Raw genomic sequence first — 61774 nt, 5'->3', positions numbered from 1 at the left:
TTATTTTAGTAAAAAAACCCCAAAACACTAAAATGTGATTATAACTTGGTTGGCAATGACAGTGCCAAAGGGCATTAGAAAAAAAGGACTCTGGTGACTTTCAATATTTACAGCTGTGGAGGGCATTCACAAGTCTGTGTACTTTTCCCCCAGGAGGATATAGCTTCCTCACAGGGATTCCCTCACAGAGTGTCTTCCCCAGCCATGACCAAGCATGCATGACATACTGGGCAGTTCTACTGCACTACCCTTGAAGAAACCAGTTGTTAAAGAGAAGGCAAGCTATGTTTTCTTTACCAGTGTACAAATGTTCTAAGTATGACTGCTACAAAAGCGACTGTCATCTACCTCAGACGTTTGTCATGCAGAGTGGTTAAGAAGTTTAATCTTTATTTTCTGTCAGTGTCCTGGAAGACCTGTCTTTCTTCCATTACATATGGGATTCATAGGGGAGTATGTTAGGCATTTGCGTTGCCTACCCATGGTGCCTCAACTCCCCTAGAGAATAATTTAATCTCTGTTCTGCCCTATTCACATGCTGCCATTCAGGCTTTCCCTGAGTACCTCGTCAATGCAGACTAAGTGCAGAACAGGATTTGGTCCTTTCACTTCAATTTTTACGGTTTGTTCTTATATAAATACATTTCAAGGAGTTTTACAAAAGCTGCATAATTCAAGACAGCTTTTGGCAGGATGAAAAGAATTGAAAATGGGGCAGAAAAGATCCTTTCACTCTGATTTCAAAATGAAGGAGTAAAAAGTGTCCCAGACATCTGAGATGGGAAGGTCCAGAAAAGGCTTCTTAGCAGCCCCCCATCTACATATACAGTGAGAGAAATGAGCAAGTATGAAATGCTGTGAAAAGCCACAGCAGCTCCAGTCTGTACTTTTCAGGGTCTCAGAGGCTGAAAAAACTCATCAGGTTTTAAACCTAGAGCTTGTTGGGAATTTTTGCTTGGGCTGATTTGTCAGACAAGAAAAGATACTCTGCAAAGCCAACACTGGAAAACACTGATTTTGTTTAAAATAATAATAATAGAAAAAGACATCTTCTGTTTGGGAAATTCTAATTTAATATTTCATTTGAGGTTATTTACTTAGCTGGTTAAGAGTTATTTAAATTCACTTGGAAAATGTAATTACAAGTCACTGTAAGAAAATAGTAAGGAGTCCATGTTGTTGCTTAAATGTAACCAAGCCGTGTTGTCTGAGATGTGCTGCTGTATCTCACCTAGTTTCCAGATGCCCCAGGCCGGCACTGCCTGCACAGGTCTGCCATAGCCCTGTGCTTCATCTGTCAGCCCTACATGGATGTCTTTGGATACTTTACAACATGCCGTCCTCCTTGGAGGCTGCAGTTGACCCAGGCCATTTCTTCCTTGCCACCTTTTTGAGGCCCAAGCCTGAAACTCAGTTCAACAATGTACGTTCTGTGGAAGTCAAAGGTTGAAGAGAGAGAAATCTGGCATCTGTCTGGCTGTTCTGTCTGGTTTCCCGTTTACCTGCTGAGCTAACTGCCTGGCCTGATTTGGGAGCCCTGTGTACCTAGCACTAGCTCTGCCATGAGTATGACCTACAGAATCAGCTTTACATATATTTCACAAGCTCTGGATGGAAAATTCAGAGAAAAAGCAGACAGATACCTGGACAGAGTCCCAGATCTTTGGGAGGGGGCAGAGGGGAAAGATTTCTGCAAGTTTTTTCTGCTTGGGAAGAGATAGACTGGGTATTGTATCCAGCGTACATGTCTTTTTTACAAATGTTGTTGCATTAAGTAAGTATAGCCATCCATAATATAAACTCTAAATAATCCGCCACATGGTATGAATCTATAGGTAAGTAAAATTAGAAATGGTTCAAGTGAAGTCTGCCAGAACCAAAAGTTTCCTTCTTTTTATCGTGTAATAGAAAGTAGAAAATTACACCCCTGGACGTTTTACTTCTTCCAGCTAACTTTCAGTTTGACCATGGGGCATTCAGGTGAGTGGAGATACAGAGGATTCATTGTAGAAGGTCTAATAACCCATTAAAACTTCAAACATGTGTGAATGAAGATCTACACAAGAAAATTAACCACTTCCTTCAACTATTTAAGAAAACTATAATCTTGCCTATACGAACCAGACCAAAACATGCATATGTGTTTTACAACCCCATTAGCACATCTAATAGAATCTGATTCTTTTTAGGCACATTGCCTTAATAGAATCATAGAATAATAATGAGACATTGTGTTTTGCTTGAATTTCCACACTAAGGAACTCAATGCTCTTTGGTCAGGGACATACCTTAACTGTGGCAGCTTAGTTGAATTATGTTTTTTAAATGCTTACCTGACCAAAAAAAAAATCACATTAAATTGACAGAGCAGCAAAAACAAAATTAAATTTGGGTTAATTTTCATATTATAGTAATGGGATGTTAATTTATAATGACATTAAAAAGGAAATCACCTACAGCAAGTCCCAGGAAGTTGTCAGTAATTGAGATTACTTATCTTTTTTTCCATTTCAAGGACTATATTGTGAGGTGGTTTCAGGGTCAGATATAGCTCAGATCTGGGTGGGGGCCAGCAACCTAGCTACACAAATACTCCCATGTCATGCTGCTCCTCTGGCGAGTGTTAATGACAACAGGACAGCTGTATCATCTTCACTCTTCCTTGTAAGCACACGCCTGACTTCTGCCACCAAACAGTTCAACAGTTTGGGGCTTGTTTCTGTTGGTTGATTTGCTGCTTTTTTTTTTTTTTTCTTTTTTGTGGGGTTTTTTGTATTCACATTCTTCAACTTGTCTGCAGAAACTACGTATTTGATTGTCCTGCATTTGATTGAAAAATGCTGTGTGAAAACAGGTAAACCTAGATATGGGCAAGGGCTTGCATGCATTTCCGTGCATCTAGCTTGGCAAACTGCAGGCTCTTTCTTGAAGACTCAAAGCCACACTTAACAGCAGTCCATGACAATGCTTGCAAGATAAGACCAGGCACCACACAGGCCCCTCTTTCTAGAGAAATTAGCTTTGTATTATTTATGGCCTTTGCAAAAGAGCTGTAGTCTTCATTTTTACCTTTGGAAGAAAAAAGCAAAACCTGACCTTCAATATTTCCAGCAAATCTCCAAGGAAACCCCCATCCGAATTATGCAAACCATCAAGTTTATGGCTATGGCTGTTAAACTCAGTTGCTGTCTAATTGTATTCATGCTTCAGCTTGAGCTGTAGGAAAGGGACTGAGCCATATTATAATTGGATTAAAAATATAGTATGCCCCATGTAGAGACCCTGGTCCTCTCCCAGGACTACATGACAGAGGGAGTTGGACTGAAGCGAATAGGCTGTCATCACTTCTTCCTGTACTCAAAAACTAACTGCAAAAAAGACTTTTCTCCCAGGCTGACCCTATTTTTGCCTCACATCTTCATCCTGGATTCTTCCAGCCATTTGTAAAAGATAACATACAGATTTCCTTCCTTCTTCTCTGATTAGGCAGTGATGCAACCCTGGAATTTGGTGTCTGTCTTTTCTGGAGCTCCCTCAGCGTGGGCTGGTCGACCTCCATAGCCCTATCTGGTAGTAACAGCATTGCCCCAGATGTAGGCTCTGTGATGCACTCCCAGCAGTGACGCCAAGCGAACCCCAAGAAAATCTGGGGTTCACTTGGAAAGCATCCAAGGCTAAACGGAAGTCAGGGCATCATCTGAAAGTTGGAACAGATAATTTTTCCAATTACTGTCAATCTGGACCCAATCACAAAGTCTAACTGGATTAATAGTGCCCATTTAGCAGGCACTACCTGGCTTTCGTCTACACTGCATGGGACAAGCCTCCTCCTGAGCAAACTGCATCCATACCACCTTGGCTCAAGATCTCCTGCAAGCATCATTTCGTACACCTTGTGCTCAGGTGTCATCATTTTTCTGTGTAACCTTTGCAGCTCAAAATATCTGGAAGAGTGCAGGCCAAGGCTACAACCCACCAGAGTTATGTTTTTACAGCAAGACTGTGAGACTGAGGCATGTTTCATGCCTTGGACTGTGACATAAAAGCATATGGAGGAGTCTGAGAATGAAAACCTTGCTGGAATAGCATGAAGGAATTGTGTAAGATGGAGAGAAGCAAAGCTGGCACAGGCTTGGCTAAAACAATGTTTGGGTACTGTCTTGGACAGAGCTGACTGGAGAGGTCAAAATTAGGGAGAAAATAAAACAGTAAGTAATGTGGATAATAGAGGGTTCAGTATTGGAGCTCACTCCTGGTCCTCCTTCCCTTAGCACCGCAGAAATACACAGAGATGACATTGCACAGCTTGTGCCTGCTGCCTGCAGTTAACATCTGCAGGCAAGGACAGTCACACTGGGCCAAATGTTCCACATCACCGCTAAATTTAAGTTATGCTGCTTGTAGACATGAAGATATGAAGAGAGTTTGTGCTGCCGGCTGTGTGCCTTGTGCTGCCCTCCCAACTCAGAGCAGTTCTCCAGCAGCAGGAGCAGGGGTGGAGGGTGACACAGCAAATTTAGCATTTTCCTCTGCCTGAAACTGCAATTGCAAGTAGGGTCAGTGAGTTATCAACAGGATCCGACCAGTCCATGTTCCGCAGGGCCAGAAGTTCAGGCCTGTGCCCACCTTCATGCTGCTAAGGCTCCCACTTCCCCAGGGTGTGCCTGCTGTGAGTTCAGACCCCCTGTTTCTGGCACAAGGTCTCAGCAGCAAGTGTGATATAACCCACACGTATTTGGCTGAGCACCTGATTAGCTGTTTGTGGTTTTGGTTTTCACCTCTGATGAGGGCAGTGCTAGGGTCAGAGGGATGGGCATGATGGGATTCAGGAGCTTAATGTGTATGTATACAGAGGTGTAATCTTTCTTGAACCCATTTCTGTGGGTTCAAGCAAACACAGCATTTGTGCGTTTTCTGCCAACAGCATCATTTTTCTACTGTCTCCCGTTTCTTTCACACATGGCTTTCTGAAAGGGATGAATAAAATGAATTATATTACAGTTTTATTAAATAACTTTGGTTTATGTTAGTATATGCCTCAGGACTGCCAGCATATGTCCCATTTCTGGGTATTTTTAAGCTGAAGTGGTGAGGCCTTACAAAACACACATGGCAAACCATCATAGTTGGCAGAAGAGATGTCTTCCTGTGAAAAATGGTGACACTGAATGCTATCAAAACCAGCCTAAAATTACTTTCAAAAGGATTTTACCTCGATGGTTTGAAGAAACCTTTCCCATTTAAATGTTCTCTGATTCTGTAAATGAGCAATGTTATTCATATTAGTCTATCACACAAAGAAAAAAAATGTACATATGCGTTTAATCCCTTCCTTGGTTTATAACCTTAGAACTCAGGCAGGAGAGTCACAAATCCATGTAGACATCCCCGAGTGCTGACTTCTGCATTTGGATTTCTGATTTAGTTGAAAAATATATAAAAAACTTGTGTAGCCAGACAGCTCCCCATTGGCTACACATCTGTACGGGCTCAAGAGCATTGTATGCTCTGCAAAGATCTGGAATAAATTGTGCTCAATGAGTTGGCCTCTCGTGTGCTTTTTTCAAACAGCAAGCTTGGATGAACTCAGGTACCGTGGGAGCACCAATGGCAAAACAATACCTCTTTGGTCAAATCTAGCGGGAGCTGCCATCATAAATGTGGAAGATGGGTAGAGGCATAAATAAACAATTTTAGAGAGGTGGAAATGTACTTACAGATCACTATTAGTGACTGCAAGCTACAGGCATTAGTTTTGCATTTTGAAAACTCTACAATAACTCTGAAGAAAAGTAGTTTCTATGGTTGGGATTTACCTACCTGACATATGCCATCTAGAAGAGAGGTACTTGGCCTAAGCCATCCATCTAGAAACATCATTTATAGGGAGCTTCATGGCAGTTTGACAGCGGAATACCATTGTTGTCCTGTGAGGTTGCTGCTTTTTCGTTTACCAAAAGGGAAGATATACAGGACTCCAGGTAGAGTGGTAACCTTGAGTTTTTTCTAGCTAAAATTAGGAATCTCCTACTAAATGTGTACTCAGTAGACCCCTTAGCCAGCCCACATGCATAAACAGCAAGCAAGTGTACAATCTTGACAGCAGATTTATTAGTGGTTTTGTTGATGTAGCTTCATCCACACCCTACCCTGAAGGCCTGGCTCAGACTTTTTTGTTAGACGATCAATCCATCTTATTCACCTGACCCGACCTTGTTTCTTTAACAGCAAGATGTTTGTGAGCCATTTTTTTCCTGTGAATGTAAACAGCTTTCTGTTTGCAATCACTAACTGTTAACCAACAGCCAGTCTCTCATTCGGCTGCTCAGCTGAACATTCGCCCATATAAACTGCTCACATGCAGGATTCAAACGTGAAAGTTTGGTTTTCTTTCATGATTGGAATTCTGCGAGAGCGGGTAAAAACTGCACACAGATTTATGAATCCTGCTGTTCACCCATCCTAATTTTTGGCTCTGCTTCAACCTCTTTCTCTTCCTGTTTTCCCAAGAACGTTTCCCCTTTGGAAGCCAGCTTCATTAATGCAAAGTTCAAAATTACCCAGAGACTCCCTCCCACCTTCCTAGCCAGCTCACATCCTCGCTAGGCGCCTTGCAGGTCTGTCCCTACCAAGCCAGGCTCCTTCCAGGCCCCTCTGGTGAGAGCTGGTTCCTCCTCCTGCCACCTGATATCCAGCACAAGCTCAAGTCACTCAGCTCTTTTAAGCTCGATTTCCTCTATCTGAACTCCTTGCTGAATTTAGGTGACCCATAATGTTTCCCAGAAGGTCCAGTTATGAGTCACTTGCTCTTAACACATGAACCATCCTTCAGCACATCTGCAAAGTGAACTGTAGCTAGCACAGGTGAGACAGAGCCTGTAGCAACTGCCTTCCATTTAGACTTTCAATAGAAACATAAACCATTCTCCTATTCCTACTTCTAAAGACACAGGACTATATTTATGTGTGGTTTTTAATAAATAAATAACTAGTCCCATTTATTCCTGGCTAATATTAATATTGTTACTGTTAGGTTAGTTGTGGTAAAACGTAAAATGGCAAAAGTATCACTAAAGAAAAGCAATCCCCAATCTCCCATCACTTGTTCCTGCCTCACAGCATCCCTCCCTGTGTGAGCACAGGAGCTTGCATATCTGCAAAACAAGCTTCCCTGGGGAGGGAATCCATCTGAAGATTGTTTTCTTGCTGGGTAAGCTTAAACCCAGATCAGCTTCTCACTCCAGTTCTCTGCACAGTTATGAAAGAGGAGGCGAGGAGAAAGTGCGACTGCATCTTTCAGCACCAATGCCACTTTATAGTGACTTTCAGTGTCCATTGAACTGCAGTTTCAGTTAGTTTACCTGACATTGCCCCTAAGGAAAATGCAAATTGTATCTGTTTCAGAGACAGGCAAGAGAGAGAAAATATAAAAAAAAAAAACCAACATAAAAAACCCGCCCTTCTATGGTGGAAACTGTTCTGAGAACAAAACTGTCACTTCAGGTAATTACATTTTCTTCAGTTCCTGTCAGATTTTCCAGATTTTATGTGGAGCATTTAGTGGTTTCAGAATTTTTTAAAAAGAAGCTTTTGTGACTTACAAACCGTCAGAATACAGTTAGTAGGTTAAAAAGTGTATACAGCATCTGAAACAGTTAATGCAGAATGATAAAGCTGTACTTCACTCATCCAGGAAAAATACCAGCCCTTTCTTTACTCCAACATCAACATGTTTACCACTGGGCTGGAGGGAAGACAACACCCTAGGTATACTCTTAAGAATAAAGTTATTTTGACCTGCAGGAATTTTCATTGCTTTTACTCTCACAAATATGGTACAGATGTGGATATTAGGAGAAAGCATTCGAGAAGCCATAAAACTGCTACTCATTTTATCATTTACTCATAGTCTCTATATGATTATGCTGTCTTTAGCTACAGCAGAGCATTAGTCAGCTGTCCTCAGCACTGACACATCGCAGATGAACCTCTCTGTGCACTGGTCCTGTGGTGCTCTAAAGCTGATAAAACTCAGCAGCTGTTATTTTCACTGGCTTATGCAGCGCATAGTGGGTGTTCTGGTCACTTTATAAATATCACCTTTACACTTCCAAATGCTTATAAGCACATTTATTTCTAACAGAGTATCTCCACTTAGGTGCAATGTGTATTTAGTTGGTGTTATATAAAAGGTCGGTTCTCAGGGCAAAATATCTCCCCAGAATGACACGTATGAGAGAGAAAATATTTTTGTATTTGTATCCTAGGAACATACACCTAAGTCTGGTCAAGTGTTCACCACAGGAAGAGCCACACTGGTGGAAGAGGCTGCAGCTCCCAGCTGCTATGCCTGGCCCTTGGCTGCAGAGTCCTGACCCCAGAGCTGAGCCAGCAGAACCGGCCACATGGGCTGTCTCCATTGCCCTGGTGCTAAGCCACCCATGCTAGTTCAGTTGTTCATCATTATGTAAGTGAACTGGGCTGACTCTTTGCTTTCAGGACAAGGGACAATCACAGCTAGCCCTCTGTGGGGACACTAACCTGTAGCAGGACAATGGGAAGAGGCTGGAAAAGAGCAGTAGGGAAAATATGATAGAGGTCTGCAAAATGCTGGCTGCCATAGAGAAGGATTGACTACTCACTGGTCCCTTTCAGTACATGACCTATGGGGTATAAGGGAGCCAGGTTGAAAACAAATGTAAGGAAGTGGTTCTTCAAGCAGCAAGTAGGCATGGACTTTGTTGCCAGAAGACTCTCTGGCTTCATGGGTGTAAAGGGAGAGTGGACAAGCACTTGGAGAGGGATCCACTTTGGGATGCTAAACATAAAATATCACTAGCACAAAAAAAATGCCTCTAATTGAGAATGGTCAGAGGGTGTGGAAACGGTTTACAGCTTACTTGCATATTCTCATTCATCAACAGGCATCCCACTATAGCCAGTTTTCTTTTTCCCTGGGGAAGGTCATGAATGCAGCCCTCCGTTGCCACAGTTCAGGCAGAGGAGTTGCTTGTTTTGCAGACAGGTGCAAAGTGAGTACACCCAAAATTCTGTATGTGAGATTCATTCAGGGAAAACACTGGGGTAGAAGAGGAAGAGGAAAGGAGAGAAGATGTGATTAGGACAACCTAATGAAGTTCAAATAGATCAACACATTGTAGGAACATATGTAGCACTTTTTCTGGACTTGCAGTCTCTCCTGAGCTTGGGTATCCCCTAAGGTCCTGCTCCACCGGAGTCATCCCACCAGCACTGTAACGCGCAAACAGCACCAGCAGGAACCAACAGCAGTGCAGAACCCAGCTTCCTGGTAAATCCCACTATTGCCAGCTGGGGACAAAGGCTTATGCACTCACAGCCACTCAGGCTTTTTAAAAATTGCTATCAGGTTTGATTGGGCTTTGGAGCTAACTGCTATGAGATCTCAGGCTTCCTTCCCTCCTCACAGTCCAAACACTCAAAGGCGCAAGAGCATCCCAAATCTGTGCCACCAAACACTTCCAGCACTGTGTCAGCAAGGCCTCATTGTACCGATACCATTAGTGGGTGCTAACTCAAACAAGAAGTGAGTGCACATGGGGGAAATGGACTTCTCCTTGAGTGCCAATGGAGATGGCCTGGTGCATGGCACCGGCCTGGCAGCCCCTTCTTGCCCAAGAGGCATGGAGCCGGGACGGTAGGCTGCTGCAGGTGCAGAAAAGACACGGAGCTCCAGTCTCTCTGCAGATTTCCTCTGTTCCTTCCAAAGTCACAATATTTTAATTGATATTTCTTGTGAGAATTCAACAGGTGCAACATAAATCCCATGGATTGTGCTGAATCTCACAAAATCTTGACTTTCATTTTGGAAGGGGGGGGAGAAGAGAGGAGTTTTCTTGCTCTTTGGGTTTTTAGCCTTGAGCTACGTTAGACAGAAAAAATGCTGTATTTTCTCAAAGTGTTGCCAGATTAAAATAAGCAGCTATTCAGCTTTTTTCTTTTTTTTTTTTTTTTTTTTTTTTTTTACCCCGGAAGGATGGTTAACTCATTCAGAAAAACTCATTGACTGTACAAGTACATTCCATTATAGCAGAAGTAGTGTAGAGACAAACTCTGCTTTTTTGTATACATCCTGGAGTGAGGGGCAGAAGCTTCTACATCCATTCTGCCTCTTCAGACATACTTGGCAAAACAGATGGAACAGCAGCAGTGTCAGGAAGAAAACCTCTGGATTTATGGATACACACTAGAACCATGTTAAAAACAGTTAACAGACAGAATGGCCTGCCACGGTTTAAGTTATTAGGTGAGAGGTACTAGCTGTGTCAAAGGTAGATGTCACAACATATGATTTCTTTACCATTAAGTCACGATTTATCTCCTCTTGGTTTACTCTCTACTTGACCAATGACTCAGTATCTTCAGGGCTTCACATGGAACACATGTAAACAACAAGCAGACAGGGAGGCAGATCTTGGAAATAAAACCAGACTTCCACATCTTGTTTTTGCAATTGTCCATGGATAGCATTTCTCTAAGAAAATTCCTGATAAGGGTTTGTTAGAGGTTTTGAAGGTTTTTATGGTTTTGTATAGGAAAAGTTTTATAAAATGTTAATCTACCCCAAGACTTCAGACCACCTAAGAAGACCATATTTCTAGCACTTAAAAAGTGAGCAAGCTGACAAACTGCAAATCTGTGTGTTCTTCTCCACACTCCTGTACCCAATTCTCTGCAATTTTACCTCATTTGCCATTTGGTTTCAGTGTCTAGCATAGGTCCTGTACTGATGCCAGGCTAGTCTGATCATCTCCTATAGGAAGAACATTCTGCTGGCAGATGTCTATCAAGTGATGGATTAGGTTTATTCCTTTATGAAAAAGAGCTTTTTTCTTTTCCATTCAATACTAGTGCTCAGCACCACAAAACCAGCAACAATAAAACTGCTGGTAGCAGTAACATAATGCTAAAATTGCTAACAATAACAAAGAGCTTTACTGAGAACACTCTGAAGATCCTCAAACCTAATAATAATAATAATTTCACTTAGCACAGTGAGAGATGTAACTTTTAAAGAAGAAATAACAAACTAAGTAGAAGGGACAATCTCTCCATTCTTTTCATTATATGTATCAAAGGGGAAGAAATGGTGGTTTGTTTTGTTTTTCCACAGAAAATATGAGATATTTTACTGAGAATGAAAAGTTGAAATCTCACTAGATTTTTGTAAACTAAAATCTAAAACAAATCAAAACACAAAATGTGGATCAACACAGGCAAAACGCTTCTCTTACTCCTCCTTGGTGCCTTTTGTCTATACCTCAACTTAAAAGCAAACTGAAAAAAATCGCACTAAAAAAACCCCAAACTTTAAAATATGTGCCTGGGTGTTTGAATGCATTATTCTGACTTTCTAAGCATTTTTTCCTGATTTTTTCCTGATTTTTAAACAAAAAATTATGAAAATGGACGTTCTTCAGCAGTGCGTGTTCATGAATCCAGATTTTTTCACAAAGACAACTTAGGGAAAATTTGTGCTTGATTCCAGGCCCTCTTTGCCCTCCTCTAAAAACCTGAAGAACTCTAATACCCAGCTCTTTTACTGTACAGGTATGAAAACACATCACCGTGGGAGTCAGCACCATTATCCTCATTTCCCATGGTGGAAGAGTGAGGGACCTGCCTGAGGACAAATAGCAGACCAGCCATGCAGCTGAAAGGAGAGGTTTCCCCTTTGCTTCTAAGACTACCCAACCCAGCTGGTACTCTTTTGTCTTTGCTGTGTGAACAAGGAATGGGTCTCTGAGTTGATAATTTATCTCTAGCCCTGAGATGGGATTGATACACTTGATTTTGTAAGAGATGGTGAGAGTAAATCCCAGCTTTGAGGAGCAGGAGGAAGACCAGCACTTCTCCAGATGGACTTGCTGTGAGATGATCTGCCCAATGACTGAGGCAATGTAGGGGGGTCCAAAGAGAGTGGGTGCAGGCACATCCCTCCTCATTTCCCCCTAAGAAAGCAGATTTATCTGCATTTATAACGAACACAATGCTGAGAGAATGCTACCTAAAGTTTAATTAGGGAGCAAACAGAAAGTTTAGATAAAAGTCTTTCAAGGAAAAATAATGAGCAGAATAACAGTAGAAACAGTTGCTATATGGACAAGGCAAAATATTTGAGAAGGAAAACATCTCTGAGAAGAAAGCACAAGGGTAGAGCTATTATAGCTTCTGAGGCCTTTTCCCTCAGACTTCTTATTTTATAACATATTTCTAAAACACAACACCCACAACTGTTTTTCTTCATCTATCAAAGCATAAAATTGCCAGTCCTTTGACCTAACTTAAATGAAGGAAGTAGCAATGTTAGGTTTAATTAAAACCAGCAAATATTTGTACAGCTGTCCCTGGTTTCACAGCACAGAAATAGGTTTAGCATCAAATCTTACAGTTTTAAATCCTTTGGGAACCATATACAAAAACATATAGGATCCTTCTGGCTGACTTGCCAAAGCCAGAAATGCCTTTTTTTGGAGTTATTTCAGGTGGGGCTCATTCAGCCTTCCCGTTTCCAACCCACTGTTTTCCTACTTGAGATTTTTTTTACTTCTTTCCATGCTCCAAATGCAGTACTGTCAGCTTGACAGGTCTGGATGCATTTGATGCATTTTGGAGTTGTGAATAATAATAATAATAATAGTAATAAAACTGAGGGTAGGCCGAGAAGTTTTGACTTAGGAGCAACCATAGCTTTTTGGTGGAAACCCTGCTCACCAGACCCAGTTGGGTGTTTCCAGGGACCTTTGCCTCTTGGTGTGGTTGTCACTGGGAGGCACCTGGCATGGGATGCAGGAGCATCAACCAGACCTGCACCAAACACCCCTGGAAACAGGAGGGGTCTGGAATGAAAAGTTTCACTCCTGGCCCTTGCTTTCCTTTTAAATTACACATCGAAATATGCTGTAAAATCCTTCAGCACCGAGCTGTATAATGCAGCCTCGGGAGGGCTGACTCCATGTGCACCCCACCCCCTTGAATGGGCCAGTCTTGGCAAGCACACTCCCAGCAGGGACCACAGGAGGATTTACGCTGCCTTGTGCAAAAGGCTTGGCAGACCCAAGCTCTGCACCCACCCGTTCGTCCCTCCCAAGCAAAGCCAGCCCTGGTGGGGTGGAGAGGCAGGTGGGGCGGGTGGCCACCCAACATGGGTCAGAGATAAGAGGGAAGAGGGAGGGAAGGGGCCAATCCAGGTTTAAAAAGCTGCACCCAGATCTGGAGTGGGAAGGGAGGTAGGAAGGCTGATGGCGGGTCCGTCTGCTCTGCTTTTGTCCATCAGACACCAGGCAGAGGCTCTCTGCACTCTCCAGGCTGCTGTAGCCTCCCATCTTCCCTGCAGCCCCCCCCAGCCTTCCCACACCCAAACCTTTGGTGCTGGCAGGGCTGGCACAGCTTGGCACAGCCCAGGAGCAGTGATGGAGCTGTCTGAGCCTGGTGTGGCTCAGGAGCTGGAGGAAGAGAGAAAAGCCCCAAGGAAAAGCCCTAAGGAAGGAGAAGAGAGTGAAGACCTATCTTCTCTCAGCCCAGGTGATCCCAGGCCAGAGAGGCTGTCCTGGCCAAGGCTGGCAAGGTGTGAGACACTTCGAGAGAAGGCTTTGTGCAGCAAGATGTCCCGAATAGTAGAAGCGACTTCCCGGCTTGTACAAGTAGAACAGTCTCTCCTGCTCCCTCTCCTACAGCAGCATCCTCTTCCTCTCCACCCAAAAGTAAGTAAGAGGGAGACAGAATTTCACTTGTCTTTGGGCAGAAGGGCAGTGGCCTGCATCCCATAACTGCACGTGCTGGGTCTTGCCATGCAGACTGGAAGAGTTTCATCTACATTAATTTTCAGTTAGGTAATTTAAGCCTACAACCTACAAAACAGAAAGCTACTGACAGATCAATGTAGTTGCATCACAGGGGTTCAGGGGGTAAAAACACTTTCTGGCACAGTGAAGGCTTACTGACATGCTGAGTAGCCTGGAAAGATTATTTAGAGCTTTTTCAGAAGCCAGTTTTATATGTCTAAATTTCTGTGCACCCCGGACCCGCCATCAGCCTTCCTACCTCCCTTCCCACTCCAGATCTGGGTGCAGCTTTTTAAACCTGGATTGGCCCCTTCCCTCCCTCTTCCCTCTTATCTCTGACCCATGTTGGGTGGCCACCCGCCCCACCTGCCTCTCCACCCCACCAGGGCTGGCTTTGCTTGGGAGGGACGAACGGGTGGGTGCAGAGCTTGGGTCTGCCAAGCCTTTTGCACAAGGCAGCGTAAATCCTCCTGTGGTCCCTGCTGGGAGTGTGCTTGCCAAGACTGGCCCATTCAAGGGGGTGGGGTGCACAGAAAGTCTTAAACTATAAAGCTATTCTCCAGTTCTGAAAGAGCCAAAAGCCAACACAAGATGCAGAGATGACTGGTAACTTGGAAGTGAAACATGACCGACCTGCAGAGCTCATGGCTGTTCCAGGTTTGCGCACATATTTCCAGCATATGAGACACAATGAACATACAGCTGAAAAAATCCTCAATTTTCTGAAAAATACAATGGCTATGCATACTAACCCAGGAATAGGTCTAAGGAAAAGTCTAGATACTTTGTAATTCATGGATTTAGTTGTTGGAGTCCAAATATGTCTTGTTTCAAGTCAGTTTACTTTGGCATTGCCCAAAAGGTCTTTACCTTATGATGAGACGAGTCTTGGGTGTACCATGTAGAACAGGATGGCAGTTCTTACCCAAAGTGCGTGCCACAAAACCCCGTTATAGTAATAGACACCAATTGCTGGGCCAGCTGAGCTGAAAACTGCTCTTGCACCTTTGTGCCAACCTTCCCATCATAGACCAGCACAATGTGGGAAGCTGGGGTGTACTGAAGCAGCAAAGATGTAACCACTTAAAGTCTCATCTGGTGGATAAATATTTGTGAGTAAAATTTTGCTATGACTTCTGGTTTGTTAGTATCTTGGTGGTGAATTCGAGATATTGCAAGATACTGTTTTCACGTGTGCTAGATCAATGTACTGAGTCCAGCTGGCTTTGTGACGTTCACAATTTGTTAAAAATCAAATCCAAACTATCTCAAGTCAAGATAAAACTCAGTCACCAAGATTCAGAAACAACCTTTAAACATTTGGGTCCAAATATGTTCAGTCCCCAGGAATATCCATCTCAGAGTCCACTAGGAATAAATACACCTAGAGGTGGAAGGGGCAGTATTGGAAGCTATGTGTGACATTAAAAGAGAGTGTTAAAAATCAAATTAAATTGTTAGACATTATTCTTCAAAAATGAGAGTGACAGGTTGTGCTGCTGCAATACTAATTTTCCAGTAAGACTTCTTCACTGCACTTAATTTTAAATAAACAAGGCTAATGACTTTTTTCCTTTTTTTTGACAAACAAATACAGGCTTGATGAAATACAGCCACCTCAGCGAAGTTCTGTTTTCTTCCTCTTCTTTCCCAGAACTACTTTAATGTCTACTTGTAGGAAAGCACGTGTTTAGATACCACTGGGAATACAGTTTACTTTGGATTCTGATTTTCCTATTCTACTTGAAGCTAAATTAGGTCCCTTTTTCACCGAAAACCCATTATCACGACCCACTGAGCTCTGGGACTTTCCCCCCTTCTCTTCTACAATGAGGTTACATAAATTCTGAGCCGGGTTTCCTCATACCCTGTGTCATGGATAACCAACCCTCTTAATTGCAAGTAGTTTCACCGCTGAAGATTTTATTTTGAAGTAAATTGGATTCCAAGGGATACATTTATGTTATAACCTGTCCATAAATTCAGATGAACAAGCCCATAAAAATAAGCTCTAAGCCAATGAGTTGGCTAAAATCCCTTCAGAATGGCAGCCCGTGGTAGGATGTCCGTCTACTCACTGTTTCAGAGGGAAAGCTCTGGGTTTATGTCTCATCAGTGAGAGACACTCACCGATGCTAGTAGTCAGTGCTTGATATTTCTTATTTGTTGCTATGGTTATGTCTTTTTCAGTTCCTTCTTGACAATTCTGACCTTCCTGTTTTACATTTGTTTGTGGTTGTTCCATGTTTCCCTTTTATTGGTTTATGGTATCAGTACTGGTTAGCTGAACTGGTTGAAAAGATCACTCTATAAAATGGTCCCAAAAGTGATGGACATAGTTTTGAAGAAAAAATAGATTCAAGAAATGGGAAGGACAACACTGAAATAGCCCCATCCCCTGTAGGTACTGGGAACACCACTTTCTGCTGCGCCCCAGGGCCTGTTAGACAGTGCTAGTCCTCAGCTAATAAAAGGTGGGTGTTAATTTCTGATGAAAACTGACACCCTTTCAAGAATTTGGAGGAAATCCTTTACTAACGACAGAAAGTGTGTTGTTACTGATTTTGCCTGCAGTACGACTGCAAAGAGACTGCTTAGCCAGTGGGTCTGTGTGAAGATGGGGAAGGGCCTCTTTCCCCTCATCCTGAGACCCAGGCGACCACATCGCCCCACTGCCTAACCAGCAGTTTGCTGGCATCGAACCAACAAGCAAACTCCTCGTGCCTTCTGCCTCCACAAAGACTCCCTGTGATAATGTCCATGTTTTCCCTCTTCCATAATTACACACTGCCAAGGCGAACAGAATGATTTTTTTTTTTTTAAGAGATTCTGTATTTTAAGCAGCAATATGAGTGCATTTGAAAAGGAAAAATACAAGGTATAAGAGCTTCCCAAAATAGCAGCATGCAGCTTGCCCTGGCTGTGCTCAGGTGCAGCTATGCATTACTCCAGCTTTCTGATAACATCCTGTCTCCTGCGCTGGAGTTACCTAGGGGTCGTGAGGACAGTAATAAATCAGAAATGTGTAGCGGATTGGACTGGGCCAATCTCGACAGCAGCCAGCGGGGAATGGAATATAAATCATGCTAAGAAGTTAAAATAGCCATCCCATTTGCAAAACAGTCATGGTATTTTCCTTAAGGGGGAAAAGAAAATAGTGTCCTTAGAAAGTGCCAGATTGGCAGGGTGGGATAATAAAAAAACTTCTGACTGTGCAAGTTTCTCCTGCCCGTGTGCTACAGCGCCACTGATCTGAGTGATGTGGAGGAAGAAGGTCAGGGTGGCAGGCTCAGCGCTCCTAGCTGAAAAGAGCAGCATCAGCAGACCTGCATATGCACCTGTAGTCCTCTTGCCCTGGATCTCCTGCCGGAGTGAAACAGTGCAGTTGCTGTGAAATCAGCCCAGTGGCACTTCATTTGTACCAAGAGTGAGTCACATCACTAGGGCTCAAGTGATGGTATGAAGGCAGTTCTGCCCTGCTTCCCGCAGGCAGGCAGGGAGGATGGTGCATTGCGTCTGCTAAGTCTGCTCACAGTGGTGCGAGCCACAGTCTTTGTTTTCCTGATATATTGAGACCCATTCCTCGGGGAAAAACCCCAGAAACCACAAGTTCATTGCAGGCCAAACAACAGCACAGCAACAGGCATCGCTGACTTGGCCACAGGTGAGCTGAAGACCTGGAGGTGTCCTGCTCCTCAGCAGAAAAGCAGCGATGGCTGGTAGAGCCAGGCATCTCTGCCAGCTGCTCAGCAGAACATAAGCCCAGGGCTTTTCACCCAGGGGACTTGCACATTTTCGGGGAGGAATATGGAATTGGTGGCTGTTGCTAGATGACATTTCTAATGGTAGTTAGTAAGCTTGTTTTCTGGTTGCTGATTTCCTGACACAAATCAGAGATTGGTTCTCAGTACCTAAGTGACTTGTTCTTCCTTATGTGAGAGATTTGAAGGCTGATTCATAAATAATGGCTCAGGGGTGATGGGAACAAGATAAATTGCTTTCATTAGAATTCACATAAAACAGCAGCAGAGTCCCTTCTTGCCACTACGGATTGAACAAATGTGCCAGCATGCATGTTTTTCATTTTGCAGCCACTGATATTATGAAGTTGTTCCTGGACCTAATAGCTTTGAACGTTCATTTTTTTTTAAGTAATTAATATGAAGAGTGATCCTGGAAAAAATTGCCTCACCCACCACAAAGTTATTTGCAAGCTGTAGGCATCATACTCATTTCTGTGGATATTTTTTTAAATACTGACAAATGGACAATTTGAGGTTCTTCAAGAGAGGAATTGCTTTTGAGATCTTTCTGGAAGCTTGGAGGAAATATGCTTAGGCAGTTCCATTTTATTAATATGATAGTGCTGCACTCCACATTCATGGGCACCTGCTGTGTTAGAAAGAGGCTTTGCAGCAGCAAACCACAGAATAAACTACACTAGGGACTTGGGGGATTATTTTGGGTTTTTTCCACAGAAATAATAACTTTACAAGGAATTATTAGACACGCCTCCATTCTTGAGGGTATATATCTTAGGATATACCTTCCAAATGCAAGTGTTTTAGAAAACAGCAGGTGAGAAATGGATACTGACTTGAGGTGGGGCTTATCTGCCCCATGGAGGTTTCCCAAAGGCTGAGCTGCTCAAGACATGTGCCCTTTAGGGTCTCTAGAAAGAAAGAGGCACTCCAGATTCAGTTCATCCTGTAACAGCCATCTAAGATGGGTCAGAAAAACCTTTCTTACTGCTCTCTGCTGACCACAGGCGGAGCCTCTGGGAAAAAGCTCTGGCTTAGACTTTCATGTGCCCAAGGAATGCCGCAGGAATCACTTTCTAAAATGACCATTTTATTCCTCCAGAAGCTGAGCTATCCTGAACATTTATACTGGAAAAACATAAAATAGGTCAGTGGGGGTGGAGGAGCTGATTTACCAAGAATGGATATTAAGAGCTCTGGCACTCCAGCCCTGACTCCTAGATTTGGCCCGCTGATCACGGAGAGTATCCAGCACCTGGACCAGGGCACCACCACTGCCACTCTGCCTTCAGTGGAAATTCTGTCTACCAGGGCTCATGGAGATTAAAGAAAAATGTTGAGGGCTGGCAGCAGGCCGGGGTCTAAATTCAAGTGTGCTGGAGAAAAAGGCAGCTGTCTGTAAAAGGCAGCTGTAGGAATCTGTTTGATGGGTCAGGTTGGCATCTCGAAGTAAAATAAAAGATGGAAGCAAACATTTTGTATCTTCTCTAAGGAAGCCTTTATAAAAGTGGCCTCTTCATAAATGCAAAGCAACTTGGCGGATAGTATCAATTTTATGTTAAGGTTCAACAATAAAAGCTGGGCCATCAGAAACATCCTGAAACATCAGCCTACCACTGAGTGACAACTGCATGAAACAGACCTTGGGCAGTGGAAAATTTTAAGCCATAAATTAGAGTGCCTTGAAACTAGTAGGCCATGCTGTTTTATATTCTGGGGGAGGTTCTTTACTAACTCATCTGTTTAAACATATGGATCTTGACAAAGGAAAGCTGCAGGGAGGATCCTACTCCTGTCCTGCAATTGAAAACACTTAAAATCAAATCATTGCAAATATTCCTCTTACCTTCTCCTAAATGGGAAAGTACTGCAGGAACTGCTGCTTTCTATCAGTTTGGCTCACAAGGGCCCTATTTCCTGAAGTTAAAATGCAAAAAAATTCTAGTCTGAAACTTTTTCTTTTCCTTCAGTTAGTTACTGGACACTTTTACTGAAAGCAGAGAGATAAGTCAAGTTTTTGTTCTCTGTCATGTATCCTAAAGCTCCCATGTGCTGGACACCTGAAAAAGCTAGCAAAGCTAGCTTGTTTACTTAGTGCAATTTATTTGACCTTCTAATATATTTGAGTAAGGATTTTATACCTAAGGCAACTTTACAGAACAGATTTGAAAGGTGACCTTCAAAGGAAACATCAAAATCTTTCTGAAAAGGGAAACTTTGGAAATATATGTGGAAAAGGCTGCTTTTCAGCTAACCTCCTGACTCAGGACTCCCTGGTTTTTCAGCACAGGAGTGTACCAGAGCAGTGAGTTCACCTTGCCCACCGCAGACCCACAATTGTTATCGTATAATACCTAAGGGCCCAGGAATGGTGCTGGATGGCTAGTTTCAGTATTTCCATAATGAATGCGTTCTATTTGCTGGCTGGGGCAGTCATGCAGCACTGGTTTTGATGTTAACTCACATTTTAAACCTTCAACTGCCAATCCTTTTTCTGTTCCCATTATGAAGCTGTGATTGTCTTGGTGAAATGGAGGTTTTTAAATAGGTTTCTTTATTGTTTTTAATAACAAAGGTAAAACCGACAATAAGTCTGAACCTAAAAAAAGTGCTTTTAAGAATAACATTAAAACTCAATTTCCTCTCAGCTAAAAGCACAGGCTGCTACTAACTAAAAGAGTAAATACATCAAGTGAAGGAGTTAAGAGGTGCCGAAATCTGGTGTGTATCATAAGCTACAGGAGAAGGTTCTGCCATCACCCACAGCTTGTCCTGGAGTGTTCATTTCTTGAGAGACCTCATGAAGGCATAGGCTGTGATAGAGACCATATTTGCAAATAAATTTTAAGATGACAGTCGTAGATCCTGCTGACAGAAGGTGTCCTTTTCACCTCCAAATTCTCATTCCAAGCACCGAGATGTTCCTTCCTTTGTGCTGACACAGCCATTTCTTAGAGAAGCCAGGCTGGGGAACCATTGCAAGTTAAACCTCTGCTTCTGCTGTCTGCTTCCACCCCTCTCTTAAGTTGCCCTTGCAACATATGATGTTGGTTTGACTGTATTTGCCCATGTAGAGCATTCCACTAGCACAGGCAAGTGTTAAAGCAGCACTTCTCGTTCTGCAAGCCATGCTATATCTGGACTGGGAAGACTTCATAATTTATTACAGCATGTGACCAGCAGAGCTGTCGAGGTCACCTGCCTCACTGGTGATCCCAGTCACATCACAGATGAGGGACACTGCATGGAAGTGATGTTTCTGCAAGGGTTGCTGTCACAAAGTCCCCTTGGGAGCCATTGGGAGCTCTCCAGAGACATCTGGATATAGCATTTCCCTGATGTCCTACTCTTCCCTGTCAGGGAAGAGGGAGTTTAATTTCTTGAGAACAACTACAAAAGTTCTCTCTGTTAGAAACAGAATAATAATAAAAAAAAATTAATTGCTGATTGCTGTGGAAGAAAGTGCCCCTTTAAAGTTAGTAGGTGAAATTGCAACCCAAGGCTAACTGCCAAGACAGCTTGCAGTGGTATTGAATGGTTACACTACATGTATCTCAAAACTGAAGATGTTTCCCACTAAATCAGAGATGGACAGTCATGATTAAGAAGTTTCTGCTTAAAAAAATCAAATCATGCCTAGAAAACTTGGGGAGCATTATTTTTCACTCACTTCTTTTTGCTTTTGCTTTTAGGACAGCATTGAATTTAGAAACATCTGTAGTCGTATGGTTTTACAAAGAGAGGAACAACAATTTGACAGAGACTTACATGAAGCCCACCAGTGTTTGAAGACCATTCTTGAGAAACTCATTTGTTCACTGGCAGCTTCCCCTTCAGATTCTTGTATCCCAGTCCAGTCTGCTCTGAGACAAATCCGTCAAGATCTCCTGGCAATGTGAAACAGCAGGCTGCTTGGCTAAGGAACGGCAAGGCCTATGAGCTGTAATGGTCCTATAAAAATAACAGATAGCTTGAAAGGTGAATCCTGGAGATTTTACTGTAGCAAGAGTTCCTGCTGACTTTACATCAAGGAAGACTTCCCAATGGAAATGGTGTTCCTGCAAAGTCCTGAATAGCCTTCTCATATCAAACTCATACCAAAGTCATGATAATTAGAGCTGGGAACTTCTCCAGAAGTTGCCCTGGAGAAACAGGAATTAATTCTTTAATAATAAGGTCTCAAAATGAATACGGAAAAGTGGAGGCAACCATCAGAAATCTCTCTCTGTTTTCATCACAGCCCAATAAAATGTATTTTCAAGTAATTCCTTATGGAGTGGACACTTGAGAGAGACAGAGAAAATAGAGTGCTTAAGCATGGACTTTTTCATGAGAAGGTATACAGCCTGCTCACACTGCGAATAAAGACAGCCTGCTAAATCCTAACTGCATCTTACCATAATAAGCCAACAAGCCAGGGGAAAGGTGAAGGTGCAGTATCTTCTGTTGTGAAAAGAAAAAAAAAAAAAAAAAAAAAGGAAGAAAAATATGTGGGACCAGTGGGATCAATCACTTGAAACCAATAAAAGGTCTTGGTAGATGATCCAGTGAAGGTGAATGGAAAGCAAAGCAAAAGAGGCATTAACACGGTGAAGCAAAGGTATTTATAAACTGAGGTGAAACATTTGTGAAGACTGCTTTGCAGAGCTTTCTCAGCCCCTGTGACTGTGCAGCAGACAGCATAAAACTCTGCTCTCTTACTGCCAAATCAGGAGGGTTTATGAAGTCACTTACTTCTGTCAAACAGCTGCAGCTGTAATGCTGAGAAGAGGCATTCCCCCCTCTTTTTGCAATAAGATTTAATGTCTGTGTGATTGCTGAGCAGCAATAACGGCTTGTAAAACTCTTTTTTCTTTTTTTCTTCAAAGGGGTAAATTAAGCTGCTTTTAACTGTGATTTGGGTAGTAGGTGAGGGAATTTTGTAGGCTCTGAGATAGAAAAGTATCTCTTTCCATTGGCTGGTGGAGTGAATTTCCACATATGATTTTTTTTTCTTCTTTCTGTCTTTTTTTTTTTAATGTGTGATCGCGAACATCATCAGCTGAATACTTTCCGAGTGTAGTTCCATACTCTGATTGATTTGCCATATTTTATGTTCGCACTTTAAATGTTACAGTGGTGTCATTCTCACAGCTATAATTAAGGCTACCTCAAAATACTTATTCACTGGTTTCTTAGTGTGAATGCAGACCACTGCCCTGGGTTGAAATTTTGCATGGGATGTCTCAGCTTAGAATTCATTTAGAAATGGGAAATAAAAACATGACAGTCAGACCAGCACCAGATATCTCCCTTTTTCCTTTGAAGTGTGACTCACTCCCACAAGGGAAGAGCAAAAAGGGCTACCTTGGGAGCAGAACATGGTGCTGTTTGCCGAAATGTTGTGATCTCCAGAGCAACGCTGAGCATAACTTCAGGCAGCAAACAGACAGAAGGGGTGCACCCAAATGTTACACACACCCCTACAGAGGTGTTAGTGAGTGTGTATCTACTCTTGTTGGCATCGCCCTTCGTAGTGAAGGGACGGAGGCTTGAAGAAGTCTTGTGAAATGAGTTTTTTGGCTATTTTTCAAATGTTATCCACGTGGAGGAGAAATACATGGCCAGCAGAGAGGTCAGGGAGGAAACCTGGGTGACGGCAGCGGCAGCCCTGCGGCCTCTCCACTTTGCAGAGCACAAAGTGGTGCCATTGCTCCCTCCCCCCTGCTTTGGTGTGACAGCTGCCCACCGAAGCCCAGACCCCTCTCACCTGGGCTGCAAGGGGCTGTTTCTTTATTTCCCACCATGTAGGGACGTCACTTCCTAGCTTTCTACACTTGTTTCTATTAGTTCACTCAATCTGCTCTCACACACAAGCACCCTATTACAGGGTCTGCGCTCCAGTTGTTTCAGCAGGGCATTAACCCTGAGCACAAATTGGTTTATCTCCAGTTTCATTAAAAAGAAGACCTTCCACAAGGGCTCTCTATATCCCTCACTTGTATCCAGCTTAGTGTGCTGAAATCTTGGTCTGAAGATCAATAGCAAGATCCCATTGACTTCACCAGGGCTAGAATCTGAGCTATGCTCTCCAGGTCAAAGCTCACATCATCAGCGTTGCTAACAGGGTTGACACTGGAAAGGCTCTGAAAAAAAGCCAACCCAAGCTGATTTCAACTCTCTTCACCCAATCTCATGCATGTGCACACAAAATTAACAACCAAGTACAGAGGAACGAAAACATTTGGCACGTAATTTTCTCTTCAAGCTTCTAGGAAACTAGCAAGTACTACAGATTAAAAGTACATTACATCTACAAAAGTACTCTGGCCACAGTTCCACCAAATTGGACAGGTTCCCTTCTGGATGGCTCTTACCCTAGCAGGTAAGAAACACTAGACCCAGAGGCTTAGGGGAAATTTAGGCCTTCTGAATATAGCTCTTCATGTTTTTTTACAAGAATTAGTGTTTATGTTGAAAATTTCCAGAACTCACTCTTTTCCAAACATTCCCACTTAAAATGAATATTTTGATTCAAGGTCATTTAAAAAGAAAACATTGTTAAATTCTTCGAAATTCTGGGTAGAAATTTAAGAATCCCTTGGGAAACTTCATCTTGCATTGGACTATATAGCACAGGTTTTCAATCCCTTTCCTTGTCCTCGAGATGACGGTGCAATGGAATGGCAGGGCAGTGGGTTCTCAGGCCCCGAGTCTGCAAACACTTTGGGTATGGTTTCATGACTCGAAGTGCTCACATTACTGTGGTTTAATAAGTTACCACCCATCAGCTAAGCCGTGGCAACTGCCTGTACACATACAATTAGCTCACCCTAATTGCAAAATGTGCAACTCACCCTCTTTCAGGAGATCAGTGCAGCTGCAGATTTATATCAAGTTACCCCTTGGTACATTTGAGGCGTAAGGTCCAGTTTCATCATAACTTAGACGAAATGAAGCGTGGTAGAAGATATGAGCATCCAGCATGCCCTTGGGATGGGGATTCACAGCTCGCCCAGCCTCGTGGGCTCAGCAGGCTGGCAGACCCAGGCCATGGCGAGTAGACCTGGAGCCACGGTATGAGCTGCTCTCTGCAGTGTGTTGTGTTTGCTACGCAGCAGGTGAAAATCAGCACATCAAAGAGAATAGCCTTGAATGCGCCTTCCTGCCTCCGACATGGGAAGCAAGGATGGTGCAAGGGAACCTGCTGCCCAGAAGTAGCTGTCCTGGCTCAATGGTAACTGTGTCACCAGCTCGTGCGTCACACACACTGCTGCCACACCTCAGAAAGCTCACTTTTTTTAATGTGAAAATACATTAGGTTTAGGTTCTGCTTTAGGTTCAGGTGGAGAACAAACACTGTTTGCACCTCTATGAATTCATATACCCACCCCAATATCCTGCCCCAGAGCATTTGTGTTTCTGAGCTCTCCACGTACGTCCTCTCTTTTCTGTTGTGCTTTCCAAATAACACCACCCAATTTAGCACAACTGCTGTGCATATGATCCACAAAATCAGCCTGTTTGCCTGGGTTATTATGTATTTACATCTCCTGCTAGCAGGCATCTGATGAAACAACTTCCTCCTCCTTGACAGTCTTTCTGGACTTTAATGACTCAAAGCCTTACTCACTTAAGCAGTCCTTGCTTGAATACGTACTCTGTTGTTTCAACTGGGTTTTCCTGCAGTAGCATCTAAAGGATGTTTCCCACCAGAATGCTGGGTTTCAAGCATAAGATACACTTTGCTACATCATAAAATTAGTGAATAAGAAGCTGACCCGGCAAAGAAACCCTCAGCATGAATGTATTGATTCTATCTTATTAAAGTATTTTCCTACTACTCAGCATGAGGCTCAGGTTAGCAAATGGGGCAAAGTAGTCCAAGAAAATAGAAAACATGTATTATAACACAATAAAAACATACACACACCTCCCCCTGCTTTTTCTTGCATGGTTAGAACTACTTGAATTTTATTTCCAAAATCTAAATGTCAAGACTAAAAAAATAAATTAGAAAAAAAATTAATGATCTTTAAGTAAATATTTTTTCCCTAAATAAGTCTCATGCTAACTGCCTCACGTTCTATTTTAGCTGTTTGAAACAGTTTGAGGTTTAAATCGGAAAGGAAGTCTGGAATGTTTTTTTTTCCAGAAGGTGTTAGTTTTTGCTTTGACCAGTCCTATCATCACGGTAAAGTTTTTATATCCTGTAATAAATTTCCTCTGTCATTCACCTTTGAGCAGCACACCTGCGCTCTTGAACACCTATTCTGCGACTGCTTTTGCCTTCCAAGTTGCTGAGCAGCTTCAAACAAGCACAGCTGCTTGTTTGTCAAACATTAAAGAGTGTTTCCTTCACAGCCAGCTCTAAATACTTGGTCCTAGATAGATGCCAGGATACATGTGCAATACTGATGGACCACCATAGCTAGAAATTGAGTATTTTTAACAATTTTAAGCTGAATATCCATTGCTTAGAGGCGACTCACTTGGAGCCTGTGCAGACAGTTGCTAAACTTGTGTTTAGTTATGTGCAAATTTGCATGTGCTACAAATACATCATGCAAAGCACCTGAAGCTGCTCTAGGAAAGGTTATTTTATCATTTCACCCTACCACAGTGTGCTCTGCTTGCTTTCTTTGCTTTGTTTGTGGCCATTACAGAAGTGCAAAGAGCATTGTTATGGCAGCGGCATCAAGCAAGCAATGTAAAGAATTGTCAGAGTTAAGATTTCCTGCTCCTCCTTCGATTCACTCCTTTTTTCACAGGCATAATGTGAGAGTTCTTAATCCCATGATTATAAACTCTTTATCTGAAGGCTCCTGCTCCACTGCATGCATAGAATGGACAGTGTTCACCAAACATGCAGCTACGTGACATTTAGTTCAGCACATGGTTTCATGTTTGCCACCCGCTGCTCTGTGCAAAGGCGGTCAGGATGAGGATAACTCAGGGAGGCGGTGGGAGGTATTGCTGTTGTGCAGAGGAGGAGTTGCGGCACGCAGAGATGACAGCTGAGAGCTGCCACCCGTTCGGTGGGCCCAGATGGCGAGCACCTCAGCTGCCAGGGCGCTTCGTGCCTCCCGTGGTCCTCACCGAGCCCCCGGCTCTGCTGGGGCTGACTTAGGTCAGTGTCCCTTCGGATGACCCCTCCATGGGCAAGGCAAGGATGGACCTGGGCTCGGCCACGGGATGGAGACAACCTGGGGAGGGTCTCAGAACCTGCACATGTGCACCAGCCTGGGATGACCCCTCCATGGGCAAGGCAAGGATGGATGTGGGCTCATCCACTGGATGGGGGCAACCTCGGGAGGGTCTCATAACCTGCACATGTTCTGGGAAACAGGATCACCCAGGCTTTTACCAACTTTTCATTTCGCAGCCCAGCTCACAGTGCTGTAACACGGGTGCATGGAACTTAAATGTCCAATGTAACCTTGTTTCACCCCAGAAGAAAACCAGCAGGAACTTGTGGCGGAGTCCAGGAGCCTGGCCGCTGTCCCCCCGCGACGGGCTGTGTCCCCCGGGGCGGCAGGCAAGGGGCGCTTATCCGCATATGTTAGGCTTTACACGCGCAGCATGTCTTCGCCTTTAAGCCGGTTCATGCCCTTAAGCCGCCGCAGGCTGGCCGCGGGGGCTGCGCGAGGACTGCGCGGAGGTGCCGTTTCAGCGGCCTCCCAGCGGGTGGCGCTGTCGAGTCGCCGACGGTGCGAGGTGCGGGGCTGCGCGAGGGACGGGAGGATGCGCGGAGGATGCGCGGGGCTGCGCGGGTGAAACGGAGCTCGGGGAGGGGGGGTGGGGCTGTCGGCGGTCGGGTGAGAAAACGAAGGGGAGGCGGTGAAAAGCTTGGCGGAATTAAAAGAGGAAAAAGTGATGAGGGGCTGGGAGGCCGGTGGGGAGCCGAGACCCGGGGCCGCAGCGGTGTGGAATAAGGTGGGGAAAGGAAAGGAAGACAGGAAAGAAGGAGAGAAAGACAAAAACAAATAAATAAATAAAAGGAAGAAAGTTCTCTGTACTTTTCCCCCCTAAATTTTTCAAAAGATCAAAATAATTAAGTCAACTATTGCTATTTTTTATTGCTATTTAATTCCCGCCCACCTCCATGTTATCTGCTGGGATTGAAAGTGGAGGAACTCAAATACTACAGGAAGGCTATTTTCAAATATAATAGTTGCAAAACTCTGGAAAACTCCAGAAGGGTTTGTCTGAGGCTTTCAGCCCAATCTCTCTCTAAATTAAGGCCCCTCTATAAATAGCAATTTTTATTTTTAGCTCTATTACTATATCAAGAGACAGGTTTCTTTTTTTTAATCACATAGTTACTTTGGTGACACCACAAGTGTAGCTCTGCCTTCATATACTAGATAGCACCTACCTCTCCTGAGAAGGAAAACATTCTACTAGTGAAGAAGAGCCTTACAACCGGTGCAAAACTGTAGGCTTCTCAGCAAGGCTATGCCATTTTACTGTTCCACAGCATCCAACAGGTTAGTGTTGTATTCAGAGTCACACTAGGGGGCTCAGTGCTTACCAGCAGTGTGAGACTACACAAAATGGAGTAATGTTTGGTCTTGCTCATTTTAATGGCAGTTTTGGAAATGCTGAAAGTTTTCTATGTAAAATCAGATGAAATGAAGCTTAGGGCTATAGTAACAGTCTTTAACCCGAAGATTTTACTTGCTTGGGTTATTTCTTTTCCCCTGGAAAATCATGTTTTCCAGCTTTTCCTCTGTTTCATTTCATTGTCTGTTGGACAGTTGTTAGCACTGGGGTGCCCAAGCCCTGCCCACTACACATCGGTAACGATGGGCACAGCACTGCCGGGAGACACACAGCAGCACACATGCGCACATGAAGGAAAGCTAGAACAGCCCACTTTCCAAAAGGGGCTGCTAATCATTTTTGTTTTTTCTTTTTAAATAGCTGCTGGTGAGTCAGGCGTGACATGGCTCCCGTAATCTTCACAGATAATTAAGCAATTCATACCTTGTGTCTGTGGGTAGACGCTGCTGTCAAAACCAAGGCCCATTCTGGAAGTGGCTGAAGTGCTTTCTTTGGGGAAAAAAACAACCCAAAAACCTCTTGCTTTCTCCCACCTTTGATTAAATAATCTTACATGCCATGAGTGTATAGTAGGGAAATTTGCTTGCGTGGGCCATTGCTTTTGAAGCTGATGCGACAGCTTGTTGCACGACTTCTCTGTACACATTCTTCCGTTTCAGTGTGAGGAATGCAAGAGATGAGCAGAGCAAGAAGCTTTTGATTTTTGTTACTGTAAGTTGACAAAATACATCTTTGTCAGTTCTGATGTTACACTGACATCAGTGTTTCACACCTCAGCAGTGTGAAAGTGGCTATAGTGTCTATAGCATGGGCTTAGGTGTCCCAAAGCCAAAAAGGGTAGACTCCACTTGAAGCCAGGCTCTTGCTGACACCCATCCCACTGCAGCATCCATTTCAGAGTAAGCAGCAAGGAGTCTTGCTCCCCGCACAGGTTACCATTTACCTCTGCCAGCAGGATATTCTGAGTGATACAGGTGGTGTCTTCACTTTCCTGAACTTTTTTGCATGGACAGTCTTTCCCCAAATACCTGTGTCATCAAGGACCCGTCAAGGGTCTCAAGATATCTGGACTCTGAGCGAGCAATATGAAACTTGTGCCAGAGGTGAAACAGACTGCAGCGTCAAACCAGATATTTAAAAGAGATCCAGACTCTGCAACACAAGGACATAAACTAAGCTGGGGCAAAAATAAAGTTAGATTCATGGAATCCTCAGTTAGAGGTGAAAAACAGTCTTTGTCCTCCTCTTCCCCACAGCGAAATAGGATGATTTCTTTCCTAAGTGCACTGTCCAAACCACGTCTTAGATTCATGGCTTATTTCCATTATTTTAGCAAAGGTGTGTCTCAGTCTGCATGTAATATTTGAAATAGGGGGGTGCTTCTTGCACTTTCCAGGTTGGCTAGTCCACAACCACACAGAATATTACCATGGAAGAACAACTCCTCAGTCTCACATGAAGGGAGAAAAATTGAATGCAGTTAAGAAAATGCAGATGCAAGTCATATTCTGGGAAGATTTTTCCAATTGCTGGATGTTGCAGATGGTGGAAGAGTCCCTCCAGAAAATATTGGTTCACCCTTCATCCTGGCACGTGCTGAACTCATCTGAGCAAAGCAACAGCAGACAGTAGAACTAGTCAAGGAGTCAAGCACGTTTTGATAGAAAACCTCATAGACCATTTCTAGGTATTTCTTCCACACCCCCCTTTTTGTTTTAAATGAGAAAAGCAGTTATGTTAAAAACATCATGGGGAGTAATTTTGAACTGGCAGAGAGATTGGATAGATGATTGAATAGATTCTTTCCATCTCCACATTTTGTGATCTATGAACTCACCTTCGGGAAACTTTTCTCATTTCAGACTGAGTTTCACTCCCCCAGGGTTGTCTGAAGAAGGTGGGATATTTAACCTGAGCTGCATTAACACTACCATTGCACTTTGGCTCTAAGTTAGTAAGATGTTTCAGCACTAAGGAACTTCATCACAGAGTGGCTTTTCTCTGATTTGCTTTCTTCTTGGAGGCAACCCCTTAATATTTTCTGCTGGTGCTTCATACTGCAAGCCCAAGATACTATTAGCTGGACATGCTGGAGACTGAACCTGCTCCACAACCAGCTTGACATTTGCTGCAACAGGTCCTGTGTGACTTCCTTTTGCTTCCTGTCTCATTACTCTCAGGCAGAAAGTTCATATGAGGGACATCAATGAAATGCGGTGTCCAGTGCAATTTCTAACAAAAAGCCTGTGTTTCTGGCCCCCTGTGGATGTTCCCCTTGCCAAAGGTTGTCGAGTTACTTGGAAGCCCTGGGAAGGCTTGCAGCTCCATGGTGCTGTGAACACCACATTAGTGCTTAGCGAGCATGGCTGTGTCCTCATCTAGTAATCTCACTTAATGGATCTCACTGTAATGCAGGGTAACTGGGCGGCAAGTGCCCAAGTCATTCTTTTTAATTAAGGAATCTGCAGAATAAGTTCACATGGCATCTAATGGCTCACAACACAGTGTTTCTGCAGAGAGCAAACAGCAAATTAGGAGACAGCCTTCACAGCATGAAAGGTGTGGAGGAGGACATTGGTGTCCCCACAACAGCCCGAGGTATTTGATCAGGCACCTGAGAATGAGAATAGTTTGCAGGAGTGACAGTCTAGGGATATGACGATGTCCCCAGCCCTGCACAAGGCTCAGGGAGTTCCCCAGACAGGTTTTCCTTGGGGTTCACTCCCATGCAAGCCACTTCTGTCACAGCACACAAGCGTTGCTTCATCGGGGTTGGTTTCTCCTGGACGCTTGATTTTTCTCCAAGCAACTGCATTTATAGCCAAAAGTCTAGGACCCAGAACAATGTCTAATCTAGTTTACAGAGCAGAGGATGTAAGGAGGAAGTAATGTGGATATCAGTTCAGGAAAAAACAATAACCTGGAAAAAGAGACAGACGAGGACATTCACTCATTTCAGCTAGAACAGTTTGTCATCATATGGTGCTAAGGGGACAATATCAGCCAGAGAGTCCAGTAGTCTACAGCTTTTCTTCTTATTAAACCTTCCAAATTAGAGAGAGGGCAAATTTATGTAAATAACAGTTTGTAACGTATAATTCTTCTTGGTGTAAATCTGACTTCTGAGGCCAAGAAACAAGAAACTATTAAAATTTGGGAAGAAAAATAGAAAAGTCTCATTGCATTTGTGTTTGTTTTCAGACTGAAGCTTTGTGGTTCGGGCAATGAATCCACTGACCTTTCTCTTGCATGCTCTTCAGCTCCTGCTCTGTGACAGAGAAGTGAGCACAAGTGAGCTCCGTGGTTCTCCCCAAACCCTGACACACACAGACTCCAGTGATCAGGAGCCTGTGCTGGTCTTGCCACAGATTTCCTGTGCGGTCTTGGATAGGAAGGTGTCTGTGTGCCTCAGTTTTTCCATCTGTAAAATAAGAATGATGTTACACTGCTTCACCAGCACAGCTAAATTTCTGCTTAAAAAGCAGTCTGTGACCTTTGGATGAATGGTGGTAACGAGCTGTTTGCCTTATTTATAAGTATCATTTGGTGTGATAGAAATATTATTTTGTATTGTACACACTGTGTTTATTTTGTGCAAACAAATGCAGTCCCAATGAAAGTGAGAGACTGAGTATTTTGCTTTCCCATATAACTCAACCAGTGTTCTCAAGTCCTGATCTCTAACACCTCTGCTATTGCAGTCCTGGGCCTCTCTTGAGCAGAAACTGCTGATTGTGCCAAATTCTCTAGTGTTTTGTAATGTGGGCTAACATGCGCCGGGGTTTGGATGAGACCAATAGGCTCATTTTCACTTAAGGCCTGTGGCAGTGCTGGAGCTGGAGAACACAGAAGTGAAAGGTCAGTGTATCCCTTCCCTCAGCCACACAGCTCCTGTTTGAAAGCAAATAAAAATATCATGTGACTGTTATGATTTTAAAAATTCTTTAATAGCTTTATTGCCTTTCTTCCTCCCGAAAGTCAACTTTATACCAAAAAGAAAGTGAGATGCTGTTACTTTTCTATATTTGCATTTTTTATTACTTGGAAAGTTTGCTTGGAATAAGAAGAAAAACTGCAAGCCTATTATTTCTATAATTTTTCTAATTTTGTGTGTCTCAGTCTATGTGTATAGTGTTAGCCAATATTTAGATGGCTTTCTGGAACAAAACTGTTGAAAATGACCATGCACTTTGAGAAATTAAGGTCCAAATAAACACTGACATATGATGAAGTTACCACAGCCTAATGAGTGTGTCTCTAGAGAATGATTAAAGTGAGCACTTAACTTGGGTGGGCTGGGAATATGTACACCATCAATTACTATGGCTTGGTAGATGATGAATAAATCGTTAAATCCCCAAAAACTGAGAGTTCTCCATGTCCATACCCTGAAGACATGATGGTATTGTATCTCCTTTCCACTTCCAAAGGGTGATCTCAGCTGCTTTTCTATGTTCTCTCTACAGTCAACTAGAGAGGCAGGCATTCACAAGCAGGCAGATGATCTCACTTACTTTGTGCTGCTGTTTTGGAATGGTACAAAGCAAACTCTTTGATGGCTGAAGTTGCTGAGATGAATCCCACACAAAATACTTACAATGGTATTATTATCAGAACTCCTATCCTTGAAGAAGGGCAGCCATGGAGTAATAGATCCCCCAGATGTGGCTCACCATTGGTTAAATCAAAACCCAGAGGAGGAGATACAGTAATTCTAAACCTCGGTAGCTACCTCTAGCAATGAGGACAATGGACATCCCTCTGCTGCTACTGACTAAAATAATGTCAAGGATGATCCTAAATGCCTCCTCACCCTACACTTCAACAATAACCTCAAGTTACTTCCCAAAAAACTGTAAAACAAGCTATACAACCTGGAATCTCATCCACTGTTGTTCTTCAATTAAAAGTGCCACAAATTAGGGAATTCTGGCAAGCTGATAATTTCTGATGAGGTGATTGGTACTGAAGAATTACCAGGTTCATTAGGACCATCTCCAACACTGCTTGTTGACTAAATAACTTCTAGTAATACCTTTCTTCAAACTACAACAGACTTCTGTCATAGAATACAAAACACAGACCACCTCTACATCAATAATTCTCTGGCTATTGGGTATATCACTAGGTTGTAAATCAAAAATCCAGATTGTGATAACATTAAAACTTGACTTGAATATTCTTGAGTGGGACCTATATACATCTTACCGGCCTGAAGGCAGTGATGACCTCACTTACTTTGTCCTCACTCATAATTTTACTTTCAACAGCCCACATTTCCTCCAGAATATGAGTAGAGACATGAGAGCTCAAATGACCTGCAACCTGCCAGCCTTTTCATGGGATATCTCTAGAAGGATTTCTAATTCAGTTTATAGATTCTGTCACTAAGCCCAACCTGTTCCTAAAACGACATATTCATCATCTGAGCTGGATTTCCATACCAATTCCTACCACAAATTTGATAATCGTTACCCTGCTACTGCTCCATCTTTTGGATAGCCTATTCATGTATAAATTTCCTGGACTCTATGGAGAACATCAAAAAAGGTAATCCCCAGAATATATATATAGAATATATATAGAATCTATACATTATACATAGTATGTATATACAAAACCCACAGACTAGCTTGGCAACTCAATATACCCATCAAACATCTGAGAAAGTTGGTAATGCAGCCAAGCCCTCACACACCATTACCACCACTTTGACAAGAATGCTGTTGTGAACAACCTGATGGTCTAAGGTCTGTTTCTCAACACGCATGCTACTTGAGAAAGCCATGTCATGTTTTTGAAGGAGACATCCAAGCACCACATAGGAAATTACTTCAATACCAAAAGACAACCCACAAGGACATTTTATCTCTAGTTACTACATACCATCACACCCTGGAACCTATGTAGAATAACACTGACCAATTGCAACTTTGTCTCTAGCTATAAACTCAGTTCTGCCTTTCAAACCCTTGTCCTAGATTTGATACAAGGTCAATGAAATCAATGCAATATGAAATTGGCAGGCATTAAAGGAGACGTATGGAATGTATTGCATGTCACTGCCTCATTGTGAGCAAATGAGCAGGTATAGATTTACCAGTGTGAGGGGAGGAAAAGGAAGAGTCAACAGGAAGAAAGAAGAGGGGAGCACGTGGAAAAGATAAGTGGCACTTGTCTTCTGGGACGAAGGTTGTCTTTTCCCAGAGATTAAATGAATCACCTGATCTCCTATAACAATATTTGTCTTGAGCAAAACAAAGAGGCAAAACCCACAGAACTTCTTCAGAAGCAGCCTTAATGGGAACTGAGGTGGCTGCAACTGGAGTGTCCACCAGAACCATTGAGAAGGATGAGGAACTGTTAGCAATCCAGCATGCTGAAAGCGGGGGGAGCTTGAGGGTTTGCACTGCTATAGGCATGGCCATGGAGGAAAGCTTGGAGGCAGCAGTCATGAACAGAGCTCAGATCCAGTGACCTGTATGATCAGGCCATGTATTACAAGTTAAAACGCATCCATTATCAAAACCTCATGACTTGTTTGCTAAAACTTTACTCAAAGGCATTTTAAAATTGAGAAGAGACATCTCTGTTACGGGGTCTTCTGCAGATTTTTCTAGGGAGAAAGTTTCTCTGCCCCAAAGCTCTCTTCTGTGATACTCAGTGTAGCTCAAAGTATTACAGGAGAACTCTGTGTGTGTCACCTATGGGTCACTTCAGTTTTTGTCCATTTTGTCTATGTAAAAATTCAGTATGGTGCTCTCACTGAATCTACCCTTGTCTTATTTTGTCCTACAAGAACCATTACTGGAGTGCCAAGTCAGTGAGGGAACATGCCAGTTCCCAGCTGCTACTGGAAACCAGTTATTTGACACGTAGTTCGGGTTAAATTGACTTGAAGCAAATTATTTACAAAAATGCTGATCAACAATACAAAAGGAAGGCTGGATACATGTAATACACATGAACAACTTAATGATTGCAAAGATTCTAGCATACATTAAACTTTGTATTCTCCACTGTTTCATATCCACATGCTGGTTGACACACCTACCTGTAATATTTTAATCTTCTACTACTATAATCTCTCATATCTTATTATTTTTATTCTACTTTCCGAAGTTACCTTTGCATAAAACTTAATAAATCCCCAAATTTTGGTACCACAAAAATTTCTAAAAGTATGTTCATGAGCTGTATCTCATTAAGGGCAAATATAAAAACAAAATGGAAATTTTTTAGGGTAACCAGTTTTCAACTTCTAACTGAACAAGGAAAGGTTTGAAGATTTTTAAGAAGTAAAATATCTCTCTGTTTTCAAACCTCCTTACTTAAAAAAGGCTTATCAGATCAGCCTTCAACTTTCAAAAAATATTCTTCTTTGCCAAGAGACCACACGTGAATTTCAGGTGGGAAAAAATTTGGCTTAAAAAAGAAGAAGAAAAAAATATTAGGTCTTAGAATAAAAATCAACATGGAACTGCTACTGTAGTTCCATTATAAAGACTCATAAAAAACATTTCCAGTTGCTCTCCAGTAGGTCTGATTTCCATAAGTAAAGCCCCACTTTATTTCTTCCACAGTTCCTTATAGGTCTTTAAGGAGCTATGAAAACTCTCTTGCCAACAGGGAATTTTGTGCAGAAATAAAGTATCTTAGGAAACTTTTTTTTTATAGATCTGGAAACATATTAATGATTAAAGGCCTGATCCTTCAGAGCTGAGTGTTTGCAGTTTCCATTGGCTTCTGTGGGAATGGCAGATGCTGGGCACCTTTTCATATTAGATATAATATCTGCATACTTCAACTCTGTGATTGCACCAGGCTTGTGAAAAAATTCAGTTCTTGCCTTCCAAACAGCACAAGGCAGGTCCCCATATTCAAACCCGAGAGTTTCAAATTAATGATTCAGGTCCTTAAGATCATGGGGAAGACTTAAAATTAATGAGCTTTTTCAGTTTTTATGTGATTTGTGAATTTAAACTTTTTTTTTTTAACATAAGTTTCTTGCTTTTTAGGTTTTATCTGCAGGACTCTGGGCTGGAAATTCACTTTTGTTTAGAATAAAGCAAGGTTTTTCTTGCTGCCACCCATCTTCTGCAGCTGGGGCTAAAGAGAGATGTCAAACACTGCAGGACTTTTCGTGGGACTATAGGACATGGTCATAGTGAGGCTATGTGGTGAGGCTAACTCATCCTCCCTCTTGCAGGCCTGGCACTGTGCTCCTACTCATCCCGGCACAGCCCCGTGGTGCTGCCTGTGCTTTCTCAGCACTTAGCTGGGGACACTGAATCAAAGCAGAAAAAAGATCTGTGGGAGGCAGAGCTGCAGCTGCTGGAGGAGCTTATTTTATCTGTCAGCAACTGTGCATGAACCCTCTCTACTGCAGGATAAAATCTGACAGAGAGGCATAAGTCCTGACAGAGGAAGTTTTATGTACATTAAAGTCCCCATCAACCTGTCAGTGCATAAATGGCCATATGCAACATAAGTGATGATTAGAAGTGATCCAAAAGAAAGCATTAAAAACCAAATGAACTTACACACTACACCAGATCTACACCAAAGCTTCTTGATAAGTTAAACTGTTTTTAAGTCGCAGAGATCAGCAACAAAAGGTCTGACTGCCAAAAGGCATTTTAGACATTCAGCAGATTTCCTATTAAAATGTAAGATAAGCAACCATCAAAATGTACATAAAAAAGACCCCAGTCAACTGTGTAAATTTTGTTGAGGAATCAAGGAAAGCATGTCCCATTTGTGGGACTGCTTCCAGGGCCTTTTCCCTCTTCTTCAGCTTTTGCGCTTTTGTGTTTATGGCAAAAACAGTTTACAGTTGGAACAGCTACATTCAGCTTGCAGCCCAATAGCAGCTCCTTCTCATGGAAAGATATTTATTATTCCTGCTGCCTTTAATTGCCTGGTTAATCTGTGTAGCCAACAACTGTAATCCATGTAATCCCATGGTCCTTTTACTTGTCCTTTATTGACCAGGCAGGTATTTGTTATGCTGCTGCTTGTGTTCTTCCCTCCAAGGAGCCTGTCAGCTCTTCACACGTGAGGATTTCCTCTACACTATATGTTTGCACAGTGCTGGCACAATGTAGCTGCCTGCTCGAAGCTTCCAAGGGTGACTGGATAAAAAAACTGAATACCCCTGAAGCCACCCTAGCAATTTGCCAATGTCCATTTGCCTATTTATGTCTTTAAAGCTGGCAGATGGCAAGGGAAAGAGGAGAAAAGTTGTATTTTGTTTAAAAAAGAGAAAGAATAGAAAATCAGCCACTATGAGGAACCAACCTCCACCTTTCTGACCTTTGGGTAGTCTTCTTCTGGGGAAGTACTGGAAATAAACTCTAATTTTTCAAAGTTGAAAATCAACTTTATCAGAGAATCACAGAATGGTTTTGGTTGGAAGGGACCTTAAAGATCATCTAGTTCCAACCCCTCTGTTGTGGGCTCTTCCACTAGTCCAGGTTGCTCGAAACCCCATCCAACCTGGCCTTGAGCACTGCCAGGGACGGGGCTGCCACAGCTTCTCTGGGCAACCTGTGCCAGTGCCCCACCACCCTCACAGTAAAGAACTTCTTCTTTATATTTAATGTAAATCTCTCCTCTCTTAGTTTAAAGCCATTACTCCTTGTCCTATCTGCACATGTGCTTGTGAAAAGTCCCTCTCCAGGTTTGTTGTAGGCCCCCTTAAGATACTGGAAGGCTGCTATAAGGATATGCTTTAAGTATTCTGTAAGGGAATGACAAGTAAGTCAGTGTCTTATATTTCCTCAGAACCTTTCCATCAACGTAAGACAATGACTTAATTGTGTCACTCAAATCACATGTAATTGTGAGTAGAAAATGTCATTCTGGATTTATCGGCATTTATATACCACTGAGGACAACAGAGGTACCTATTCCAGTGATATGTCCATATGAATGTGTGCTCTAGACCTACACACAGAATAAATGGCTGTGGATACTTGTCAGGCTGCTGGTAGGAGTGGCCTCGTGTTTTTTGGACAAGCTTCAGATAAAAGTCTAAACATCTGGATACTTATAAAAATCATCCAGAGCTCCTGGATGTTGAGGCTTTTCTCTCATTCCTTTGGACGCGTATGTGAAATTGTCAGTGGGCACAGAAGTGCTGTAATGTGAGGGGTAATCAGCCAGTGGACAGAAATAAGAATCAGATGTCTTTCAAATAAAACTTGCCTCTCCACCAGCAATCCTCCAGTGAATCTCCCACACCTGTGGATGAGGGGTTATGCTGCTGTTACTGCCATTCAGAACTCTTTTAATGCTGGACGTATTTTTAAAAGACAGCTCTAGCAGCTTATAAAGCAAGGTTTTGGCTTTGGCTAATGAAAAGCATTAATGTACTGTGGGAGGTGGAGAGAGAGAAAGATTATAATTAAATCTCTACACTCCTCTCCCGTCTCTAAGGGCTTGGATAAGAAACGGTTCTGCTGGGCAGCTGAATTCGAGCTAAATAAGATAGCTGGGGGAGGGAGCCTTCTTGGTGGTTTCATATAGGCTTGCATATGTGGTAGGGCCAGGGAACATTTCTGATGAAAATAAAATTGTTCTGGGCTCAATCCAGCTGAAAATACCGACAGCCTGCCGGGCCCTGCAACTTTCATAAGGTTGCAGATCCTGGCTCCTAGCAGGAAGCTTGGCCCAGCTGCCGTGGAAGGCCCAGCAAACAAAACAATAACTTTAAGCCTGAAAGTTGCACATTCAATTGGGAGGGGCGGGAGGACTTGTGCCAACATGCTCTCTCTCCCAGCCCTGCCAGAGTTGGGCTCCTTCTTTTACCCTCAATCCCCCTGATCCACACCATGCGAGTGTGGCTAAAAACTTGCTTGGGAGCCCAAAGTTGGAGGCGGTTGCTCCTCTACTCATAAAACAGGGCTGGTGGGCCTTGGTATCTCACAGGCTGGTGGTGATAACTGGTAATTGCCTCCTATGGGATGAACATGATTCTCCCCTCATCTCCCTGTGGTTTTTTTTACTATCAGCCTCTCTGGAGTTAGATTCGTCCTCAAAGAGCAAATTATTTGTTGAAATTATTTATGACTTATCTTAATTTTTATAGTGCCCTTTATGTATATCACAGGAGGGTTTTTATAACAAGTAAGTTTGAAACAATGTAGGCGCCACATGCCAGAAAAATAGAGCTATTGAAACCAGAAGACTAAGAGACCCCAAACAATGTTTTAAAACTTCTGAGGGAATTTGATATAAAAACTTTTTCTGGGGTGAAGGGGGTGTTGGATTCCACAGTTTTGGATTGCCAAGAGATGTCATACATGCACTTTTAGGTTGAGACGGGAGACTGAACCTATGGTAGACAATGAAAAGTAAGCTCATAAGCTTGGTCAGCTGTTAGAGACATGGGCAACAAAAATACTTTAAACTCAGTGCTACAGAAGTCATTCCTGCAGCTGTCTGGATCTGACTCAGCTCTGCATCTTCTTGTCTTTTGCATCTCTTCATCCTAAAATCACCAGTGGGCCAGAACTTCTTACATCATGACAAGGTGGCCTGTTCCAGGAGCAGAAATACGGGAAAAATGAGCCGAGTCGGTTCAACTTTCTGACACACAGTCAAATCCAGCTCCATAATTGTGCTCTAAGCTTCTTTTAAAGGGGAAGAAGAAAAGTTCCTACCAACACACACCCCTGATCCTGGCAGCTCTGTGCCTTCAGGGTTTTACTGACCTAAACTGATCCAGAGGAATAGAAAAGCCCAGAGCCACACTGATGACATTTGTGGAAAGTTGTATGGGGTTTTTTTTGTTTGTTCGCTTGTTTTTGGTTTTTTTAGATTTTTCTAGAAGGAGTGATCACAAGCACAGAAAACATGGTATATAATGAAAATGAAAAATGATGCTGAAAGTAAAACCAGTCTGTTACTTAGCACCCCTTACCATCTCTTCAATCACTGATTATGCCCTTGTACTCATGGCCATTTTGCATGATTTAAACCAGCAGTAATTAGTACCCATCCAAAAAGTGTTTAAACATGTGTCTTAATTCTATGTATCTGAAGATCTCTGCTGAAGTTGCTGTGAGGACTGACACCCTGAGATGCTACCCGCACACTTGCACGCTGGACCAAAGCATGCATTTTTCCTTTCCTGAACTGGAATGGCTCTTCTTCCTGTGACTATGGAGTTAACTTGAAAATTCGCCCCCACACAGACGGCCTGACACTCTATTTTTTTTTTTTTGCTCCAGTGAAGCTTACTCAAATATTTCAGCTGCAGTTGCAAAGCAGGCCTGATTCTGTACTTGGGAAGTCACTAAGAATTTTGCTCCTGATTTCAGTGTATTCAGGATCAAGCCCCAGCAAGCACTAGAAGTCTAATAAGCCTGTGTGTGGCCTGTGTTTTCAGAGGTTCTCAACACCCTGGACTACTAGATCAGTCTCCTTTTAGAAGCATAGATTTGAAGAGTACATACATACACTCACTCCATACACAGATATACATATATTATTATTACTATTTCATCAGAATTATGCAAACGTGTTAGCTGATCAAAGCATGAGCCAATATTATTTTAAAGATGGAAACTTTTGCTTTTGTCTGCTGTTGTCTTTGTTGAACTAAGCCAACACTTGTACCAGAAATATATGTACACATATAATACAAATGACACAGAGCCCTGTTAAGCACAGAGAGTGACTTCACTCTCAGTTATACGAATGAAACTTCTGTTCAAGACAAAAGACATCCCTCTGATCTTACACCAGGCAGATGTACTTTTCCTGAGAAGACAGAAAAGATCTGCCAGAAGTTGTGCTGCTCAGTGGGACTTACATCTCCGTAAGTGGGGCTGTTTGAGCTGAAGATGTATGTGTGTACATTCACAATGGGAGTTATTCTTCTCCCCCTAAGTGCAACATATGGACGTAGACATGACTGCATTACATATAAAAATGTAATAAAATGTTTTGCCTGCGAACATGCTATAAAACACACTTCGTTTTATGGGAGGATATTCACGCGTAATCTGATTCTTACATTATAATATGTTTCAAATGTAGTATAAATGCTCTCTCACTTCGAAGTGATAGTCTGCATAGCAGGAAGATTCACGGGATAAGGCTAGAGCCCTCTGCTCTTGCAAATATAATCTTAAAACAGGCTTGAGCTCTCCAAATGTGTTCAGACCTGAGGCTCACTCTTTTGCACAGCACTTCACAGGATCTTGATAGCTTTGATGGGGAAAGACCCAGGACCAAGGCACATCAACACCAGATCTTTGACCTGCTGCCTAGTGAAGGGGTGGCTAATTTTAAACAAACGCTATGAGAAAGCCACATCTACCTCCAAGTCCCACTCAGCAGCTGTTTTTCTCTGCAGTGCCTGCCTCCATGCATTGCACCAGGAAGCAACGTGTTGTATCCAGATGGTCCAAAGAAGGATCTGAGAGTCCCTCTGCCTTGGGTCAGGGCAGCTGGCAGTATTTCAGAACAAATAAAAGCTGCCACTTGATGGAGTCCGGACCATTTGTAAAAGCACAGTGCAGCGGGACAGGGGTGTGATATGAGCAGAAAGGGACAATGTGGAAAGGGAGGGGAGCAGTGAGAGTGTGAACACCACGTGTCTGGTGTAAATCCTGCATAGAAGGACACATCTTCACACAGGGAAAGAATAATACTACAGTGACTCAGGCAGCCTCTCGGAGCAGCCATGGCACTTCATGCTGCATATATGCATAGAAATGCACATGACAGCATTAACGACAGACTTCCACAGAGGAGCAAAAGGGGTTGCTTTTTCCATCTTAAAAATAATTTCTTTATTGTTATGATGGTACACAATGACACTGTTCTCTCAGTATTAGGTATTGAATTCCCCTTTTTCAGAGGGGACTTAAACTTGAGTGACCTGTGGTCCCACCATCTATGTACTAAGCCCTCTTTGTTATTTGTGCTTTTTGGAGAGATTATGCTCCCATGATTTGTATAAATAGTCTGCCTTCTTAGAGGGGATTTCATATGACCCCATGATCCCATTATTTAAGTACTAAGATCCTCCTTGTTAGAGGTTACTTTAATTACCATTTACACACTCAGTCCCACAAAATAGGCCTTTCCCTACCAGTGTCAATAAAGTTAGCTTTTGTTTGAGTGCTTTTCTGCTCTGCAGTTAAATCACACTTGAGAGGCAACACTCCTAATGTTTATAGCATCCTCCTGTGCCAGTGGCATGTTAAACAATGCCCAAACCCAAGGGTGGACGTGACCATGGGTTTTGCAGCTCTGCGTGTGGTTGTGAATCCTGGAAGTCAGCATGGGTGCAAGGGGGCAGGACTGGCCACAGGACAGTGATGGCATTCTAAATTACTGTGATGAGTTCCTTAAATAATACATACTCAGGCAAAAACCAAAATTATCACCACTGAAAACTGATATGATGAAAAGAATTAACTTTGCAATTAGTATGTCCTTCTCATACCTTGCCTTTTTATCTCCATAATATCACATTTGTGAAGTCCATGTGCTTTGTACACAGTTATGCTACTAGTATAAGCTAAAAATCGTTTGTTTAGGGTGTTCAGGCAAATGATAATTAATACAACTTTACACAGAATAAATACTAGGACAGTTTTAAGCATGTGTGGAGACAGGTTCTTGCAGGCATCACAGATCAGAAAGAAAAGCCAGTAAAAAACATAGTGAGAAATAAAGCTTTCTAGAAGACATTTACTGCATGGACCAAAGCACTTCATTTCCACAAACAAGAAGAAGAGTGAGAAAGGTAACCAAGACTAAAACAATAGTGACATCATATTAGATGTGGCAGGAAAAAGATGATGTAGATGCATTGTAGAAAAGCAATAAGGAAAGTAAAGAAATAAGGAAATAAATAGGCCTATTAAATACCTGTCTTTCCATTGAAGAACTGTATAGGTAGATCAGGAAAGAAAATAGTCCTACGAGTGCTAAGGGAATCTCAGTGTTTAGAAATGGCAAAATTTCTAAGAAAAACATAGCCAGTGATGTTTTAAATAAATAATTCTGTGAGACACTTCACAGGTAGCAGAAGGAGGCACATGCTGCTCACACAAGTAATACAGAGCAATTTACCTACAGAGGTTTTTAGAAGTCACCTGCTCCAGGGGAAGATATATTTGAGGTGACCGTTGGCTTTATATTTAAAAGATGCTTAAGAAATTTTAGTACATCAGGATAATTTCAGAAAAATGAGAAGCTGTATTGGGTTCGGGTGGCAAGGTTTTGGTAGTGGAGGCGCTAAAGGGGTGGCTTATGTGAGAGGCTGTCAGAAGCTTCCCCCTTGTCCAATAGAGCCAATGCCAGACAGCCCCAACATGGACCCACTGCTGGCCAAGGCTGAGCGCATCAGTGGCAGGTGGTAGCACCTCCGGGATAATGTATTTCAGAAGGGGGAAAAACCTGTGCAACAACCTGCAGTTGGAGAGAGGTATGAGAATACATGAGAGAAACAGCTCTGCAGACACCAACGGCAGTGCAGAAGGAGGGGAGGAGGTGCTCCAGGAACCAGAGCAGAGATTCCCCTGCAGTCCATGGTGCAGCCCACGGTGAGGCAGGCTGTGCCCCTGCAGCACATGCAGGACCCCACACTGGTGCAGGGGGATACCTGAAGGAGGCTGTGACCCCGTGGGAAGCCTGTGCTGGAGCAAGCTCCTGGCAGGACCTGTGGCCCCGTTGGAAGAGAAACCCGCAATGGAGCAGATTTGCTGCAGGACTTGTGACCCTGCAGGGGACCCACACTGGAGCAGTGTGTTCCTGAAGGGCTGTACCCATGGAAGGAACCCACTCTGGAGCGGTGTGTTCCTGAAGGACTGCACCCCATGGAAGGGACCCATGCTGGAGCAGTCTGTTCCTGAAGGGCTGCACCTATGGAAGGGACCCACACTGGAGCATTCTGTTCCTGAAGGACTGCACCCCATAGAAGGGACCCACGTGGAGCAGGTTGTTCCTGAAGGACTGCAGCCTGTGGGAAGGGTTCATGTTGGAGAAGTTCCTGGAGAACCGTCTCCTGTGGGAGGAACCCCTCACTGGAGCAAGGGAAGAGTGTGAGGAGTCCTCCGCAGAGGAGGAAGGAGCAGCAGAGACAACATGTAATGAACTGACCACAACCTTCATTCCCTGTCCCCTTGTGTTGCTGCTGTGGGGAGGAGGTACTGAAAATCAGGAGTAAAGTTGAGCCTTGGAAGAAAGGAGGGGTAAGGAGAAGGCGCTTCTAGGATTTGGTTTTATTTCTCATTATCCTACTGTGATTGGATTGGTAATAAATTAAACTCATTTTCCTAAGTCGAGTCTGTTTTGCTAATGACAGTAATTGCTGAGTGATCTCTCCCTGCCCTTATCTTGACCCTCAAGCCTTTTGTTGTGTTTTCTCTCCCCTGTCCAGCTGAGGAGGGCAGTGATAGAGCAGCTTTGGTGGGCACCTGCTGTCCAACCATGGTCATCCCACTACAGGAGATGTTGACATTGTGCCGAGATTCATGAAAACAAACAGGTAATTATGGTAATTATAAACAAAAGTAATGAGAGGGTCTCTCACCTGACAGAAATTTTAGGAAAAAAATGGAGAAGACGAAATGGCATTCATCAATAGAGGAAGCAGATGAGTGAATTAAAGTATTTCCTAATCCATTTGCAATTCCAGTCTTTAAGTTCTTCTAGGTTGATGAGATGTTAAAAAACCCCACAACTGATTGGAGAAATTGCTTTATTTGACCATAAAAATGTATTTTATTTGGTATTCAAGTATGAAATGTTCTTACAACGGCACTGAAGCAAATTTTTAGATTAAATATTTCAGACTGAAAAATTAAAATACTCAGGTTTTTAGCCCAATACTTTTCAGCTCTTTATTTCATGTTCTGCTTGTACCCATACATAGACACACTTTTTTTCATCTGAAATAGTTTGAGAAAATTAACATGATTTCAGAAAACATATCAGTTTATTTCAATTTGCATTTTTCAGTGGAATAAAGAAGAAAGGAAACTTTCCACTGATCTGTAATAAGGAAATAACAGGTGACAAAATATTGCCAGTCAAGATGATTTATAGAAAAATAAACCATGTTAAAAAAGTGGGTTTCAGTGTCTGATGATGAAAGGCACTGTATAGATGTAAAACACTTACTGAATGCTACTTAGTTTAATATCAAACCATGCACCTATGTATCACTGCAAAATACAGAAGCTGTGAAACAGTTCTGGAGTAGGTGAAGAACCAAATAATTGGCAGATCCTAAAACAGCGCTTTTAGCAGAAAATCACCTGATAATGGAAATATTTACAACAGAAATCTGTGCAAATTAGTGCTGGTGATGACGCTACTCTGTATCATCTGTATCATCTCTATCTGTATCGTTCTAGACAGGAACGTAAATTAGTACTGAAAATGTCTTAATGACATAAAACCCGGTAGAGTGGTACATGACTGTGAAGGCTGGGCAGATGTACAAAATTATATGAACCTAACATACTAAGAGCATGTGTTCTAATACAGGCAAACCCCAGAAATCAGCATGTGGCACCAAGGAAGACAAGGATGGCCACACACGCTGGGGCTCAGGAAGGCAATGCCTCTGAGAAGAACTTGAGACTCATGAGCAAGGAGTTGCCTTAGAGTTCGCACTGCAATGCTGTAGCTAAAACAAGCCTTAAATGTAAAAAGAGAGGAACAACCCGTGGAAATACAGATATAATTTTACATTTGTACATAGCTGCAGGGACACAGATGTTGGAACATTATGTACAGTTCTGGTTGTCCCATATTCATAAAAAGATTTTGAAAAACTGAAGAAGATGCAAAAAATGAACCAGGAAAAATATTCCAATGCTGAGAAAAAAAGAAAGTTTTGCACAGTGCAAGACCTAAAGACCTGATCAAAAAATGAAGAATAGGTAATCTGAGTATGTTATGAGTGCTTTCATCACAATAAACCACTCTGGGACTAAAGTGGGGAAAGATACTGTGATGAGCAATGGAGAGTAAAAATGAAATGAATTCACAAGAGAAACAAAGCAAACGTTTTGGAAAGCCAAAGTAATTTAAGTTATTGGCCCAAAAGTCTTCACCTCATGACTAGCTGTCTGTATGGAAGACTGTGATTTAGGGAAACTCCAGGTAGACAACATGATATGGAAGTAACTTGATTAAAAAAAACCCAAAACCAAAAAAAAACCTCCAAAAAACCCCAAAACCCCAACAACAAAAACCCCACAAACACAAATCAAGAAACAAAACATGGCCTATTTTATCCTGCAAAAATCGGTCCTGATGATATGATAGCCTTTCTGGCACATCTGTATGACTCTCTGACTCTGTTTCTATGGATAACACTTTATGGAGCAGTCCCAAGTCTTCCTGCACATCCAATTTACCTTTCTGGCAGAGAACTGAGAAGAGAGATAGTTGTGTAGTTCTTGCCAAAGCTAACAAGAAGCATATCTTACACAAGACAAAGACCTGCTTGCAGAAAAATTTAAGCTAAAACAATGTATAAGTGCAAGCAGACAGTGAAGTCATAGACATCCTGGAGCCCATTTTGCCTTCGGTTCCTCGCTGCTGTCACATGGTTTTAAATGATGGTTGAATTTGTTCAGGGCTACCGTTGCTCTCCATATGCACATCTGTACCTATACATTTTTAATGTTCCATGGTATTGTGAAGATAAAAGTTTGGTGATGCTCTTGTTCCCCTTCTGTAAAGAAGCCATTATCCCTAAGAGCTCATTTAAAACTCTGTCTCTGTGGGATCCCTCCATTGATTCCTAGAGGCTGTAGTCAGTGTGCTACCAAGGGGCACAGTAACAACCTCACACAACCTGAATTTGTGTCCACAGTGGTTTGCTGTACCCAGAGCTCCCAGCACAATTTGAGTTACTGATTTTGGAGAGGCCAAAGCCTTCAAAAAGTTTTATTTCCTACACCTACACTTCCTAACTTGGAGTCCTGAACACAATTTATGCAAGCCAACAACACAGTAAAGGATTTGGGGATCATGTCTAAAATGATTCAGAATATGACCACAAAAATGCTTATTCATTAAAGGGTTGGAATTTTCTTTTTCTTAAGAAAACCGCCAATCCTCATTTCTTTTAAAAAGTCCAAATACCCTGGAAAGCATCAATTATGTGCTTTAATTACAAAATAATGTTGATTGTAGAGACACCTGTGCATAGTGCTCCATCCCAATATTTGGCTAAAATGAAAACCCAGATAAACAGCCCTGCTAAAATCAATGGGAAAACTTGCCTGGAGAGGTGCTTCACTAATTAAAAAGTGTCATCATATTTCGAAGTGAAATTTTTCAGGCCATTGATCTAGAACGTGAGCTAGTTCCATTGGGTATTTTGGAAAATCAGAAACAACATATTTATTTAATTTAGAAAAATTATTTCCATCCAAGGCTGTTTCTGAAGAAACAGTCCTGACAGCCTAAAACTTGCAAACTTGCTACATATATACATGCCAGGCATAGCATAAAGATAAATAGCTCAATAGTTTGTGATATGAAATCTCCCTGAACAAGTATTTTATATTGGATTGTAACAGATCTTAGAAGACCTTCCAGTGTCCTGGAAAAATAATTATAATTTTAAAGGGCCAGTAAATATATATCTTCACATCATAATTAGAAAATGTTTCAATAAACTGTAAAGATTCTTTCTAACAATTTTCATACTTCATCCTGGAATGATTATGTTGGTTTTTTTTAAGTTTACATTAAAAAATTATATTAATAAGAAATAAACTTTTCAAAATAGTAAAACATTGCAGTTCTCATGCCAATAGGAAGAGCCAAGGACATTAAGAATTAAAGATGACATCTCCAATCTAGAATTTGACCCCAGCTAAATAATTTTCATGATTCAGGCCTCTCTTGGTCCCCTGAGGAAAATGGATGAAACCCTTCTCCCAAATACTGAAAAGGTACACCTGACCTAAATTCTTCCAGATTGCAGACTTAAAGAGCAGAAACCCAGGCCTATAAATTATCCTTATGTTTGTGTTGTTACATAGGGCAGAGTACACTTTGCAGAAATAACAAAATGAATTATGGACAGTGTTAGTCTGAAAAGTGTTCGGTCGGTCCCATTACTGCCTGCTTCAAAGGAGTTTCACTGAAGTTTCTCTCCTATGCTTCATTGTTTTCTCCTTTGTGCTTTTTAAGATATCCTAAACTTAAAATTTAATAAAGATTGTTGTAAGGATAGAACAAACAGGCAGAAAGTACACAGGTGGAAACAAAATTTTGCTACTAGTCGGAAACCCCAATTCCTACCTCCCTGGGAACATAAGATCAAAGACGCATTTTGCCCTGAACCAGACATCCTGTATGAAACATCAAACAACAAACAAATCGTGATTCTTCACTGGAATATTCTTGTCATCTTCGAGGAATCATGGCTTAGAGACTTTCTCTACTGGAGTCGATGTCTTTGTATCTTTTTCCTTTCTTTCAGCCTGATGTCTGCTCTATGCATTTGACTCCCTCTCCCTCCTTCAGGTTCTTGTCCTGGGTGAGAGTGGAAGAGGAGTCCTTATTCATTTTCTCCACCTCTGTCATTCAGAGATTCATCATTTCCATTCAAAACTCAGAGGTTTTCATGGTGTAGACCAGAATGGAATAATTGATGGACAGTTCAATAGAACTAAAATTAAACGTTACATTTGCAATTAAGTGCCGAGGTTTCAGTAAGATGCTTGTGAAACATTTCCATTTTGTAAAATCAGACACTTTCTGATAGAAAACCTGTCTTCTGGAAAATTTTCAAGCTTTTCTGAGTGCTATGTTACATTTTTGACTAAAGAAGCTAAGTAAGGTCTCTTTATTTTAATACAGGGTATCACAATTTATTATCAGAAATTTCACTGACATAAAGGAAAATATTTGGGCCAGGGCATTCAATGTTATAAAGACTATTACCAAAACTTTCACACTGCAGTCATAACCAGATATTCATGTAGACTAACTAAATGAAATACAGATTTCAAGTAAACAAGGGTAGAATTTTTGTCTAATACACACAAGGCAATATCTTTCTGGAGTTTGACTTTTATCAGTTCAGGTTGTTCAGGTTGTTCAGCTTTGACTACAGATATTTTGGGCACTTAACTATCAGCTTATAAAAAGAAGTTTGCTCAGAAATGAGGGAGGCCAGAGGCCTGCCAGAGATTTTGCCGTCTTGCTTATGGAGCAATCTCAAAAGAGAAATGGCAAGAAGGCAATTTTATGTTTGGTATCTGTATGCTTCCTAAGCCCCGCTTCAGGTTGCTCAGGCATGTTTTTCCATGTCCTTTGTCACTAGCCCTCCTGCCCTATTCAGCAGTGAGCCCACATTTTCCCTGCTCTTCCCTTTGCTGCTGATAGGTATTACCTGGGGAAGTCTTTCCTCATCATCCTTCAGGTGCGCTCTGGCTTTCCTAACCCTGATCTTGCATACTCAGACAGCATCTCTGTATTCCTCCTGGGTTGCCAGTCTTTTCTTCTACTTCTTCTATTAAAGTTTAAAATATAAACTTCAAGCTTCTTTTAAACACTATAGGAGAACATTGTAGAGAGGCAAGAATGAGTGACAAGCTTAGGCATGGACCACATTTCTTGAGTGCTGATGGCTCCTGTCATATACTGTGTTGTCCAGCTAAGGAGTGACAAACATCAAAAACTGCGCCCTGATTTTAGCCCAGAAACACCATTCAAAGCTTCTGTACGGGGGCTTGAAGACTGCAAGGACTCCAAGGCTTCACTAAAACAATGGCCTGAGCTGAGAGAATGTGTCATATGTCAAACACAAGATTATGAAACCTTGGAATCTTTTATATGGATATAGGCTGGGAAGTATGGACTACTCCTGAAAGGTTTAGCATTAAAAGTGGCATCCATTATTGTGACTTTAGCTCATAAATATGGCAAGGATTGTTCATCCTGCATATTATTAGATACATAAGCTAAGCAGGAGGAAAACCGAACCCCATATGGGAATACTGAATATTGATTTATTCTCCTTGAAGCTGATGATTAAAGAAAGGTAAGAAAGGGGATAAACAGTGAATTTTGTTTCACTAGAAAAGTTTTGGGGGTTTGTTGTTCTGTTTTAGTTTTTTTTAATTCTTATTGCAGTGCATTGCAAAACCAATTTTTTTCAGAAGTATTCAGAGGGAGAGACAGATTTTACTACCTGCTTATCACACACACGAACAGCTGATGATACTAGAAGGGTACAGACACCATTTAAATCTCTTTTTCAGAGTTTGAGGGCAGGACTTGAGCCAAGTCTCTGAAACCCCAACTGAGTGGCTGCACCAAGAAGTGCCTTCTGTGGCAGTTGTCTCCCCTCGTTGGAGGGGAGATTGGTCAGGAGCTTCTGAACAGAAGTTTTGCTGAAAAAGACAGCTTTAATATTATTTTGGTTTCAGAAAACAGGCATTTTCCAATTTAAAACGCGTGCTGTGGACAAATGTTTCTGCCTTGCTCCAGGGCTGGGTATCTTCAAGGCCTAGAGGTGTTCAGGAAGATGGAAGATGCTACATGTAGATGGAGAGGACCCATCATTGCATAGGACTGCATGGCACACACAGGAGATGCAATAACAGAGATGAGCTCAAGCCAGGGCTTTTTTTGTGGTCATTTAGAACTGCTCAGAGCTCATTTGTGTTTGATCACAGTGGTTTGTCTGGAGGAAGACCGTTGGTCTGCTTCGGATGTTATCCTGTCCTGTATGCTTAGAGAAACAAAGGACACGATTATGGGAGTGTGGCATGGTGAAATTTCTCCAGAAGAATGGCTACCTATCCAACGGATTAAGTGAAAGTTAGCTTTTCTGCAGAAGTCCAGGTCTGGAGATGTGCATGCTGATGGAATAGCAAATTCCTGTTTTGTAATTACCTCTAGGAAAAGAAATGTTTTCCATTTGCTGCCTCCACTCCCACTTGCCCAGCCTGGGATAAAGGTCTTACTCAGTTCAGCCTGAGAGATGGAGGCTTGGGAGGATAATAGGAGTTTCACAGATGAAAAGAAAAAGGTGGGAGTGTGAGGAGAAAGGGTTGGGGGGGAGGTAAGAGTCCTGGCACAAATATTTAAGTATTCAAACTGTTGCAAAACTAGGCCTTGCAGGAATAGAAGTAATGGGAATACAGACCCTGTGGTTATTATTTGTGCTGCCTGTGAAGATAGGAGGTTAAAACAGGGAAATGATAAGTGAAGAAGAGTTATGTGCAGTGAAGACAGAGGCATCCAGGCACTGGTACACACACATGCACAGGGCAGTTGGCCTGGGCCCATTGCTGAGCCAGGACCCTGGCCAACTTTCCTTTTTTTTTAATTTCTCTTTTTTTCCTTCTTGGAAGAAAAGGAGTGAGGTTAAGCTGACCGGAGAAAGAAAAGCTACCATAGCCTTTTGTGGCCTGTAAAGTTGAGTACAGACTGTCATTGTCAGTCTGTGTGACACAGTCCACTTTTGTTATTTACTTGCAGCAATGAGTGGAAGGAAATGCTCGAAATCATGTTGGGTGACAGGGAGCCAGGAGAAGGGCTGTCGTGGGAGGAGGGTCCGCTGTCTTCCTGAACTTTCACTTTTGATTTTCAGCTGAGCTGGAAACGTGATTCTTTATTGTTATTTTTTTAATGCCTGGACCTGAGGCCAGATCCTCAGCTGGGATAAATCAGCTCCTCTTCCCCGTAGCCAAGGAAGGTAGGACGACACACAGCAATTCAGGATGCGACCTGCCTTGTTTAGAGACCAGAGCACTTCTTTTCCTTGGTAAAAATCAGACCACCACATTTGTGTGCTCAGTCGTCAAGTACGTGAACATTTTTCAAAAGCACAACTTCCCAATGACCCAGAGTTGCCTTTAAATAAAGAAGTGCTATTGGACCTCAGTAGTGTGAAAGGAGCGGTTGAAACCCCTGTCTTGCCCAGCTGTTAAACCTGTGTTTGATTTCTGAAAAACCTATAGAGAAAAAGGGTTAAAGGAGACCATATAAGAAGTAGAAGAAATAAATTGAATGCACATGTGCAATCATTATTCATACTAATGTTCCCTGTATTACTTCATAACACAGCTGTATACACAAAAAAACAGTCCAGTTTGGTTTCTTCCTATTCGAATCTTATTAATTTCTGTTTAATGGAACACAAATGTTTGCGCTCTTCGTTTTGACGAATGCAGCCTCGTAGTGTATTTGTTAAGCATTAGCTAGCGTGGTTGTGACCATCTAATACAAATGTCTCTGGGCCTTTCATGGCTCCTGACAGGACATCTTTTGAGTATGACAGTTGCCATGGGGACGGGTGCAATGTCTATTTGGAAGGGAAATTGGGAGCAATGCTCATTACGTCAAAAACTACATCGGGAAGGGGGGAAGGAGAATGTTTGCTTCTTGTGCTGACACTTAGCTGCTTGTTTTACCCGCCACCCACACACTTCCATCAAACAATATCTCTTTCAAATGCAGAAGTCAAAGTTTGCATCTCCTATCGTTCCAGCTGGAACAGGCAGGGGCTGTGTGAAATGAATATCATCACGTGCAGGGCCGGGGCACTGACTGGCTGGCTCTATCTGTCACTTCACAACACAGCAACATGGAGCCCTCTCAGTTTTCCCCTCCTTCAGCCCTTGGCCCAAGGCTTTGCTCAGCTACTCAGGGCACCAGGGGGACACCGGAGTGGCGCAGGGAGGGTGCAGCTGGGTAAATCTAACCAGTTTGCTCAAAACCAGCAGATTATTGTGGGTTTACGCTGGTTAGAGGAGGATTAGTGTCTGTGTGTACCACAATTTCCACAGATAGGGAAGGTGACAATAACAAACACAAAGACTTTCATACCCTCCCCGTCCCTCAGTACACTCTGAGAAGTCAGGGGGAAAAAAAACTTTTCTTGTAGAAAAGGAGTCCTAGACCCTTCTGTTTTGAGCTGTCTCTTGCCATATCCTCCTCTAAAGTCTGCACATTCTTCCATTAGAAATCAGCTATCACTGTATTTTTCACTGAATTGTTCTGTTGAATTAGACTTTCAAAAAAACCCCAAACCCACACCGAAAAAACCCCAAACTCCACAAAAACTGAATATCAGCCAAATAGTAGAAGGAATAGACAGCAGACTCTCCACGAGGCCCAGGTTTGGGAGGGGGAAAAGATCGCAAAGCATTCAGATGGGTGCTGGGGTAATATACAAAGTCTCAGTGAAATAAAGGAGGTACCTGCAACTTCTGGCTGATAGCCTGTCATGCCCACACGGAATAGTGGGGCTGGCAAGGAGCTTGCTCCCTGAGATACCTGGATCCTGAATGATTGCCCTTAAAGTCCTGCTTTGCTTTCTGTGTTTTACAGGGAGTGGGTGCCCACAATAGCGCTCAGGGGTTTGCATTTCCCCTGCCCTTAGGATCATACAGGTGATTCAGAACCTGTTGAGTCCACATGCGAGACGTCTTGGAAATACAACTTCCCCAGCATCTGGATGAATACAAATTATCTCACACACACAATGGGGACAGGGAGGTGGGGGTGGCCTCTGCTTTGGAGGGGGGTGTGACTTTGGGGTTTTTACGTGCTGTCAGAGCACTTTTTCATTCTCCTCACTGTAAGGTTGCAGACGTGAAATGTGGTGCAGAGAAGAGACAGCTTTGACACACTTGCAAGTTTCCCAGCCACGATCAGTCTGCGGTGTTTCTCACTGGGGCATCTTCATACAGAAAGGCTCCTCGGCCAGATCCCTCTAACACACTGCCCTGACTGCAGGCAGCAATTAGTTTCTAAGGTTTTATTTACATTAAAAAAATGACCCTCAACACCCCCCCTCACCCCCCCCCCCCCCAAATAAACGCCATTATGTGCAGGTGTAACAATTCTCCCTCTCCCTTCATTTAGTCATACATCGATAGCTGCCTTTAAACTTGAACTTTCTCTACTCCTGCACAGCCTGCTACCACTTGAACTACTTGACTGATCCCATCACTTAGCAGCAGCAGTTGTCTTGTCTGGGGAGAGAGGTTTCCAGGTCTGAATGCAGGAGCTGCAATAGGGGCTCATACATTTCCCACAGTCACAACCCCCAGGAACCATAAAGCTCATTTTGCATAGGGGTGACAACGGGAGTCCCAGGTAATGCCCAGACCTCAGTGCTCTCCTCTCTACCTTCTTCCTTTTCTTCTTGTGACATTCACCAAAGCCAGGATGCCATGTCTGAAAGGTGCAGGAGCTCCACTGTGCTCTCTTGGCCCTTCCTCACCTTGCCCACCACTTTTGCAGGGCTCATTTAGCCCCATCAGATGGTGCATTTTCTTCATTAAGGTGACATGTGTGAAAGTCCAGCTCCTTCTGGCTTTTCTGTACACTCAGGTGCTACTCTCCTGATTAAGACATTGCAACTTTTAAAGTATTTGCCTAAATACTGATGTTTTACACTCTTTCATTGTACACTACATCAAAATATGCAATAAATTCAATCTTCATGCTTATAAAATAATAATGTCAGTATGTATTTTATTTCTAAACCAGTTTCTCAGTAGATGTAGCTAAAATAATTCTAACACATGAAAAAAGAGCACTGCAGCAAGTTTCAGAGTTAACCTGTGGTATGTGTTTGCCTATGGCAAACAAGAAGCAATTTGAATTAATTCAGCTGTCGCTGTTAAGTCACATTTTCCATCATCATAATTTATCTGGCTATCTGATGATTTTGTTTTGTTCAAACTTTAAGCCTAATTCTTTCTCAAGATTTATGCATGTAATGGCATGTATGTGTCTCTCAGGTTTAGTAGGAATTATGATTTGTCTCTGAAGGGAAAGCTCCAGATCAAAGGTCTATCTGTTTGAACAAAATTTGTATGAAAACTACTCTGGACAACAGCATTTTGTAATAGACCAGAGTGAATTTATTCCCAGTCTTGATTTTTGTACTGTTTGAAAGCGTAATTTTCATAGAAATCTAAGTAAGTTGAAAAAACCTAGATATTTGTAATATCTTACATAAAGTTGTCGGTTTAGCACTTTTACAATGAAAAAAAATATTTTCAGGATTTTCAGAATTTCATTATCCAGTTTCGAAGGAATTTAATGTTGACTTTTTAGTTTTATTATTTTTACACAATTTCATAGCATTTATGTCAGCATCAAAAATCACAAACGGGAGTCACTTTGAAATAGAAAAGAAGATAAAACTACTAAATGTTAAATAACACTTGCATCTATGATTTTTGAAGATAATTAAAATAACAGAATACTTCAATTAAGTAATTACATGCTATCACTGGTTACACATTGTGAAATACTGAAAATAATAAGTATAAAAATGAAAACCACATTACATTAAAAGAAAATAATTATAAAAAAAAATCTGAAATGAACTTTTGCAAATCATTAGACTTTCCACATTCCGCTTCATGGAAAATTTCATCTGTATTTGGTTATGTTCTAAGTCTCTGACAGTCTCAATAGATGTTAGAGATCTCAGAGCAGGAAAATATATGTAATTTCGAAAGATTACTGTTACAATTAAGTCTGCTGTCTCACAGAGACTCTATTAGGCAGGGAATAAACACCATCCTAAGTGTTTATTAGGGAGAAACTCTGCTTTCCAAACATTCAACATAACTGTTTTTTGTTCTATGGCAACCAGGTTTCAGAAGAAAGATGTTGCATTGTTCTCAGGTACAAACCTCCCACATGCTTTTGCCTTCTCCTGCTTGCAATGCTTCACAGAGCTACACTTCACACACAAGGACCCAAAATCACTCCTATCACAAATAACGACCCATGCCCAGCCTGGCCTACAGGCGTGTTTAGACATATGTCAGCTTTTCTGCCCAGGGTCCAGCCTTCCATGGAGCTGCTGCTTCCAGCACCCCAAACTAAAAGAGGATTGGAAGACCCACTGGGGCATCACCTCCCCTGACATGGTATGCTTGTGGAGGAGACCTCTATGTCTGAGTGAGTCACCATCAGCTCCATGACTCTTCCGGCCTGTTTTAGACACCTGCTTCCCAGGGAGGAGAGTGTGCAGTGGTGGGGCTTCTCTCCTGTGGCCACAGTGGGAGCCTGTATGACTAAAGTGCAAAGGTCTGCCTATGCTCAGGTCCAGGACGCTCAACATGCTTAGCAGTAATCTGATCTAACAGGGAGGCTGGGTGACCAACTCCCTTGGACATTATTGGAAAATTTAAACTAGCCAAAAAGTCTCCTTAGACCTTACAGAGTCTTTAACGGTACTGTGCTGTGAGGCCCTCCCTCAAACATCCTCTTTTCTGAGCCATAAGGTATTTTACACAGCTAGAGGATGCTCTGAGTGCATCATTTCCCTTGGCACTGGGAGGGCAGGGGTTTTTATACAACCTTATTGCGGTACTCAGAGGACAAATTGCTCCTATTTATTGAAAATAGCAGTATTTCTACCATTAGAATGATAAGAATAATTTGTAGGGAGTTAGATTTCCTTTTTCTTTATAGAGAGTTGGGGATTGCTTCCATATTCAAATTTGGTCAGTGACCAGTCTTTGTGGCCAGGCAGAGGGATGGAAAACCCACTGGGGGTCTCGATCTCTCAAACAGAAAATAGAAATTTAGGGAACAGGAAGAGAAATTCAGATCTAAGAAATATTAGAAGACAATAAATGTTCGCTTTCCCTGAATTTCCCGGATCTTGCTGAAGACAGCCTCCCAATAAAAATAGTCATCTGGAAGGTTTGCTAGGTAAGTGCAGCAGTTACATTTAGATTTCCACTCCTCGCTGATGCAGCAATAGACCTGGTTACAAAGAACATGGGTGTCTGGTACAGCTCAAGTGTGTGCCAGAGTTCCTACAATGTGCTCCTGCTACCATGGCCCCTTGCTTTGTCATGCTCATTTAAAATGAAATCACTGGCTGGTGATTAACAACATAAACACAAAGAGAATACAGTTATAGTCTGATATGTCTGCTAGGTCTGCATCACTGGTAAATGAAAAAGACCATTGTTTTAGCTCAGAAGATTGCCATCAGAGACTGAAAGCTAGGGTTGCATCCAGACAACACAATAGAGGTTGTCCAGCTTACCACAAGATACCGGTATCCAGGTATCCTTGAAGAAAGAACTGGGAGAAGATATGTCTGAGGATGACGCATCTGTGAAGTTTCCCTTTCCTGAGTCAAATGGCTGAATCACTTAAGCAGGATGATGCTCTTGACAAGCCTTTGGAATAGTCTCTCCCTGGGCTGGCCACTTTCCCTTCTCCTGTAGCTCTCTCTTCCAACACCAGCATCATTAAGTATAATAAGCTACCTTTTCCACAACTGAAGCCTAGAATATGCAACTTTGTATATTCTGCTACTTCAATCCATTTTCTGGCTACATGACACTTGTACCAACATTGGTATTCCCAGTTAAAGCTGTTCAATCCCTTAACCCATTGCAAGCCTAAGGCCAGTGTTCCAGTTACTCATTACTGAGACAGTTCAGTGTAAATCAACTCTGTCCCTTCTAGGCAATGGAAGTCTAAATCAAATGAGAGTAACCATGATATCCTCCTTCTTAAAATTTTCTTTTTCTTTTTACTCTAACTAGGTCCTTCCTTTTTTGAGCTGCTCTCTTCTCTCTCCTTTCTCCTTTCTACATGACATTCATGAATCCAGAGCCCTCCCTCCTGCCCAAGGTGAGGTTTCCATGCATTTCCTTGCAACCACCCAGGGATTCAATTTGCTCCTCTTCAACCCACACCCAAACTCAGGCTCTAACTGGTGAAACCACTCAAATTAGCAGCAAACAATTTCTGCTTCATGTCTCCTCACAGCTACATCCAGGCTTTGCAACCCCAATACTCCAGGAAACCTTCACACAGTATCTTCATAGAGTTTCACAGGGTTCATGCTTCTTCATTCTTATCAAGGGCCTTTTGTGTTTCCTCACTCAACATGCATACCCTTCTGAGGTTTTCTCCTGTCCTCTCTATTGTGAGCTATTTTAGGTTTCCTCCTCTTGTCTTCCTAGTCTCTCCTGACAAAGAAAGAAGAAAAGAAATTATTTTTTACATACTTTACTCTCCAAAACGTGATGCTATGAGCAGAAAAAGTGGAGTTTTGTCCCCACCTTAGCCCAACAGGATGAATTCCCTTTGCATTTGTTCTGGTTGGGCACATAGTTCATGAACTTATCATTGGTATTGCATTCCTGCTCATGCCCCTCTATGAATGTGGCCCAAAAACTTTCATCAAAGATACTGATACTAACAACAATCTCAAGTTTGATTCTGTCTATGTTCTATATTAAGCAAGTACTTCGAATGCATGGGAAAACATCTCTGTATCAAGCTCTATTTCTTCATTCTTGGAAGAGGAATGTTCTATAGTTACTGAAGAAGCTTATGCCATATGGTCCCACCTACATGATCTTCCTTCCTGTTTTCACAGTATATTTTGCACTATTTAGCCACTTTTTTTTGTTTTGCTGTTGATGTACCCTTGGTGATCCAACAACAGCTAGTTTCTTGCTGTTCAGCTGTGTAAGAATTGTGACACTAACCATTCCATGGCTGGTATGTGACTGAGTCTAATAGGCAGTTGGTCATTTTTCCTTAAATTGTTCTTCCCAGCTCCATCATCTGTCTCTCCTCTTGTTATTAATATTGTTAACACTGTTCTTGTAACAACAGCCAGAGGCTTTGGCCTGCAGCTACATGAACCATTGAAATACACTTTTTACCTTTTCCTTTTCACTATCTTTTAAGGTCACAGCAAGATATGCTTCACTTTCTCCTCTCCTTTCCCCCCATATTAAATGCAAATATGTTTTTATGTAGTTAAGTGGGAATGTTGTTAAGTGGGAAAGACAAGTCTGCAAAATTCAGAGTGCCAAATGCCCTGTGTAGAATTAATTTGCCTCCCCCACCCCCGTCTGCTAGTGCCCACAATAGATCACTGCAATTTTCCATCACAGTCAGAGGAGGCAGAAACTAAGAAAAAAAACAACAAGCCCAAACCCAACAAAAACAACAATGCAATGACAGGAAAATACTAAAATTGGATTAAAAAATCACAAATGTGGAAAAATAATAGGAGCCATCATCAGCCACTAGACAAGAGACTCAGTGAGCTACAACTCTCTTATCCAGCTGAGGGTCATGTCCTGAAATGTCTGTGGAACATCCTGAAAATTTCCTGAGCTATTAGAAACTTAAATTATTTAGTCTTCAGGCCTGATTAAAGAAAAAATTAATCACTCACTGTAGAATGTTTCATATTATACCTGCTGTGTGAGGACCTCTCCATGATTTATAAAGGCCAATGTCACAGCTCCTCTGTGAAGCAAATATTATTCCTGTTGTACAGAAAATGCATTTAGATGTGCAGAAACTTGGACTATTTTAAAATAATTTTTATACTGTAAGTTATACCATATTTACCAATGGAAATACATTTAATTAAAAAGAGATAAAGGATCTCCTCTAGTTTCCTGTCCTCAGTTTCTCTTCATTACTTATTTTAGATTCTATGTTACTTTGTACATAGTATATATACAAATGCAGAAATAGGGAGGAATCTGTCACTTACTCCACTGCATATAAATTCAGCATGTTCAGCTGCACATTAAGGAGGTTGACTGTGAAGTTCTCTTGTATTTGTTTCCCTGTTTTAGGCAATCGTCTACTGAGTTCTAGGTTTAGAAAACAAAACAAAAGAAAAGAAAACAAGCAAACCATTTCAGCCCTGTGCTAAAGCACGGGGCTCCAAAAGACCAGCTCCTAAGACCTTGTTTCCTAGCAGTAGACCTTATGGTCAAATTCAGCCAGCCTTCTACAGACTGCCACTTGGTATTACACAATTCAGCTCATTTCATCAGCTACTTTGGCGGAAATGAGGGGCATATCAACCTTGGGTCTGCTGGAATATGGCTACCCCTCTAGAAAATGGAAGGCCACAGCTATGAGGCCAAATACTTTTAGGGAGTTTTCATGTAACTGGTATGTAAGCATGGGTTGATTATTCTTTCCAACTTGTTAAATTTTGGCATGATAGTCACTGCTGCCATGTTTATGGCACAGAGCTTTAAGGCTGTGACTGTGAATAGTGTTACACATTGTACATTTGATTTGTTTTCCAGAATGGCTGGACAACTTGGTATTTTCATGCAGATCTCATAGATGCAGATAGGTTTATGTTGCTCTTCTATGTTTACTCTAGCTGGGAACCCTACAAGCATTTCAATGCCTGCTATTCAGTAACACTTATTAAAGTAAACTTCAAACCTGTGATGATGATCTTCTTAACTGCTATGCCAAGTGAATGGAAACCACAAGAAGTGTCTTGATTAGATAGAAGATCTTCACACCTTTTGACAGATGCACTATGTACACAGAAAACCTAATGACATTTTTCCAGCCATGAGAGTCTGACCCTCTAGATAAACATCAAAGGGAACACACCTGGAAAATTCACTCCGATGAAGAGTGTAAATTTATCACAGATTCCTCCTTAGTATCTGCCTAGACTAAAAATAAGCAGATCCAGAGAGATTACCACATCAGAAGCGAGGAGGGTCTAGCCAAAGTTGAACTGTCTCTTTCCCAAATGCTGCTAAGAGGTGGGGAAGGCAGCTCTAGATGACTTCTGTCATACTTCTGCTTGGCCTTTCAGCTAGTCTTTGACTGGAGTGACCTTGAAAGTCTGCTAACTCTCTCACAGGTGACACTAGAAGACATTGGCAGAGTGGTACTGACTTTGCTATACCTGTTCCTGCTTTTTGTACAATTGATTTAGGTGAGCACTCCTAGCACTCACATGTGGTGCCTATAGGGCATCTGGTTTTCACCACTCATGTAAAATCTATATAAAACTGTTACCTATTATTAACTATTAGTTATGGTATAATGTACATGTAAAACAAGCCTTGTTATTGTAAACAATATATTAGTGATGCACAGCACTTTTTCAGTACAGGAGACAGCTGGGGCTTGGCTGAAGGCTTAAAGTTTGAGCATGAACAGACCAAACTGAGCTGAGACTTTCTGAAAGAAGAAAATGTTAAAAGGGATCAAGGGAACTGCAAATTTTCCTGCCCTGTGGAAAATAAGAAGCTCTCTCAAGACGATGGAGGGAAAAGCCTCAAGGCCATGTTGTACTCACCTGGCTTGCAAGGAGAGTCCCCAAGTAGCACTACCTGTCATCTAGTTATATGGGTCTTGACATATTAGTAATGCTATGCAGAAGCAACAGTCCACAATTCTGCATGGGGAAGACAGATGTGCAAAAGTTATTATAGCTGTTTAACAAGTAGGATGTGGAGAAGGAAATGTATTGCTCAGGGAGAGCGCTCTGGCATGGCTGGGACCAGCTCACAGCATTCCTACGTTCAGGTTTCATCCTCTCAAAAACCTGTGGCTTCCTTTGCACTGTTATCACTATCCCTGAGGGGTCATAATATGCAGTTAAAGTTCTGAGCCTTCTGTTTCACAGTACAGAAACAGGTTGTTTTGCCATCTTAAAAATCTAGGATAAAATGCTAATACCAAAGCAACAACTTTTATTGAGCATGAATTAAATGTCACGGAGCAGCAGACCTACATGGCCACTCTGTGGCCACACTCGCATACAGAAACCACAGAAACGTACAGTGATCAGCTGAATTGCATACACGTAAGAAAAAGAGAGAAATCTGACCAGAT

General features: G+C 42.3%; 1 protein-coding gene across 1 annotated transcript; it reads left to right on the top strand.

Annotated features, from left to right (window-relative positions):
* The first annotated feature begins 13280 nt into the window (after positions 1-13280).
* Positions 13281-21483, top strand: DLEU7 (deleted in lymphocytic leukemia 7). The gene is made up of 2 exons (XM_030477578.1): positions 13281-13742; positions 21277-21483. The coding sequence occupies exons 1-2, from the start codon at positions 13281-13283 to the stop codon at positions 21481-21483; spliced, it is 669 nt and encodes a 222-aa protein (XP_030333438.1).
* The last annotated feature ends 40291 nt before the right edge of the window (positions 21484-61774 follow it).

This window comes from Strigops habroptila, chromosome 2 (genome assembly GCF_004027225.2).
Source record: "Strigops habroptila isolate Jane chromosome 2, bStrHab1.2.pri, whole genome shotgun sequence".
In the NCBI taxonomy this organism is placed as follows: Eukaryota; Metazoa; Chordata; class Aves; order Psittaciformes; family Psittacidae; genus Strigops; species Strigops habroptila.
This window is presented reverse-complemented; position numbering and strand designations above follow the sequence as displayed.

Coding starts and splice junctions, on each gene's coding strand:
- DLEU7 (XM_030477578.1), top strand. CDS start 13,281: ATGGCGGGTCCGTCTGCTCTGCTTTTGTCCATCAGACACCAGGCAGAG. Junction 13,743..21,276: donor CTCTTCCTCTCCACCCAAAA/GTAAGTAAGAGG, acceptor TTTTGCTTTTAG/GACAGCATTGAATTTAGAAA.